The following is a 71,874-nucleotide window of genomic DNA, read 5'->3' on the forward strand; positions in this document are numbered from 1 at the left end:
TTAGCATTATCTTCAGATGTGCACTTTTGATGTAAATGAATCAAAGCAAACAAAATTGTTGCAGATACTGTAATTTTTATTGTCAAACATCTTTTTGATAAAGGTTTGATAACAATAACAAGATGATTTTTGGTGACTGCTACACTGTACACATCAAGTGTATGTCCATACCCCTGTTTCCCTATTCAGATGGAACATGACAATCTCAAGGTACATGTTTAGTTTATGCAATAATAGAGTTTAATGTTTTATTTGTAGTTTTCAACATGTCAAGTCATAAAAAAAATGCATTTTGAATTAAAAAAAAGTGAATGAGTGAAAATATACTGATAGTGATACTGAATATACTGAATAAAATGCTGATTGTAATGGCTGTAGAATAGTTTGGTTCCCTTTAAGTCTCTTTTTACTTTGCTACTTTGGACTTTTAGAAAAATGAACAGATGGGCATTTGCACCATTGGAGAGCTCCTGTGTTGTGAAAAAGTCTGTGTCCCTGCTGATACCGCCGGGTCTTGCTAATGCTGTTCTTTTGACAGTGGCGAAAACAGTAATACCACAGAGAAACTCTGTGAGGAAAGATGACAGGGAAAGATCAAAAGTCATCTATTTCTGCTTTAATTTAACTGGATTCCATTTTGTTAATAAAATTTTATATCTGCTTCTATGAAAATATTCTGCTCCCGCTGTTCTGTGTTCACACCACTTTCCACTACTGGCACTGCTAAAGCTTCACTTCTCATAGAGCCTTCCAGAACTTTTCCACCATCCCGATGAAGTGCATCAGATCACCCCTTGCCTGGCACTTTTTGAGGTCACCTAAAAGACGCTTTTTCAAAGCGTGAGCAGTCTCACTATAGTCAACACTGAAAGGAGCCATCGGTGGAGTCCCGTGCCAAACCGAAGAAAAGTGCCAGCTGCAACTGTCTCGATCAAACTCCACCACATCTGAGATCCTGTAGATTTTTGCCTTCTTCATCCTAATGTCCTTCCGGATGATCACATTGAGCCTTTCCCACCAATCTTTACTATTGTTCCTCTTTGCAGCAGGCTTCTCATACATGTCAGTATGAACAAAATGGCAGAGTGGCTTCGATCTCACATCCTTTAACCTTGTGAAAGCATAAAGCACCATCTTCAAGATGTCTTCCTCACTTGAGTCGTCCCTGGAAACGTTGACGATTGTGGCATCACTTAGTGCCACAGCAAGGCTTGCTACTTCCTTATCACGTTCGTGACTGTGATCATCTTGAACCATCTGATGTGGTTTCAGTCCCTCAGTGTCAATGATCATGATGCAGTCGCACCCCAGCTCTTCTCTGATGTCTTTGTTGACATTGATCAGTTGGATGGACGCCCCTCTGGTGCATGTTCCTTTGCTGACGGCAAACCTGACGCCAAACATGGTGTTTAGCAGAGTTGATTTTCCTGAGTTTTCAGCTCCGATGATAGTAATGACTTTGAGCTTACTGTTGGACTGCATTATGTAGTGTAGCTCAGTAAGCACCTCAGTGATCCATTTAATCGGGATGTTTGCTGCATCTCCATCAACGAGCTCAAGAGGGAAACCATCCAGTAGCATCTGAGCGCACAGTGCAGGGAGTTGTTCCATGGTTTTTTTCTGGGAGCTGTAGTCTGGCAGGTGACTCGCACATTCATACAGCTGCCCACACTCTCGAAAAAAGTGCTCCAGGCGTAAAGAGCAAGCAGATATTTGCTTGTCAATCTCCGCAATTTTTTCGGTATCTTGTGGAAATTTCTGGCTAAGCTCTTTGTATCGATCCTGCAGAGCTGACAGCTGGTTCCAGGACAGGCTGTCCAGATCCATTTCCAGCCATTTGAGGAAAAAGTAACGTTGCACTTCTGAGATGACCACACCACGAAGGAAGCTTGACATAACAGGTGTCATCTCAAATCTCAGCTGTTTCTTTCTAAGCACCTTTTCTTTTGTTTTCAAAGACTTGCGGTATTCTTCAGTGTCCCGGTTGCCAGCTTTACGCAGTCTCCAGCACTCAGTTTCCAGCCATGAAAGCGCTTTCCAGATGTGCCCCTGGGAAGCCAGATGTTTGTCTTTGAACTCAGAGGTATTAGCGATGTGTTCAGTGATTTTACCCACATTCTTCCTTGCATCCTGGCATTCATCAGTATCCTCATCAACCAGGATTTCACAGTGTTGAGCACTGTCAGCCAGATTTGCTACCGACACTTTGTTTGGACAGTTTTCTAGCAACTTAGAGACTGATTCCTGGAGGGCTTTGATCAGCTCAGTTTCAGTCTTTTTCTTTTGGCTCACATTAGTTTTCTTTAAACTTGGTTTCAACGTCAACATCTGGAGTGTAAAGGTCTTCCCCTGTCCACTGCTTATCAAAATGACATTTGCTTTCACATCCTTTCCTTTCAGATTCTTGAAGAAATCAGCTTCTGATTCATCACAGAAGATGTAAACAGCTGCAGATGTCCGGCAGAGGAATGAGAATTGCTTGTCAAAGGCCCTAATGTCTCCTCTGAGGTTGGCGACAGCCAGTGGCTCAGTGAATCTGTCTACTTTCCTGTCCCCACACGGGAGGTACCAGCTGATTTCAACGAGCCCTTCTGAAATTCTCCTGGGAACATCACCACACACCATCTTACGATGATAGAACGGGTCGTGGCACTGCTGAGAGTTACTGAGCAGTTTGTTCAGCATCTGAGACTTGGACAAGATCGTCCTGCCCAGCCTGACAAATGACACCAGAGGAATATCACAGAGCACAATTCTTTCTACACAGCTTAACTTTCCGAATGCCAGGTTTGAGGGACTGAAGGTTCTGACAATTTCACGCATGGACCACAGCATCAATGTGATTTGTCTTGTTTCATAGTTAGGCAGCAAGAGCGGGACAGCAAACTGGCAGAGTGCCATTTTCAGAACTATGTACTGCTGAAGGAAATTGTCTGAACAGAGAAGCAGCGCAACAATCATGTCAAGGGGATTAATGGCATTGCTTTTGTCTGTGATCACTTCATGGGAACCACATGTGAAACTTCTAGCATTTGCATTCAACATTGTAAGTTTCTTCAAAAAAGCCTCAGGAAGTGACTCGGCAGTGTCAAGGTTGTTATCTGACATTTCATTTTGATTGATCTCCAGAACGGTGCTCAGTGTTAGCTTGTCCTCATACTTGTCTTCATGTCCCATCTTTGACAGCACCTCCCTGAGACATGGCTCTGTAAATCAACACGAAGAAATAAATCAATGTACAGGATGTAACACTTTGCTTTCGGTCTATTAGTTACATAAAAATACTCAAGATGAAGAACTGAAGATCAGTACACTCATCACAGAGAGTGCTTCTCAGCGTGTCTCCTTTTTTTTTTTACATGGCTCTGAGGAGCTATGTCAAATCTAACTCCTGATGAAGTCATCAAATTGGGCTTGCAGACGTCAAATTTTGAATTTGACGTCTGCAAGAGGTCTGGAGTAAAAGAATCCATCTGTGTCAAACTGGAACGACTGTCTTTGAACAGAGGAGGAGGCCTAGGACACTACCTTTCATCAACATACAATGCTGTACTGAGTTCCCTCCGCAGACAGCTTAACAACCATTCACACCTGGGCTCACTTAGCCCTAACAACCCACATAGAGGCCGGTTGGGTCAATGACCTACAAGTGGCCCTAACGACTCTGTAAGGACACTCCCACACGAGTTTAGAAGCCTGCGACTCCCCTCCAGTTAGTTAGAACTGAAGAAGCCTCTTGAATGAGAGGTGAAACGTCTTCAAGAAACTAAAACAGGTCCAGTTGTCTACGATACAGCACTTAGGAATGTTACACTCAGGTCAGTATGCCCATCTGTTGATTGTTTGGCTTGGGTTTGCCCTGTTCATTTTTGAGCATGAAGTACCTTTGAGATTATTCTGGACAGTATTTGTCATTGTTTTGGATTGTTGTCAGCATACATACATTTGCATAAAGAAAGCATGATTAAAGTATAAAAAACTTGACAAATATCCATTTAAGGTACATTTAGAACAGATAAAAATTGTGTGATTAATTAGCGATTGATCGCGAGTTAACTATGGACAAGCATGCGATTAATCAAATATTTCAGTCGATTGACAGCCCTATTATAAACCTTTTCAATTGCTTAGTAAATTGTTTACAAATAATTTCATTGTTTGTTTATTAATTAACAACTATGATTTTTTTGTTATTGTTATTCAGCATTTTTCTGATTATTTGAATAATTTATATATAGTAGTAAAACGTACACTATTTTCCTTCTAGTGGAAATATTTAGCAGTAGTAAATGGAAACACTCAAGTACATTGAAACTGTACAGTACTCGATTAAATGTACTCAGTAACATTCCATCACTGCTGGGTTCATTTATCATACTCAATAAAACCTACCCTTTCTTAAAAATATAGTAGTTATAGTATGATTAAAGTTAAAATATATATAATCAGGTATATTTATAATACTATATGTAAATATATTACTGTAAGAAAAGTTACTGGTTGTGTTTCTGCCATTATTTCAGTTTCTGAATTATTATTCAAATGACATGAATGTACAGTATTGCACACACAGTATGGACAGGGTTATGAATTTTTAAAAAATCACGCAATATAACTCTCACCTGTGTGTATAGTTGTAGAGACTGGCTCACTGCATGCATCACCCAGCACTGTAGAAACAGAGATGATGTACTCTGTGTCTGGCTCTAAATCAGAAAACGTCTTGTAGCAGTCTTCTGTGTGTGCTGCCAACAAATCTTTCCCTGGACTTGTGAGGGTTATGAGGAACTGATGTGGAATTCCCTCCATGTTTTCTCCTTTTGTCCATTTTAAAGACAGAGCTGTGGCCTCTGAATGTCCTTTTTTCAAGTGTCGAGGGGCTGGCATTGCTGCAAGAGAGCAGGTATTTGAAATAAATGTGTGTGAATGAAATATGAACACAATGCAGTAAAAGAAACAAGAAGTGTGTTAGCATCTCTTTTATTACCTGTCATAACAGATGCCTTGACACATTCACTTAAATTGCCATCCTTGTCTTGTGTGGCCACTCTGAAGAAATACTTTTGTCCAAGTTGGAGGTTGTTTATTTCAGTTTTATTAAAACCTCTGATGATGAAGCAACCTTCCACTTTCACAGAGGAGCCCCACATAACTCTGAAGCTTGCGGGCCCCTCCAGTCCCTTCGGGCATTCCCAGCTTAGGGTTACAGAGTTTGGTTTCACTGACAGGAACTTGATCTCACCAGGAGGGGGCACCACTGTCAAACATAAGACAGCACAAGAAATCTTTTGTGTCATTCTTACAGTCATTTTAAACCCAATGACCAAACATGATCATGTGTAAAACACTTTCTAATGCTGCACACTGAGCTCTCCCTCTAGTGCATGTTCTGTCTATGAAGTAGGACATTTCAGGTATAATGGTTGTGGCAAATCTAAACTTTTGAAAATAATTCAGTTGAAGGTGCACTATGCAGTTTGGGGGAGGACATTTTAATCAGAAGAGAAAGATCTTCATTGACTGATGTTTTATGTCCAAACAAACTAAATAAAGAAACTCTCTTCGCTTTCGTGACTGAATAAACTTTATAAACAAACTGACCTTAGAGGGCAACACAATTTCATACTGTTTTACTTTGTTTATGTTTGGCGGACCCTGCCACCTTTCTGGCTTCAAATAGTGTTCTGGGGACCTTATGGTCCTCTAAGAGGAGCTTGTTTTTTCAGTTATTGAAAAGAAAAATACAATTATTTTAAAGTCTATCTCTCTACAGCCTGTCATAAAATCATTGGAGACAGCACTCTTTTTACTGTTGTATACAAAGACTTTTAATATTTACAATATTAATGGGGTAATAATAAAAACTCAGTTTTTATTATTACCCCATTAATATTGTAAATATTAAAATTCTGAGTTTTATCGCAGAGCATAATATATTTGCTTGTGTGTCTGCTTCAGCCTCATTACAAATGGTTCACTCAGTAAATTATGATTTTAGCATCCATTTTAATAAAGTACTACAGTATCACACATTTATGTATCAGTCTGTGTTCTTAGTGACTGGCTCTGAAGATGTAGAAATCTATTGTGAATATTATCAAGATAGATAAATAGACAGATATATACAAAGGTACTTTGAACCGCCACTGCACTGTACAATACCACATTAAAAAAATTATGGTTTTTACCTTTGCCCAGCTATGTGACGTGATATGCTTTTTAAACTTTGGAACAAAGTCTATCTCTCTACAGCCTGTCATAAAATCATTGGAGACAGCACTCTTTTTACTGTTGACTAGATTTTACTTAAGTAAGTTGGGAGGAAACTTCAACAACACTTAATATGAAACTCTATTTGGTTTTTCGGATACAGCTTATGCTTTGTCTAGTGGAGAATTCCTGTATTACATTTACTACCAGCCAATCAGAGTGCTCATTTGTACCCCCAGATAATTGTAATTAAAGTGCTATATGAGTCAATTCTAAATGTATGTGTGACTGTGCCTTTACCTCTGAAGTGTTCACTCACCTGCCTCAGTTAGTCCAGAGCTCTATTATCCATCACCACCACACACATGCAACAGAATAGAAGTAATTAGTAAAATGCAGCGTGTCACTATTAAGATATTTTTCACATTATTTACACCTTTCAAGATTTTCACCTGACTTGCATGGTTACGCTTCCAGACGATGTTGTGACCTCTGTGATTTTTCCGTGCACATTTGCTGCAGATCGGAGTCTGATCGGTCCTGCAGAACAAGTCTAGAGGCTTTTTGTGTTGCAGACAGCGCTTCCTCTCAACTTCGTGACACACATCGATGAGTTTGTGTCCCCACAGAGCTTCCTTTGTGTAGTGGTCCCGCGCATCATTCCCACAGAAGGAGCTGTTACAGGTCAGGCAGGTCTTCATAGCTGGAGCATTACAGCAGATGTCACATATCACCTCCTCATCTTCTCTGTTTTTAAACAGATAAATAAAGTGCAGTTATTATTTACTGCATAAAGCAGTGCAAGAAATGTTTGCTATGTGTGAGCCTGGCTCTTAAACATTAAAGATGGGGGACTAGTTAAGTTTCTATTACAGGGGCACTATGTCATTTCGAAGAAATTCAAACTCAGAATTTTAATATTTACAATATTAATGACAAAAAAAAGGTCCCCAGAACACTGTTTGAAGGTAGAAAGGTGGCAGGATCCACCAAATATAAACAAAGTAAAACAGTATGAAACTGTGTTGTCCTTTAAGGTCAGTTTGTTAACTCAGTGTATTCAGTCATGAAAACGAAGAGAGTTTCTTTATTTAGTTTGTTTGGACATAAGAAATCAGTCAATGAAGGTCTTTCTCTTCTGATTAAAATTGCCTTCCCAAAACTACATAGTGCACCTTTAATTAAAGAAGGACTTATACTGAAACATGTTTTATGTTGTGAGAAAACTGGCTGAATCAATTACATTCAAACTAAGACTGAACTTTGTGCTATGACATATCAAACTTGTAAGCGTTCGGGATGAGTCATTAAGATTGTGATTATCATCTTTTTGATAATGTCTCAGAAAATAACCCTGGTGACATCTCAGTTTAAGTTTTAAGACGACAACAAAAACGTGTTGCAAACTTCGAACATGCCGTTTAAAGTTGAGGATGTTTAGACCTAGTAACTCCAGGTCTTAAAGAAAGAAGCAAAGTTGTATTGTGGGAAGACACAGGAGGAGCACGTTTTTCAGTCGTGCTCTCACATAAGTCTGACGTAATAGATACACTTCAATATAAATCAATAAAACTGTATACACCATGCTTCCAATTTTGCCCAGTGGCCACTTATGGTAAGCAGCTGCAAATTTGTAAAACTTTCCTTAAGCTGAGGAAAGTGATTTAAAAATATGTGACGAGCAGGAACTTGCGGGCCGAGCAGCGTGAGGAACACTACTGTACATGTTCAGTGGGCCGCATAAGCACGACGTAAACCCGGATGTCTACATAGGTCGCATTTGCCTGCTATGTGCATGAGTAAAACACAAGCTTTTATTCGCTGCTGTCAAGTGAACCATCATTTGCAAAAACCCAGTCAAATCAGCTGCCACTTGGATTTTCGCAAACGACGGCTCAATTGACCGCAGCTATGAGTCAGATGACTCATTCCTGGCTGCACTGATTCTGATCAGTCTTTATGAAAGTGCACTACTAAGGTATTGAATTTAAAAAGTGTCTCACGAATCATCCTCATCAAATAGAGAATCCGTCGATCCAGTCGTGGTCGATAAACTATCAGATGCGGTGGATGTGAATGATGTCTGTGCATCGAACTGAACATCACTGAAAGACAAAAAAAGGAAAAAAGACTTAACATACTTTTCATCCATCTCAAGAATCTGTAATTAAAAGCTACAAGACTCAGCCTTCTTTTTTTACATCCTTCATATTCAGAATGTGACAGTTAAGAATTACAAGGTGAAGATTACAATGACTGTTGCAACATCCAGGTGGAATCAAGAAGTGAGGATGAATCAGCCTTCATCTGAGTCATTAATCATTTCTGATGCATTGATTAAATATTGTTCCCGTATAGAACAAGCGATTATTCAACTGTTTATAACAATATCACATATAGCCTTGTTTCTTACGTTTCGTTTTGGACGAAGTTGACTATGGTATCCTCTGAATCATCAGACACGACTATCTCACATGCAGGAAATGGAGAGGGTTTGACCTTAATCCTGAAATTTATACAGAAAACTATTATATAAATGTACAAATTACAAATATTGAACTCAACTAATGCAGCTCTTGATCTTTCAGGTCAATCAACAAATTCTTCCAAAGCTAATGAATGTGTGTCTCTCATTATAAAACGAATTGTGCAATTAAAGCTGCGGTTGGTAAGATTATAGAAACCAGCAAACAAACCAAAGACATACACATGAACTGACTTCACAGACACTGACTGCCCCATAGTTCTCGCTGGCGAACAAGGAGATGTGTTAGCAGCTACTTCGCTACATTCCACAAGCTTTCTTAGCTATTTTAGTTTAATTAACACATAAATACTTTTTATTAAAAAGCTGCTGTAGCGCAGGCTGTGTACCGTGTGTGCAACGTTGTCATCGCTAACCATAACCAAGTACCTCAAGTCTCACGTTATCATAATGACTGTAAATAATGAGCATGACTATAGGGTGTTGTAGGTATGATGTATTTCTGTGGGCCAAACCGGAATCCCTCAACAAAATGTTTGAATTGGATTTTGGATTATCGCCAAAAATAAACTCTGTGGCAAATTCATGATATTTACACATTTTGTTCAGCAAGATAATCTTCACAGATGAGCACCACTTTGTGACTTTCAAAGCGTAAATTAAATCGCTATAAGTAAAAAGCTTATGTTTAGGCTATGAAGAGATTACATTGCAGTTGCATGAATTCAACGTCACCGCCGCTAAGCGTCTTACTACACGATTATTATGCATGTTTTCTGTAAAGTGATCAACCTACAAGTTGTAAAGTAAGAGTTAAAATAGATAGTAACTAAAGTGAGTACATGGGTCTCCATGTTTGGCATGATGACATTTAATGTCCCTGACAAATTCTGTGATCTCATTTAGCTGCTAAGACACATATGCACATTGACTCAATTGTGGGACATTTAATGATGTATTTTATGTCGTAGAACAAAATGTGTAAATATCTTAAAAATTATCTTTATAACTGATTTCCAGGTTTTAGGACTCATTTCTACACCACTCTATTGTTAGTACTCATTGCTGTCAAGCTGGAATGTTAGTACTGGAAAATTTTGGCAGCACTTTCTCTGTCATTCTTGTGTGACTAGCTCACTAATAGTTTCAGCAATACATACGCATAGCCTGTTATTTTTTAGAGCATTTGATTTACTGATTCTTGTCGGGCTGTTCAGAGATTTTCTACAAATATTAAACAAATGAGAATGACATACCAACCCTAACTTCATTAGTATCATTTTGTTTTTGTTGACAGAAAATATATATTAATGAAGCTTTTTATATAACTCTCTCTTTTTTTCAATTGAACTTGCTGCTGTTTACTGTACACCAGACAGTGTGTGACAGTTTTTGTCAAAGTGTGAGAACAAATTGTTTACATGAAAACGCCACTGATACTGACTTGCGTCTGATCATCTCTCAGCACTTGCAAATGTCATCGACTTTAATTGAATGCATCAAAGAAAAAAAGGTGTTGGATTTTTTTACCCATCAACCTTCTGCTCTTTCGATAACAGCACATGAATTAGACAGTAATGTTAACAGTGATTTTTACCAGCTTTGGTCATCATGGGCTCTGTGATCAGTTGTTAGTACTGGATACACAACTGGCGGAGGACCCTGCGGCTTACACCTGAAAGTCATTACACACATCACACAGTATTCATGTCTGTCAGTTTTCAGATGGTCTAGTTAATCAGACAGAAATTCAGCATGGTATCAGACAAATGTACATGCAGGAAAAATACCATTGTGGAATCACAGAATGAGACACATGTCCACCCCAGGCTTGAGGCACCCCATATGCTTTTACTCTGAAAGGAGGGGATGCGAAAAAAAAATCAGTAATGTTAAAACCAAAAATGCAGGAATTATAAAATATTCCATCAACAAGTTTCCAAGAATCAAATATGTTGACAAGAGACCAAAATGTACTTGAGGTTACTGTATTCCTTCAACCACTTGTCTGTCTCTCAACCAGACACTGACACTGATGTCCACTGCTTAATATGTATTACAAGATTCAATCATCCTCACAAAAAAGTGCAGAAAGTGCAGTATGTACATTTTTTATGCAAAACTTGGTAGGAAACACTTTGCAACTGAGCATGGTGTCAGCTAGTATAAATACAACTGCTGGAATAAAAACAATGTATTAAAGTCCCCATGAAACGGTTAACCAAGTGCTATTTGCTTTGGCATAGTTACGTGTTTCTTGTTCCACACCACCCCACCCACTTACCACCGAATTGCTGACACTACCTCTCCATAAAACATGGAGGCAGGTTTTTGTACAACTTATAAAGTTATGCTTTTGTACAGTAGTGTGAGGTCCGGTCTCAAGCAACACACTCCTCTGACGACATTCTTTTTTTTAATGCATCCATGGCAGCATCATATAATAAAGGAAGCATTAATTGGAAAAACAATATCTGCCCTTGAGTGCAAGATGAGTCATCATCATCACTTTTAATGTGTTTCCAGGGAGTTACTAACTCTAAGATACCACTAAAAATACCTACAAAACGTCTTTTTGTCTTGAGCTGAGATATGGAGCAAGACATTAAACAGTGATTTTTGACATCATAGGGACTTTAAAGTCACAAGTCTTACATTTTGTCGTCAGGGATGTCCTTTGAAGACAAGTTTGGTCTCTCCAATCTGAAAGAATGACAACATCAATTGACTGTCCGCTAAAACCCCTGAGCAAGAACAGCAATTGTCTGATCATAACTTGGCAACCATATGTAGGCAGGGCAGGCCTGTCATGCTTTGGCTTAGAGACCTTGAAGGGGTTTGGAAGGGGTTAAAGAAAGAGTCCTACCCAACATTATAAGAATTTTGATGGTGTCTTTTGGCAGGACCACAGCAAAACTGGCCTGCCATTGAGCGTAAGCTGTGTTCGTAAGCATCAACAGCAAACAAGCTAATGACCTACAAGCTAGGCTTACTGGTTGTTGGTGCTAGCTTCATATCTAACACACAGACATGAGAGTGGTATCAATCTTGTTATCTACCTCTCTACAAGAAAGTGAATCAGAGTATTTCCCAAAATGTGAAACTATTCCTTTAAACAATGAGCAAGGAAACGTCTTGCATCAAAGACTTTACCTGCACAAAAGCAGCCTACATGAATACATGAAATTAGTCATGTATAGGTGAAACTGTGAATTTATGGTTTCTTACCGTTGGTTTTTGAAGTCTATGCCGGGTTCAAAGGACTGTGCAGACTTCACACTCAAACATCCACCGGGCATTGGGCTTGGTGACCTAACTCCAAAATTCATTATGCAATTTTAGGAGATGTTTAGTAGCCTATCTTTATTTCCTTACATCAGAGCTTTTAATTGCACAAATATACACTGGTGTCTTCACAGTGAAAAAATAAAATGCTTTCTTTAAACAGATGTGAAAGCACAACATGTTCTTTCACCCAACTCATCAAATACAGCAGCTTTGTCAGTGGCCTTCAGCTTCAAACTATGACTCTCTACTTACTCCTCTAGCGTTATTTTTACAAATGAAGGGCTCCACGGTCAAGTTAGCAATAATATGTCCAGTTTGACTTTCAAAATAAAGCTTGCTGACAGACAATTCACATTATATGACATTATGACTCTTGGATTGTTATTTACACTGTCAAATGTTTAGGGTTTACTCACAAAAACAACTAGGCTAGGTTCAGGATAAGATTGTACGTTAGGTTAAAATAACTGTTTCAGTCTTGTAACGTAAGACTGAAACAGTAAGTTAAGTAAGTGAGGTAAGTCACATCACGTAAGATGAGTGACGTACTTCATTAATGTACGTCAACTGACTTATGTAATATAACTTACTTTTACTTTTACTTGCACAAAAGCAGCCTACATGAATACATGAAATTAGTCATGTATAAGTGAAACTGTGAATTTATGTTTTTTTACCGTTGGTTTTTGAAGTCTATGCCGGGTTCAAAGGACTGTGTAGACTTCACACTCAAACATCCACCGGGCATTGGGCTTGGTGACCTCACTCTGAAATTCATTATGCAATTTTAGGAAATGTTTAGTAGCCTATCTTTATTTCCTTACATCAGAGCTTTTATTTGCACAAATATACACTGGTGTCTTCACAGTGAAAAAATAAAATGCTTTCTTTAAACAGATGTGAAAGCACAACATGTTCTTTCACCCAACTCATCAAATACAGCAGCTTTGTCAGTGGCCTTCAAGTTAGCAATAATATGTTCACTTTGACTTTCAAACTAAAGCTTGCTGACAAACAATTCACATTATATGACATTATGACTCTTGGATTGTTATTTACACTGTCAAATGTTTAGGGTTTACTCACAAAAACAACTAGGCTAGGTTCAGGATAAGATTGTACGTTAGGTTAAAATAACTGTTTCAGTCTTGTAACGTAAGACTGAAACAGTAAGTTAAGTAAGTGAGGTAAGTCACATCACGTAAGATGAGTGACGTACTTCATTAATGTACGTCAACTGACTTATGTAATATAACTTACTTTTACTTTTACTTGCACAAAAGCAGCCTACATGAATACATGAAATTAGTCATGTATAAGTGAAACTGTGAATTTATGTTTTTTTACCGTTGGTTTTTGAAGTCTATGCCGGGTTCAAAGGACTGTGTAGACTTCACACTCAAACATCCACCGGGCATTGGGCTTGGTGACCTCACTCTGAAATTCATTATGCAATTTTAGGAAATGTTTAGTAGCCTATCTTTATTTCCTTACATCAGAGCTTTTAATTGCACAAATATACACTGGTGTCTTCACAGTGAAAAAATAAAATGCTTTCTTTAAACAGATGTGAAAGCACAACATGTTCTTTCACCCAACTCATCAAATACAGCAGCTTTGTCAGTGGCCTTCAAGTTAGCAATAATATGTTCACTTTGACTTTCAAACTAAAGCTTGCTGACAAACAATTCACATTATATGACGTTATTTACACTGTCAAATGTTTAGGGTTTACTCACAAAAACAACCTGGTTAGGTTTAGAATAAGATCATATGTTAGGTTAAAATAACTATTAAAGTCTTGTAACGTCAGTCACGTAAGTGACGTAACTCACATCATGAAAAATGAGTGACTTACATTGTTAATATACATTAACTGACTTACGTAACATTACTTAAAACCAAATCGCTCTGGACTCTTTGTCACAAATGGGACATGAGCTCCAACCTCTGGAAGGAAAGTCCAGTGTATGACCCATCCCACCACCTCAACAACCCCCTAATTCAGACATTTTCTCCGTCTTTTACTGACTTTATACCACCAGGCTGCTGTACTTGATGCTCTGGGAGTAAGAGTGGACTGGAAAGTACAATAAAGTCACTTTCAAAAAAAGAAAAATTAAAAGCAGCTTATTAAACTTTAGTGCCATGTAATGACAAAGAAGTTTTACCTCTTGAGAATATGCTTCCTTTCTTGCTGAGAGGTAGATGAGACAGTTGACACAACACTCATGTCAGTATGCCCATACAGCCAAGACGGGGATAGATTAACATAAAACAACTAGCCTGGTGGTGTCGTCTTTACACTTTGATCTTTAATGAATTAAACAATCGAGATACAACCTGTTGATGCATGAGCAGTAGAGGTGCTGGCAGGACTTTTTTTTTCCTTCAGACAGAGCCAGGCTAGCTTTTTCCACCTGTTTACAGTCATTGTGTTAAGCTGACTGGTTGTTGGTGTTAGCTTCATATCTAACACACAGACATGAGAGTGGTATCAATCTTGTTATCTAACTTTCTACAAGAAAGTGAATCAGAGTATTTCCCAAAATGTGAAACTATTCCTTTAAACCACGAGCAAGGAAACATCTTGCATCACAGATTTTACTTGCACAAAAGCAGCCTACATGAATACATGAAATGAGTCATGTATAGGTGAAACTGTGAATTTATGGTTTCTTACCGTTGGTTTTTGAAGTCTATGCCGGGTTCAAAGGACTGTGCAGACTTCACACTCAAACATCCACCGGGCATTGGGCTTGGTGACCTCACTCTGAAATTCATTATGCAATTTTAGGAAATGTTTAGTAGCCTATCTTTATTTCCTTACATCAGAGCTTTTAATTGCACAAATATACACTGGTGTCTTCACAGTGAAAAAATAAAATGCTTTCTTTAAACAGATGTGAAAGCACAACATGTTCTTTCACCCAACTCATCAAATACAGCAGCTTTGTCAGTGGCCTTCAGCTTCAAACTTTGACTCTACTTACTCCTCTAGCGTTATTTTTACAAATGAAGGGCTCCACGGTCAAGTTAGCAATAATATGTCCACTTTGACTTTCAAACTAAAGCTTGCTGACAAACAATTCACGTAATATGACGTTATGACTCTTGGATTTTTATTTACATTGTCAAATGTTTAGGGTTTACTCACAAAAACAACCTTGTTAGGTTTAGAAAAAAGATCATATGTTAGGTTAAAATAAGTATTAAAGTCTTGTAACGTCAGTTACGTAAGTGACGTAACTCACATCATGAAAAATAAGTGACGTACATTGTTAATATACATTAACTGACTTACGTAACATAACTTAAAACCAAATCACTCTGGACTCTTTGTCACAAATGGGACATGAGCTCCAACCTCTGGAAGGAAAGTCCAGTGTATGACCCATCCCACCACCTCAACAATCCCCTAATTCAGACCTTTTCTCCCTCTTTTACTGACTTTATACAAACCAGGCTGCTGTACTTGATGCTTTAAGAGCGGACTGAAAAGTACAATAAAGTCACTTTCAAAAAAAAGAAAAATTAAAAGCAGCTTATTAAACTTTAGTGCCATGTAACAACAAAGAAGTTTTACCTCTTGAGAATATGCTTCCTTTCTTGCTGAGAGGTAGATGAGACAGTTGACACAACACTCATGTCGGTATGCCCATACAGCCAAGACGGGGATAGATTAACATAAAACAACTAGCCTGGTGGTGTCGTCTTTACACTTTGATCTTTAATGAATTAAACAATCGAGATACAACCTGTTGATGCATGAGCAGTAGAGGTGCTGGCAGGACTTTTTTTTTCCTTCAGACAGAGCCAGGCCAGCTTTTTCCACCTGTTTACAGTCATTGTGTAAAGCTGACTGGTTGTTGGTGTTAGCTTCATATCTAACACACAGACATGAGAGTTGTATCAATCTTGTTATCTAACTTTCTACAAGAAAGTGAATCAGAGTATTTCCCAAAATGTGAAACTATTCCTTTAAACCACGAGCAAGGAAACGTCTTGCATCAAAGATTTTACCTGCACAAAAGCAGCCTACATGAATACATGAAATTAGTCATGTATAGGTGAAACTGTGAATTTATGGTTTCTTACCGTTGGTTTTTGAAGTCTATGCCGGGTTCAAAGGACTGTGCAGACTTCACACTCAAACATCCACCGGGCATTGGGCTTGGTGACCTCACTCTGAAATTCATTATGCAATTTTAGGAAATGTTTAGTAGCCTATCTTTATTTCCTTACATCAGAGCTTTTAATTGCACAAATATACACTGGTGTCTTCACAGTGAAAAAATAAAATGCTTTCTTTAAACAGATGTGAAAGCACAACATGTTCTTTCACCCAACTCATCAAATACAGCAGCTTTGTCAGTGGCCTTCAGCTTCAAACTATGACTCTCTACTTACTCCTCTAGCGTTATTTTTACAAATGAAGGGCTCCACGGTCAAGTTAGCAATAATATGTCCAGTTTGACTTTCAAAATAAATCTTGCTGACAGACAATTCACATTATATGACATTATGACTCTTGGATTGTTATTTACACTGTCAAATGTTTAGGGTTTACTCACAAAAACAACTAGGCTAGGTTCAGGATAAGATTGTACGTTAGGTTAAAATAACTGTTTCAGTCTTGTAACGTAAGACTGAAACAGTAAGTTAAGTAAGTGAGGTAAGTCACATCACGTAAGATGAGTGACGTACTTCATTAACGTACGTCAACTGACTTGTGTAATATAACTTAAAACCAAATCACTCTGGACTCTTTGTCACAAACGGGACACGAGCTCCAATCTCTGGAAGGAAAGTCCAGTGTATGACCCATCCCACCACCTCAACAACCCCCTAATTCAGACTTTTTCTCCCTCTTTTACTGACTTTATACCACCAGGCTGCTGTACTTGATGCTTTGGGAGTAAGAGTGGACTGGAAAGTACAATAAAGTCACTTTCAAAAAAAGAAAAATCAAAAGCAGTTTATTAAACTTTAGTGCCATGTAATGACAAAGAAGTTTTACCTCTTGAGAATATGCTTCCTTTCTTGCTGAGAGGTAGATGAGACAGTTGACACAACACTCATGTCAGTATGCCCATACAGCCAAGACGGGGATAGATTAACATAAAACAACTAGCCTGGTGGTGTCGTCTTTACACTTTGATCTTTAATGAATTAAACAAGCGAGATACAACCTGTTGATGCATGAGCAGTAGAGGTGCTGGCAGGACTTTTTGTTTCCTTCAGACAGAGCCAGGCTAGCTTTTTCCACCTGTTTACAGTCATTGTGTTAAGCTGACTGGTTGTTGGTGTTAGCTTCATATCTAACACACAGACATGAGAGTGGTATCACTCTTGTTATCTAACTTTCTACAAGAAAGTGAATCAGAGTATTTCCCAAAATGTGAAACTATTCCTTTAAACCACGAGCAAGGAAACATCTTGCATCAAAGATGTTACCTGCACAAAAGCAGCCTACATGAATACATGAAATTAGTCATGTATAGGTGAAACTGTGAATTTATGGTTTCTTACCGTTGGTTTTTGAAGTCTATGCCGGGTTCAAAGGACTGTGCAGACTTCACACTCAAACATCCACCGGGCATTGGGCTTGGTGACCTCACTCTGAAATTCATTATGCAATTTTAGGAAATGTTTAGTAGCCTATCTTTATTTCCTTACATCAGAGCTTTTAATTGCACAAATATACACTGGTGTCTTCACAGTGAAAAAATAAAATGCTTTCTTTAAACAGAAACCCCCCATTTTGCGTAACAACTGATCAAACACAACCTTTATTCATCCGTAACATTTTTTTTCAAACACTGTTTTATTTGAAAGAACTACCACAATTTATGTCTTTATATGTTTTTCATTTATTATGAACTTTATTATTTCTTAATAAAGACTGAACATATGTATGACTGCTATCAATTATTATTAAAAGAAGTTAACTATTCTTACCTTGCATTGTTTTTAAAGGAATCCATCACTTTTTTTGGCTGAGAGGTCAGTTACAGCTCAAACCTCAATCCACCTTTGAACCACACTGCCACTGGACCATCAAACATTCGTGACAACCTGCAGATGTGTTCACAAGCCAGTTATCTAGTATCAAAACTGTATCAGCAGCTTAGTATCAGTCAACACTGAACATCAAACATTTATAACCAGATGACCTTGCAATTTAAGTGTGATATCAGGTCAATAATTAGTTATTGCATTTTTTATGAGTGAGTGGTTTCCTTGTCTGTGTTTGGGTGAGCTTGCCAAGATAAATTCTATTCAGTTATGTTGATAGGGCAATAAAGTATTGAATCTTGTTCTTGAATCATGACTTTGCTCTGATAAGGGACACCACCTCAGGTTTATTACAACAAATGTGTTTACTGAAAAACAGCTTGCACATAAAACTTCCCAGAATGGTTCATGACAGTTATAGTATTAGCTCACCTGACACAAAACTGATGTGTCACATGACGCTCGTCTGACCACTGATTTCTCTCACTTTAACACAATTTTCAACCCAATGATAACATAGTTTAGATAGCATTCAATCTAGTGTTTCCCACACATACACTTTACTTGGGCGCTGCCCATGTATAGTAACGGCAGCCCAAGTTCATTTGGCAACCCGCTTTCATTTTTTACATTCTTTTTAACGTTCATTGCCAACATTTATTCTGGCATTATGGCGATAGGTTTGCAACAAGATTATAATTATTATTATTATTATTTTTAGACTAGGAACTAAAATATGTCTCTGTTACTGGCCAATTAGTTATCTATAAAGCCACGATAAAATACTTTAATAAATGTTTTGAAGACATTAGTGTTATCAGTCTGTTAGTGGAAATATGTCATTTTTACAGTTTGAAGGTGCACCTATTTATGGACTTAGTTAGTTAATTAATAATATAAAGAAGTATCATATTGTTGGAGAAGATTATATGTTGTATGTTTAAAATCCAAATCTTCAAAACACCCAAAACTGTACTGCAGCGGTCAAATAAATGCGATGGAGGACAATATTACATTATTAAATGTGTGGAGTAGCATATGATGGAAATTCCATGTACAGTTACATTAGATCCGGACTTAGGGACAATACTTGAGGATTTAATACCAAAATTCTGCGGTTATGTCAGCAGTGATATTTTCAGCTTAGCCTTGCATTTCAACGGTCATGTTTGTATGTGGGAAGGCAGTGAGAGAGTACACCCTTGCTGCTGCCCTAATGATTCCTACTGTTTGGTCAAGGCGCTTGAAAAAGAAAAGGATGTGAGGGGAAACATCAGAAACCTGTGTGCACATTTGGTACAACACATGGCCTCCATAAGTCAATAATGGAGCTAGCAGAGACAAATACTGCAATGCATAGGAAATAACAAAACTACTTGGCAGGGAGACTTATAGTAATAAGGAAATGGTTTTAATGAAATATAAGGAAACGCAAAACCTTTACTTACAATGTAATCCAATATAAGCTATGAAAGCTCTGGGCAGACACACTGACTGCATTAGAGGACACAAAAATTTGTCCACCTGAGGACCCACAAAAATTTGTATTTGATTACTGGGGTGAGAATTCATAGCTATGCCCCTGGTGCGAACATGTGTGCCAATGCTGAAGCTGAGATAAAACACTGCTAAAACACTGCAGACAATGTCAGAGGAAACTATTAAAAAATGTTGTCAACGAAAGACAAGAAAGAAATGATCAGTATGAAGCCAAAAGACACTTTCTCCTGCATTGTTGATCTGACCTAACATAATTATTCAAAATATGGCTAGGAGAGACTCAAATAATAAATAATATCAAATATATATACTGTATATTGAATCAAAAATACAAAAAATAGCCTACCTGATAGAGTCTCATGGTGAATCGTTGCTCAGAGAACTCAAATAGAGTTTAACGTGTTGAGTCAGTGGGTGAAGTGTCGGATGGAAGGCAGAAGAAAAGGAAGATTTTGCGTTGCACAATATCACGTGTAATCTCACCGGCAAAGTTACTGACCGCTCCCACATTTCTTTAATACATAACTACTGTAGACTTGCTAGCAGAGGGCTGCACACTTCAATTAAGGTCTCTGTTATTAACGTGTTTCAATTATATGTTTTACACAATTTATTCATGTGGTTATTTTTATGATAATGATTTATCAACACATAACACAACACACATAAGTCTCACAATGTAGTCCAGGACCAGGGCCTTATCTCATCATCATCTGTGTGTGTGTGTGTGTGTGTGTGTGTGTGTGTGTGTGTGTGTGTGTGTGTGTGTGTGTGTGTGTGTGTGTGTGTGTGTGTGTGTGTGTGTGTTCAAGTTCAAGTTCCAAAGAGGATAGAATTGCATACAGATATGGGAACTGATTCATGAGTTGTTTCATGAGTTGTTTATCAATCGTTGCATCATTTTGAATAATATCCAATGACCGTCTTCTGCAGGAAGAAATATGAGTGTTTGGGTTCGGTCTCACAAATATAATATAACTCAAACTAAATTAATAATTGAACTGTGTAAAAACATAGCTCCAATAACGTATTGGACTCTTACTCTAATTGAATTATGTATATATCACTAATATAATATCACTTTGCAAGATGCACCACACTGATTTAGACAAACTGAAGAATGAGCCTGTAGAGCAGATAAAGCTGATTAAGTTGTAAATATTGTGTTCTCACAACCGGTTAAATTTTAACTTACTTGTCAATGACAGTACTGTGTGTCAGACTGCCTGCCTGCCAATAGGTGTGCCGATGTGAAATATATACTGTACGTGAATATTACGATTTTTACCCATTAATATTTACTGATTAGAATACATTCACTGTTGCTTTTATATTACTACATTCAGTGATGGACTGTAAGTACATGTATTCAAGTACTGTACTTAAGTACAGTTTTTAGATATTTGTACTTCACTTGATTATTTCCACTTTATACTTTCACTTCACTACATTTTGAAGGCATGTATTGGAAAAATGCACAGAAAAATGCTGATTATTGAATCCAATAATAGCCCAGGACGATAATCAACTGACTGTAATCAATGGTATACAGTATTATACGTTAATACATGTATAATTATTTTTACTTGTACTTTTGATATTTAAATACATTTAATATTATATACTTTAAGACTGTTACTCAAGTACTTTTAGTATTGTTGATTTACCAATTTAAATAAAAAATAATTGATAATTACCAAAGTCATTTTTTAACAAGATATCTTTCCTTTCCCTCAAGTAAAACTTTTGGGTAGAGATGTCTCTCGCAACTCCACTTAAAAATTAAGGTGTAATACAGAAGAATTGGATGAAGGAGATCTAACACTTAGATCAAAAGTAGGATGACATGCTTTTAATTTTGGCAGGTTACAAAATTATATTCCTTAAAAGGGCCCTTTGGATTACACAGGCATGTTACCTGAACATATAATAGGGAACATCCCAACGTAGAGCTTTACACAGGTCAAACACAGTCTGAACACAGATGAAACTAAGTGAATGATTCATGCTTCTTAGATGAAGTCAGAGGAAGGGGTCATATGGAATCTCAGTTATCCACTGACTAAATGAGACAGAGAATGACCGACCACAGGTTGTGTGTACAATATCAGACATATGTGAGGCAGAGAGCTTTTATTTTACCTCTCTGAGGTGTGGATGCATGGTTCTGCTCCCACACAGCAATATGGCCAAATTGAGATCTCACCACCTACCTGTGTGAGTGGGTGGGGTACAGATCCAGATAGACAGACACATGAATATATAAAGAGATAGAGTTTAGAGACACCCAGCTGTGGTCGACCGTCAGTGCCTGTTTGAGTTCCAAATACAGGACCAAATCTGGAAAAAGTGAACTCATTTTTAAAGAAAAGTTTTTGTTTAGTTTTTGGTTCGGTCAGCCCTTTGGGTTTGGGTTTTGTTATTGTTCAGTTTGTTTTAATGATGAGTGGGTTACCTCACTGGACAGCATGGTCAATTGTAAATTGATTGTATACTGATCCAGGCTACTGCATCTTTCAAAAGCACTTGTAGACAAATATTCTGTATTGTCACATACAATCATGCTTGGGTTGGGATATATAGCCTTAATATTATGTATTTTCTATCTATGTTTTTTAGGCTTTATCACGATACACAATATATAACTCAGTATTTTGATATCTCCTCAAAAGTACTTCATTAATGTTATAACTGGGCGACAAAATCAAATACTGCAATATTTTTGACCAAATACCTTATTGTAGGAATGACTATTGGTCCTTTGACAAAAAATACCATAATATAAATATAAAACCATGCACCATAATATTTCTGATAAATAATCAGTAATGTGGATATAATGACTAAGTGGGTAAAGGCAGGTATTAGAACAAGTAGAACAGTCACTCAGTTTAGAAAATTATATCACTTTACTGTAATGCAGCCTTTAAAACCAGGAAAAGACACTTGTGTCATGCCATCACATATCATATCTAGGTTAGTGTTAGTGCCAAGGGTTGGCTGGACAAATGAATCAAAGCCAGGAATCAAACCCAGGTCCCAGGAGGCGACAGTGTTAAACACTGAGTCACTGTGCTTTACTTTGCCTCTCATTCATCTGTTAACACACACACACTCACACACAGATGCCAGTGAGTTACCATGCATACCATTCTGGCTTTTAGTCTCTAGTATTGGTTTGAATACAAAGGTCCACCCTCTGGACTTGCAGGCTGAGCCCTCTTGGACTATGGTGGTATGTACTGTGACATGTTCACTGTCATCACGTCAAGTCAGCGTGGGCGTGAGACTGCAAGGCAATATGAGTCACTGTTTTACACATTAGTAGTATGTTTTTCTTTTTGTTTGTTTGTTTTTCAGTTGGTGTTGGAAGAACTATAACATCACGTCTGTAGCAGTGAATTGTGGGTGATTAAATCAGTGACCTCCGGTGCAGTCTGGTACCTGAGCAGACTCTCTGGAAGTATGCCAAAAGTCCGCTTGAAGGCCGTTGTTGACTAGATGAGTAGTGGATTTGGAAAGCAAACATCAAAACATGTCTAGAATTTATGGATATGACATGTTTTTCCTTCTTTTTTTTTTTTTTTGGTCTTCTTAACATTCAACAGCAGGGGGTGCCTCTTGCAGAAATCTTCAGACTTGTGAATCCTTGATGAATGGCAGTCTTCTCAGTTTGATAAACTATGTGTTATTTTAAAAGGCGTGGTGCCATGGTTGTGCATAAAATTTAAATGAGCTGCAATATATTGGCAAACATCATATTGAGTGTGCGTTCTTTTCACGTTAGTTTAGAAATTCAATAGATACAAACAGCTTCACTCTTTTAGGAATACGTCTTTTTGAGACAGCACAGTGGGAACATTAGTGGTATAACTCTGTCACAAGTTTGCCTGCTTAACATCTTCCATTGAATGTGCTGATAATCTCTTGCAGTTAATAATGATCATCTGAAATATGTAAGAAACACATTTGGTTTGTGTGGGTGAATGTTCAGAAAGTGTTTTCTTTAATATATACAGTGCTCATTAAGTGAAACATTTGATTAAGTCTTTCTAAAAGGACCTAGGATCTAGGATAATGGAAGGAACACCTACAGCACTGAGAGAGAAATGTGAACACACTCTTCTGCAAAATGCAAAGGCGTTGTTTAGAGGAATGAGTAGGATTTCTGGCAATGGGACTGTCAGGCCAAATGGTGGATAAGACAACATTATACTGCTTTTAAAGGCTGTAGATGGGTCCTCATGGGTTATGTTGATGTGATGCGTTGTGATCACATTTGACTGCAACATGAGCAGCAACTCATCAGTTGTCATCAGAAATTGAATACATTTTGGCTTGATCCTGGTGGTTGCAATGAAGTATGTTGTATTTCTTCCAACGTAGCCTCATCTACTTAAATCCAATGCAATACCAGAGCACAGAGAAAAAAAGACATGCAGATATCTCTTTGGCTTTGGCACAAAAATCTGTATTCATGTTGGGCCCCATTGCGCAAAGTTAGAGGCAGAGTAAGAAATTATGTTTCAAGGCCCTCAGTGAAAATGATTATTGATTTTTAAGTGCAGCACAGTGAGACGTTAAACCACTTGAGGTAAGAAAAAATACGATATTTCCTCTGATGTACTTCAAGCAGCAAATACAGGCAATGATAAGGGGTCAGGTCATCATCAAAAACAGCAAAACAGACACAGCACATTTGCCAGACAAAGGTTAAGTGCACTGAAAAAAAGTAAAAACATCCCATAAGATGGATCATCTTAGCAGTCTCAGCAAGCTCAGATGCCTTTTTATACTTTTTAGTGATAATATTAGACTGTGTTTGTGCTTTGGACTTGTCTACAATGGTATTCTCTGTGTTTATTCTTATAAGTCATGATCAATTAATGTCCACTGATTGAAGGGGCTCTGTGTAATTCTTTTTTTTAGCCATTTACATGTATTTATCTCTTTTTTTGCCATCTGTGAGCGGATTTCAGGGATGTGACTTTATGTACATTCTCAAATTCATCTCAGTGCCCCTCTACACTTTGCTAACAGAGAGCTAGAGTAGCTAACGTTAATTTAGTCAGCCTTCCACCACAACATAGAAGTTCCACAGAGCCCTTTTAATGTAGTAAAATGTTTCCACAGCATCATACATAAACAGTGTTTGACAGGCGTCCCTAACTAGCCAACACAGGTGTCCATCAGCTGCTTCTCGACACATATCCAAGCCAGCACTGCATTTTGGCTCGCAGATAGTATAATTTGAATCCATCAAACTCACCCAATTATTAGGATGCTTCGTACTCCTTCAGATGCAACTTCAAATAAATGAAAACCACCAGTTCAGAAATAGGCCAACAATTATCCTGGTACTTTTAAATGTAGTGTCCAAATTATTTGAGCACATTGATGAACTTGATGTAGTACAATGTGAATTACTTTATTTGAAATCACTCATTTTATGTGTTTACATGAATCAATATATAAAATGTGTTTATATTAAAAAAAAAGTGCAAAGAAATTGTTTAATTGCAAGGCAATGTACATAATGTATGTTTTTCCCACACGTCAATTTAAATAGTTAAAGCACAGATTGAATGGTTGTTAACACATATTGAATTATGCATAATACAGAACCGTCCATTTCCATTTATCTCATCATGAACCTTCGTACTAGCTGGACTTTGAGGTCATACAAGAAGCCATAACTAAACAAAATGTTTATGTTTATGTTTTTGCTGTTGATTTTCAGGGCCTGGCACCAGAGGACACAATGGAAAGCAAGCTCAAACTCCACCCAACTGCTCCGTCACAAGCCTCAAAGCAACTCATTAGTAGGTACAACTTCTGGGAAAATTGATTAATTAGTTTGACATAATCTAGAAGTGTCTATTTCACATATGTGTACACTGAAAATCATTCTTTTCAAGATTAGTTACAAGGTTAACATGATTGTTTGTTACAGTATGTACAGATATCATTGTACAGTTAACTGGTGCAACATTACAAAAACAGTTTTATCCAAACAACCTATCTTAATGTATCTGCTTCAGCACAAGATCAGCCATCTGCTAAATTTGACTTACATCACTTATCACAACAATACATTCAGGCTTTAGCTGTTAGCAATGCTCTTTGTCATTGTGTGTAAATTTGATATTACATGATAATCATCTGTACCAGACAGTGGCCAGCAAGGCTAGTCAAAGCTCTAGTCCACTTTGCAAACAGGAAAACTACATCTCACAGATCCAGTTTTGTTCTCCGGTACAGCTCTCATCATTCCATTCTCCATTCCCTGTCGCCTGGTGCAGGAACTCCCCACAGTCCTGGTTCCTCCCGTCAAAGCTGTTGGGCTGGTTTTTACCCCAGAACCTGCAGGACAATGAGAGACATCCAAAATGAGAAAAAATGCTGCTCTATCCTTTGATGAACGAGGTCTACATAGTTTTTAGTTTCTTACGTTGTGGTCAGTGGCGACCCATCTACCCATTTCCAATTCCCTTCCACTCCTTCATCCGTCAATCCAATCCAGACTTCTTTGCCACTTGAATACAAGCCATTGATGAAGATCTACGGCGGATAAGACATAAAATCAAAACTTACTAAACACAAAGCTACCTTAAGTCGCGTTTTACTTCATGAGAATGTAATACAGACAGTTATCGTTGTGATGAAGCAGAATAACTTAAAGCTGCACTAATGAATATTTTTATACTAACAATTGATGATATTATGTTATTAATTAAGCTAGCATAAGTAAGAAGTAACAATAGTTTCACTTCCTTTGTCTCTTATTCTCCTATATTTTCACTATTTCCAGTGGAGCGCTTAGCCGCTATGCTGATGGCATTGTCAACATGGCTTCACAAACAATTTGTCCTGCCAAAATGTGCTTTTGTTTAAGGATAACTGAACCAAAACATTAGTTGCAGGTTGTACAATCCAAACTATGAGCAGGCAGTGGCTGGTGGGGTTCCTAATATAGGAAACTTCTTCGTCGGCCGAGAAGAAAGTCCCCAGACTAGGTTGTTATGTGAGAGTCTTCATAGACATTGTGAAATTCTTTCTATGACTGGTTCTTCATTATTTGCACCTACTTGTTAAATCGGCATATGTTATACATTAAGTTCTTTGTGGACACCAGCAGAGCAAAGTGATAATTCCTTGAGGCTTCATCACTAGGAGCATCCTCTTTCACGTCACACATCCATTGTTAGTGTGATACTGATTAGTGCAGCTTTCATGAACTTAAATGCCATGAAGAAGCTGGTTTATTGTGCTTTCATGGTGACACCTGCATGAACAGTCATGCCGATATACTGTAGATAAATGCAAAGAGATAAACAAACCATTTCCTCTTGGGTTTTTATGATTGCCAGGTCTGCTCCTTTGCTTTGACAGTATTCTCTACCCTTCCTCCAGGTTGACTTGCCATTGGAAGTGTAGTAGCAGCTGCCCTCATATTTTCTCCAGCCACTGGGGCATTTTACATCTGAAAATGCAGTCATTGAAAGCTATTTGAAAGCATGGATTTGTTTTTCATCAGAAGGTATGGCAGACCTTAAAGTTCTGTCTAGAATCATTTTGGCAAGAGGGCCACATACATATTGTCAATATGAAAACATCCTTAACATGTTACCTCGAATCTTTGCCTTCAGTTTTTCAATTTCTATTTGCAGCTCGTCTCTCTCAGCAGTCAGGTTGTCGTTGTTCTTCATCAGCAGGTCTCTCTCCACTGTTACATTTTGGCAACTGTTTTCCATCTCCTTTTTTTCTTGAGTCATGGACGTGTAAGAAGCCTGCAGCTCATCCAAGGATTTTACAAGTACATCATACCTGGCCTGCAGATTTTCCTTTTCTACTGTCAGGTTTTGATGGCTGCTTGCTATCTTGTCTTTCTCAATGGTAGAGTGGTTGTATCTGTCGTGCAAGTGCTCTACAGCCTTAGTCATGGCGTTGTAATTAATTTGCAGCTGATCTCTTTGTCTGGTTGCGTTATTGTATTTGTTCTGTAAATTGTCCCTTTCTTTGGTCACTGAGACATAATGGGCCTGTAACTCATTTTTGCGGTTGACCGCTATATCGTATTGTTTTTGTATCAGGTCTTTGGTTGAAGTTAAGGCTCTGTTATCAGTCTGGAGCTGGTCGTTACTGGCTTTTAGTGTTTCGATCTCCTTGGTTGAAGCAGTGTTACTGGCCTGTAACTGGCTTTGGCTACTTTTAAGTTCAGTTACTTCCCTACTCAGTACATTGTTGTTGGTGTCTATGCGGTTATATCTGGTAGATAAGTAATCGTAATTTTGCTGTAAGTTTGTATTTGTGACCTGGAGATCCCTTTTCTGTTTTTGCGCTGTCCTCAGATCCTCCTGCAGATTGTCTTTCTCTTTACGCATGGCTTTTAGGTTGTTCTGATGCTCTTGCTCTGTGTTTTGATCTGCCAAAAATAAGATATAAATCAGTAATTTTATCATGACATGAGGCAACTTTTTAAAACGTGAAAATTTGACAAAGGAAACAAAGAGGTGGACTCACAGTGGACACTCTGACCTATGACCCCAAACAACAGGATTAGACACAGCAGACCGAGGCAAACTGTAGCGATCCGGAAAGGGCTGTTTCTCAATGCATAAACTGGATGACAGCAGGAGTAGAGACAGAAACTTAAAACCAAAGAAGTGTTTTAAGGAACTTGTGGTTTTGTGCTTCATCTGTACTATGAGTGGTGAGGCATGGTGTTGCAAAATACTATTCAAAACATTTATTTCAAGCAAAAGTGCTGACGAATTAATAGTTTCAAAACATATTACATATACGAACATATTTATGTTGGAACTTGTAATTATATATATACTGTGTATATATATGTATATATATATATATATATATATATATATATATATACACTACTAAAGAGTGAGTAAGGAATGAATCAGGAACGACTTGATAATTACATAAGAGTAGAATCTTTAACGAGAAATTGAGGACTATACAGTAGATAGTGAAGACAACAGACTGGGAGAAAATATATTAATAACTCATTAGGTAATGAGTGCTTCATGAAAATCTGTCAATCAACAACTAATTAATAAGTAATTATTTAATCATAAGTTATACTTTTTGTGCCTCCTCAAGTAGTGATACAAAATACTGAGTAGTTTCCAAGTAGTCCCTCAGTACTTCATGATAATAACAATTAGTTACTAAGACCCTGTCCATGCGTACACACATCTCTTAAAACAAAGCTTTTCTCATGCATTCTGACCTTTTGTACAAACATCAACAGCAGTTTAGGTCACTGAAAACGGAGCTTTTGGAAAACTCCTGTCAGAGTGAAGTTATTAAGAAACCATGTTTTCAGTGTTTACGTCTGAGTGGGCAGAAACAGAGATTTTTGGAAAGAATGGCGCAGACACACACATTTATCAGTGTTTGTAGCATCATTTGCAAATGTGAACAGCCCACTAATACAACCAAAAGTAAAATGACCTTGGCCAGGTAGCATGTTATAGCCTGATATTAGCAGCATATTTTCATTGGTTTAGATTACGTTAGCTTGGCATGCTACATAACTGAGTTGTGTGCAAATTACCTGTGCAAACGTTGACACCCATATGGCACATCCCACTTCAAGACATACATTTTCAAGACATAACATTGACATGATGCTGCAGAGATTTGGTTGTAGTTAGCACCTAGTACATTCAGATACATCTGACATTATTTTTTATAGTATTTAGGCCTATGATAGTAGTGTTGCAATAAGTCACCATATCATACAAAAAACAATTCTTGCATTTTGTGTCCACAGCGTATTCTGCTGCACCCCAGCAGCCAAAAAACAACAAGTTATAGAAATAAACATTTTTGTTAAGTAAGTTCATTTCTATCAAATATACAAGTGTGATTATTGTATGGCATTGCCCGTGGTAATGCTAGGTATTTCTGTTTTTTTTTTTTTTAATAAGATAGAATTAAAACAGTACATTGTGGGCTGTGAAACCAAATCAGTGAGCTAAAAAACATTAAAAAGCAGTTGACAAATTTGTATAGTCTCATTTTATAAATTGTTAAATCACCCAATTGTATTTGAAAGGAAGTTAAGATGTTTTACCTGAATACTGGAGCTTGCTGCCATCCGTGAAGAATTGCTTATAGCCAATTTTACTGTTCTCCATGTCCATGTTTGTCACTGTGGAGGCACGGTACTCAACGGCCATATTTGCATCTGCTTCATGAGCTGCAGTCTTACCAGCAAAACACTGCGGCATTAGCTTATGAAAAAACTCTTTCAGTAATAATACAAAAAATCTATCCACTTTCACCAATTTCACGTTGATTTATGTTCTTCTTCAAAGTTCCCTATCTTGACATAAAGAATAATACTGTAGAACTTATATTACCTTTTAGCAGGATTCAAACGTCTACATAGAATTCTAGGTTTAGCTGTTTTGTTTTTTTGGAATCTACACCTGGATCATAATGCCACACATGAATGTAAGATAGCAACAAAGTAAACCTTACCTCTCCTTGTAGAGATGATCAAAGATTTGGAATAATGAAGGAATTATGTTTTGTGTTCCTGTAACTTCAGATCACAAAGGCAGTGCACCTGTGTGTCAATATATGCCACACTCACTTTAAAGTATGGTGTTCTTTTCACTTGTGACCAGTGGGGCAGAAATTGAGGGCTGGCCAGGAGGCGGAGTGAGAAACTCCCTTCTTCCTAACCGCAAGTGAGTTAGACAGAGAAATCAAATTAAAGGATTAGTTCACCCAAAAATGAAAATTTGGTCATTACAAAACCACTCTTGTAAATACAAATCCCAGGTCTGAAACAATTTGTCATTTGTCAACATAATGTAGGTGCTAACTGCAAACAAAACTCATTACGTCATAACAATGTTATGTCTTGGAAACTTGTATGTTGAAGTAAACATGTATGTAAAGCTGTGATCCTACCCTCTCACTGAAGTTACATAGTGCAGAAACAAAGGGCAGAATGGCTGAGACAGAGACACCATTCACCCTATTACAAGACACTGTACCATCAAAATGATTTTGAAGATGTTGTTTTAAGGAAAAAAGTTACATCAATTTCCCCCCGGGGATTAATAAAGTATTCTGATTCTGATTCTGATTTAAAGTGAAATATCTGATAATCAGGCAGGGTGTGCGGTAATGCCTAGATTTCTGCTTTAAACAGGTGTTAATACCAATCTTTTTAAATCAAATTGTTATGTCAAGGCCTCTTGAGACTGAATTACACTGGACAAGCTGTATGGAGCCATTTTCTATGGTTTATTTTGTTGTTTATCAATGTTTTAAAACTAGGGCTTACAATATAACGCGTCGAGCGCCTGCAATGCGTCAAGTTGAACTGAGTTGAGCCAAGCGGCGCTGGCAATGGACCTGCTCCAGAGAAGGTCCAAGCCGCCCCGCCTTCAAGCGTGCCACAGTGATGTTCGCGACTGCAGCCAACCCGAAACAAGCACCTGTCCCCCCTCAAATCAATACTCAACTCATGTCTGTGCAGGAAACCTGAGAGAAAGACATTTTTAAAAGTCAGTGTGTCCAGCTCTCAGTACTTTTGTAGCTTCTAATTGAATCTTTTTAGTTTCTCTCATCCTGTTTGCAACTTTCAAACCTCTGCTGTGTTTTACGGTTTCATTGTGTTCACTTTTAGCTGTTTCAGGAGTCATGTTTAGTGACTGCTGGTGAAAACACAATGTTTCCTGTAATGCAGCTTCATAACAAAAGCTTTTAAATTACTAAATTACAGGGGGCTTTTATTGTGAAGAAGTTACAGCAAATGAAATGTGTTTGTAACTGAATTAGCAGAGCCACTTTGTTAGCAGTGATTCTTTGATATTACTGCGGGGATTGAGACAAGAGCGTCATTGGTTTAGGACGCACCATCAAGCAGGTAGCCCAGCTGAGATGGAAATGCAAAATCCCGGCCTCCAGTGATTAGCAGTGATGCTAATAATGGGAATTGTGACCTGCAGTTTAATCACAAAGCTTGTAATTAATTAGATTACTTTTTTAATAGTTTGACAGCCCTATTTAAAACAAGTCTCCATCTACTTCAGTTGTTCTTATTGACTGAAGTTGAATTTTTGGGTGAACTTTTTCTTTAGGGAGCGGTTGAAATTAAACTGAGGATACTCTTGGCCATCCAAGATTGATCTTTACACTGATGATGCATTATTTGAGGCATCATTATAACCATGAGTGACATCAGTTTGCGTCCCTGGTTGGAATAAACACACAATAAACACACTAAAGCCCTGACAGCACTGAGACCACTGTTTAAGGTCATGGGATATAAAGCTGTTTGATTTGGTGTAATCAAAGCGCTGCATAGCGCAGCAGCACAAACTTTTTGTCAGTTTCACAACATGAACCACAAGATCAGATATGAGGAAGGACAGATTTCACAAAACAAAAATGCTGAGCATGGAGTTTTAATAGCATAGCTTACTTGGAAAAGGTCTGAGTCAGGTCGATTACTCAAGTCTCGTTCCAACGTATTTCTGATTGAGAAAGAATTGTGCACTGGGTGAGTAAATCACTTTGTGTAGACTTTATTTAACAACTTGTGTACAAGAGTGGACATTTGGTATGGAAATGTGTTTGGTTCTTTTTTTTTTAAAGAATGCAGTAAATCCATTCATAAAACTCACACAGCATATGACGCTGTATATGTAAAGCATCTCTACGAAGCTCACTTTCTGGATCGCAGCGACAGTAACAGGTCCCGTTGGACAATGCAAGCTGGAGCTAACATTTCAGAAGCTCGTCAACAATTTAACAACTTATGCTTACTCAGGTTCCTGTGAGAACGTTAGAACAGCAAATCAGCATTTTATGACACAATCCATTCTAAATATACAGAGGGACAGTGGCAGGAAATACACAGCTTCCCTCAGTACTGCCTTGGCCTCCCCATCTGTCATGACTTCAACCCCACAGGACCACTGAGGAGACTTGTATTCAGTCAACTGAAAACAAACTATGAAGAAGTGAGTCCTGACAGAGCTGGGACCAATGCTACACCCTCCATATCTCACCCAAGCAGTTGTGTTTTCAAGATCAGTTGATAGCTGAATAAGAACAAGTGCAAAAGCCACTTAATGGAGTATACAGAAAGCATTGTTGTTCACCCAGAGATGAAAACTGTTTGGTTCATTTACATGTTACAATGATCGATAACAGAGCCTGCACGGCTTTATGAGCAAGGCCATGCAAAGTGAAGAAAGAGAGGTTCATTTTCAAATTATTCAGTTGTTGAAGGGGCACTTGACCAATTTTAAGCATGAAGATCAGTTCACTCATCACAAGGAGTACAGTACTACTCACCCTGTTGAACAGTTGTATAATGCCCTCTATTGCTCTGCAGGGAGCTTTTCACAGCATGAAAAAAACATCAGTGTTACCTGTGCTCGGGCTTATGCTGCATTCACATTCTCCTTGGATGGGCCCACTTCCCAAGTCAGCTCAGAGCATTTAGACAAAACAGCTGTTTCCAGTATTTAAGTGACTATACAATACTTGCAAAAGTTTCTTACCATATACCCAATGATTACTTTAATCCGCCATGTTTCAGCATCATGTGACTTCAACTCGTCTACTCATATACCAAACTTTTCTCTGACTCTCCGAGTTGTTGTTCTGACTTCAGAGAACATTCATATGAATTTTCTGGAAAAACATCTTTCCGAATTTTCCGACAGCACGTGAATGAACAGTTACGACTTAAAGTTTAACATAAAGCCTGTGTTACTGTACAGTTATGACCTATAAGGTTTGAAGGAAGTGGTTATTTAAGAGGCAGAGGAGGCATATGAAAGATGACATTGAGTTGTATCATGGGAAATGTAGCATTTTTTGTAGCTAGGTGTCACTACTGCTTTAATGTTGCCCCCTATGAGTCCCCCAACTTCATAGAAGTGTAATGTATAACCTCTAATCAGGTAATCTCATTGAGATCAAGTTTTCTTTTGCAAGACAGACCTGAGTACAGCACAGCAACAGTACCAGACAAACACCAGCATATAGAGCATCAGAGGAAAGAGCCATCATTAAAGTCATTGCTGAGTAATACCTACCTGTTCAGCCATAGAAATACGCTATATATTTATAAAGTGTTTTTATTGTGTCATATAGGCATATTGGGTTATAAAAGGCATTTCAAATAGGATAGTTAATACTGAGTTTACATAATAATCATAATATCTTTAGAAGTTAAGAAGTACTGAAGATAAATATATTGCTTCTTACACACACACACACACACACATACACACACATGTATCCTCTACTTAGTCCTTACATAACAAAATATGTGATTAGGTAGCACTGTGGACAAGGTGATTTGTCAGAGCTGTGGGTACCACCACTCACAACAACACATTAAAGTTAACAGTCTGCATAATCAGATTAAAAATCATACAATCATATACATTTTAAGTACTTGAAGATACACTCACTGCGTAGTAACATACGTAACATGCAAGAAAATGTTGTCTTTGTGAATTACATTTTTGTTTTCTCCCAGTTTATAGCTGGCTAACATTAACTTGTAACGGGGGGGAAAAAAGGCAGCAGAACATCCTTTCATTTTTAAAAAGGTAAAAGTTCATGATGTTGTCGTTAGAAATAACGACAAAAAACTTACTTGGCACCAGATCCACACCCAACAACAGTAACAGTGTTTACTTGACCTTCTAAAGAAGCTGTAACATAACTCTGTGTGTGCACGCTAGCACAAAATTACTATAAGGGTTAGAAAGACTGGGGGCACCCATTAGCTCAGTTGGTAGAGCGGGCGTCCCATGTCCTCACTGAAGCCTGGGGCCCTTTGCTGCCTGTTACCCCCCTCTCTCTCCTCCTGTTTCCTGTCATCTCTGAAGCTGTCCTATCAATAAAGCCATACAAAGGCCAAAAAAACAACAACAATGCGTTTAGTCTCAAAACCTGAACCACTATCTGCAGGTGGAGAAGCCTCCTTGCAAGGGAGCATTTCTGCTTCCTAGACATGCACATTTGCTCAACACTCTCCTTTGATTGGTCTCCTAAAGTCGGAAACGTTATAAAAATTATAGTGCATGCAGTAAACAAAATCAATTCCCTTCAAAAAATGGGATCTCTGAAAGAGAGGAGTTGCTCCAACATGATGACACAATGAAAATGGTTGTTCTTTCACACAACTGCCTGTCTTTAACTGTGTCAACAATCAAATCAAACAGCCAATCAAAGGCCATGGTCAGTATTCAAAGTGACAGATGAATGTAGCGCAGAAATCAACTGTCTTTTTCATCCCTGCCTACAAAGTCTCAAAAGTGCTTTGTAGGACTTCCCATGCAGAGAGCAAAATTCTCCCTGCTGGTGCTTTTACACTAGTACATACTGTACTGTGCAGGCACTTATCTGTTTTCCCCTACAGTCAGTGTTGTCCGTTTGAAGTGATCTTACTATTTCCTACATCAAGGCTGTAGTGATGATGGCGGACCCTGTAGAAAATCTTTCCCAGTAAGGACAGTCTTGCACCAGGTGTGATGTACCCATTGGTGACCCCAACACAGCAGAAGCCCAGACGCTGGTAGAGCTGGTGGGCAGCACTTGTGTACGCTGTGGTTCCCAGGACAACAGAGGAGTATCTGTGAGCGGCAGCATACTCCAGAACCTTCCGTCCCAGTGCAACACCGACTCCCCGCCGCCGACAGCTCCGGTCAACACACATCCGCTGCAACTCAACAGCACCTCCTGACTTCTGCTGTCCGACTGCTGCTACGACACCCACCACTTTGCCCTCCAGCACTGCTACCCACAGACAGGAGTCTGAGTTGGAGGGCAAGGACACAACATGAGCATGATGAATAAAGGATTTGAAAATGCTGTGAAAAATAGAATCATTCAGTTTCACACATAATTCATTCAAGTCTCTTTTTTTTCCCAGCCACAATATCCTTTTCTGTCCTGATTTTATTACACGTCTTTCAGTGGCAAGGAAAGCCTGAACTGTGCGGCAATGTGGTGTGAAAACTGTCATTCACAGGCACAGGAAGCTTAGAGAAAATCACTGACGATCCTCAAAACTAGTTTATATTGCAATGATCTGCACAAATTGTGCGTCCATTATCACACCTGACATAAACGTCTTCCCAGTAGGCTTGTTAATCTTATCAGCAATATGACTGCTAAGTCTCTGTGATGTTTTGATGTCTTTACTCATGTTATTAATACGGTCCATTATTGAGTTTCTTAGTTACTATTTTCAAATGTTCATAATACTTCATCCGACTGTGAAACACAATGATGGAGGTAAGGGCAGGACTTTATTGTTCCATCCCTGACAAAGTCTTGTATTCCGTAGATATATTAACCTTGTGCAAGCTTGCAGCCAGTGTGGACAAAATAAAACTACACTATGTCTTAGTTTTGAATTGAAATGGCCTTGTTGTCTTGTGGCCTCTTCCAGAACTTTTGGCTTACAATGCACCTAACTTTCTGGGTAATAATCAATAAAAGAGACAGTTGGGTAAGTTTCTGCTGCAGAAATTGAATTAAGTTCCCTCTTGAACATATTTCAAGACCTGAAAATGATGATATAGCATTACTAAGGAAGAGAATATGAAACATAAGTCTGTAGGTGTCCCTGGATGCATGCTCTGCACAAACTGTAATTAGTGTACATTGCTCTTTCAAACTTGCTGTCATTTATAAGAAATTCAGTCTATGTGTTGACCCACCATGACGTCACCCACTGGTTTGTGAACTACCGTTTTGAAGCCTCGAGTTTGTCATTACTGTGTCATGTTGTTGGAGTGTGTTGGAGCCAGAAAGGGCCATATTTGGATGAGAATGTGGAGCTGGGGAGGCTATTCTGATTGGATTAACCCTAGCGCTAGCCACACCCTAAGAATACCCTTGTTTATCTAGGGTATCTAGGGTAGGGTTCTATCTTACTCCAAATGGGACTGTAATTTACATAATGAACATCATGCTGTATTGAAGAAGACTTGAAACTAGTGATTGAGACCATAAACTCATTAGTAAACTGTTCACTGAGGTAATAAATCAAGTGAGGAGTCAAGTCATTTTCTCATAAGCTTACATACAATTTTACTTATTTTTTAAACTAGGGGAGTCTCCCTCTGCTGGCCATTAGAAATAATGCAGGTTTAAGGCATTTCAATGTTGACTTCACTTTTCAGACACAGAAGCTTCAAGCTGTCCTGGAGGTACAGCTGTGCAAAAAACACTTATGTTAAATTCAAAGGGTTGTTCTTATGTATTGCTTAATCAGGGGATAAAAGATGAATCAAGGTTCAGTAACATTTAACTTGGCTGCCTCCATTCCACCATGTGCACCATCACTGTAAGTCAGAAATAGTAGATACATTTTCAGTACATACTGTACTTGAAATGTAGATTCTACGATATTTACCTGATGATTTCATGTAAAAGCCTTCCATGTCTTCCATGTCTCTGCTCATGGCGTTCTCCAGGTAACCATGGATAACACGTCTGCTGTAGAAGTAGCGCCCACACAGCACAGTAGCAGGGAGGAGTCCTATCACCCACCAGCACATGGTGATGATGAAACAGATAACTGCCGGAGGAGAGATATGAGCAGATGTGTGAATATAATCACAATCTAAAGTTGTTGTACTTATAACTTTCTCCATGGGCACAGAATGAAGGTGAGGCCTAAAGAGTGGCAGAACAAGAGAACAATACAGAAAATTCATGTCACATTCATTTGAACAATACATTAGAAACATAATCAATAACTAGAAAAGAAAAAAAAGTGCCTGTTTTCTTCACATTCAAGAAATTTTAACAGAAAATGGGTTTATAGACATTTTTTTAAGATGTCTCTCTGAAAGAAAATGTAGTCTCCTGATCCCTGGTTAGTCTCAATGCTCCTAATCAACAAGCTTGAGATTACTACCTTACATATTTTTCCAAGCTGCAGAAATATAGCATTTATCTTGTAATCGTACCTGTCATCGCAGTATAGAGCAGGAGACTCTCAGGGTGATGTCTCAGGCCTCTAAAGGCGGTGTCTGGTACCATCTCCATCAGTCCTTCATAAAAGATCTGCTGGACTTCTGGTTTGTCCGCCGGCTCAAACTCACGCACAACAACAGTTTGAAGTCCATTTGGAGCTTTTAGTCCTTTGTCATGTTTTTGGACGTCCTTTTTCTGTATTTTTTCCTCCATATCAAATGTTTAAAAATACTTGATTCAGATGAAGAGGATCAAGTATAGAACTAGCTAAGGTCCAACCACTGACAACTTCTTCCAGCAACAATACTGTTGTGTGCAAGTTTCTCTGTGCGGTCTCTGCTTTGAGATAGCATGCTGCTCCAAGGGCTTTGCAGTTGTTCTGAGAGCAGTTGTCTTCGGGGATCGTTACAGATAAGACCCCAACACATGTATGGAGGCCTCTTAAACACTCTTATCAGCTAACATATGTGAAAAGCTGTCAATGAAAGGGAAACAAAGCTGGTGTCAGCCAATTTGGCAGGCAGGTTTGAGTTTTTAATAACGTAATAACAAGGAGACGAAGCACAGCGAAGCCAAGTAGCAGCAATGCGGAGCAACAGTCAAGCCACAGCAAAGCAAAGCAGCAGTGATTTCCTGCAGATGGGTTAGCGGTTGCTGCTACACAGGTATCTTTTACCCTACAATAAAATAACAAATATTAGCAACTTACTAATGGCTGGAGGAGGAAGCTAAAGTCACTGCTACATACCGGTCAGGCAATCCCGATCGGCACGGCGCGGAGCGGAAGCTCGGCTACCTGAGGGCGACCAACAGTGGACAGCGAGCGGTGCGCAGCAAACAGCGAGCAGCCTGCAGCTAGCGGTTAGCAGCGTGCAGCCAGCAGCAACCCCCAAGCGAGCCTCTGAATAAAATAACCAGAATGAGCAACTGGATGGACAGCATGATAAAAGACTGCAGTCGCCGCCGCCAGCCTACCTGCCACCAAATGAATGCGGAAGTGGAGGGCGTCAGGAAGTGACGTGACCCAGGATCCGTCAGGCAAGAGGACAACCAGGTGCCTTCTGCCTGCCTTTTATAAGGTGCTCTCTCACAGCCATTGGCTGGGAAGAGCCACCGAGCTGAAATCCACCACACAACTTCATACTGCTACAATCTCCCCCCACCAATTGAGTCGTCGTCCCGACGATAAACTAACCAGCAACAAACCAAGAAACAATTAACTCCAAGGCCTAAATAAAGCGGCAACCGCGTTAGACACTGGGCCAGGAAGATTTACAACTCTGTGTGCCATCCCGCCTGCGGACCGTGGGAGACGATGGGCGTTGGAATGTTGACCTGCAGTAGACCTAGTTGTCCGTCGTGCAGCCACTTCCTCAACAACGGGGAGAGATGGCCCAATCTCCACGGGAGCAGGATCCACTGATAAAGGTGGCACAGAGGGAGCTGGGTCGGACTGTGGAAGCAGCAACCGGGGTGTGGTTTGAGCCACAGCCACGGCTTGGTGGGGAGTAGCCAGAGGCTGCTCTGGCCTCAGGAACAAATCACCATCCCATGACAGCTCATCCTCCGACTGAGGCTGCTCAGCAGGAGGAGAAGAGACAGCGTTACTACCTGGAGGGTCGACCCCCACCACAGCCTTCAGCAGAGTACGATGGACTTGCCTGGCTCTGGTTGGATCATCCCTAGGGGCAATGGTGTAGACTGGCCAATCCGTGTATCATTCGTTCATTCGTTTTTCAAAATAAAACCAAAAATAAGAAAACGAAAAAACAATTCCTTTTCTCAGTATTCGTTTCCTAAACTAAAATGAAAAAACAGATAACGACTCGTTTTTTTCAGTTTTCGATTTTATGCTCAAATGAATAATGGAAAAAACGGATAACGAGCGTTTCCCGTTTCATGTTGCAAGCATTTGGTACCTACACCGGAAATTACCGTCACCCGGAAGTGGCCTGGAGCAAAGCTAACGTTAGGAGAGCCAGTCAATTCTCTGACGTTACCAGAGCACAGAATCTTCTCACCGACATTTCCGAGCACCTCTGAACACCGAACTGCTGCAGCGTGGTAGAAATCTCGGCATGCGTTTTACCATCCTCAAAAAGCTGTCCAATTATATCTGCATGATCCTCAAGTCCTGCCATTATTTTTGTTTTGCGCGCCCTCGCAGTACAGAGACAGAGACGGTCACTTCCGCTTCCGGCTCATTGAACTTTTTTCAGATCAAAATGGGATAAAACATGAAACGGGAAACGCTCGTTATCCGTTTTTTCCATTATTCATTTGAGCATAAAATCGAAAACTGAAAAAAACGAGTCGTTATCCGTTTTTTCATTTTAGTTTAGGAAACGAATACTGAGAAAAGGAATTGTTGTTTCGTTTTCTTATTTTTGGTTTTATTTTGAAAAACGAATGAACGAATGATACACGGATTCTGGCCCCCCTTCCTTTGGTGCCCTCAAGACACGATACACAACCGAGGCCCACTGGTCCTGGATCTTATGACGCCCCCGTACACTAAGATCTCGCAACCACACCAACTGGCCCTCCTTTAAGGGAACATCACGGACATATTGGTCATTGTTCTGCTTACAGCGTTCTGCAGCAGCCTTCAACCTGTCCCGAGCTCCCTCGAAAGCCATCTGCAGGCAAGTTTGATGCTCCTGGAGCCACTCGTGGACGCTGCCACCAACAGGATCTTGGACGCGGCCTAACAGAAAATCGACTGGGAGTCTAGGCTCTTGGCCAAACATCAACAAAAAGGGAGACTCGCCGGTGGCTTGATGCGGGGTGGTGTTATAGGCATACAAGACTTGAGGCAGACAGGAACTCCAGTCGTGCTTTCGTGACACCGGCAATGTACGCAACAGGTTGTGAAGCGTTCTGTTGAACCGCTCACATTGCCCATTCCCTGACGGATGGTATGGAGTGGTACGAGACTTCTCTATGCCATACAAAACACAAAGCTTCTCTGTGTTTATTCTTATAAGTCATCAATTAATGTCCACTGATTAAAGGGGCTCTGTGTAATTCTTTTTTTTAGCCATTTACATGTATTTATCTCTTTTTTTGCCATCTGTGAGTAGATTTCAGGGATGTGACTTTATGTACATTCTCAAATTCATCTCAGTGCCCCTCTACACTTTGCTAACAGAGAGCTAGAGTAGCTAACGTTAATTTAGTCAGCCTTCCACCACAACATAGAAGTTCCACAGAGCCCTTTTAATGTAGTAAAATGTTTCCACAGTATCATACATAAACAGTGTTTGACAGGCGTCCCTAACTAGCCAACACAGGTGTCCATCAGCTGCTTCTCGACACATATCCAAGCCAGCACTGCATTTTGGCTCGCAGATAGTATAATTTGAATCCTTCAAACTCACCCAATTATTAGGATGCTTCGTACTCCTTCAGATGCAACTTCAAATAAATGAAAACCACCAGTTCAGAAATAGGCCAACAATTATCCTGGTACTTTTAAATGTAGTGTCCAAATTATTTGAGCACATTGATGAACTTGATGTAGTACAATGTGAATTACTTTATTTGAAATCACTCATTTTATGTGTTTACATGAATCAATATATAAAATGTGTTTATATAAAAAAAGTGCAAAGAAATTGTTTAATTGCAATGCAATGTACATAATGTATGTTTTTCCCACACGTCAATTTAAATAGTTAAAGCACAGATTGAATGGTTGTTAACACATATTGAATTATGCATAATACAGAACCGTCCATTTCCATTTATCTCATCATGAACCTTCGTACTAGCTGGACTTTGAGGTCATACAAGAAGCCATAACTAAACACAAAATAGCCAGCATAAGCTTGCTAGCTCAAACTGAGAGCAATCTCACTGTCATAATGTTTGTTTATGTTTTTGCTGTTGATTTTCAGGGCCTGGCACCAGAGGACACAATGGAAAGCAAGCTCAAACTCCACCCAACTGCTCCGTCACAAGCCTCAAAGCAACTCATTAGTAGGTACAACTTCTGGGAAAATTGATTAATTAGTTTGACATAATCTGGAAGTGTCTATTTCACATATGTGTACACTGAAAATCATTCTTTTCGAAATTAGTTACAAGGTTAACATGATTGTTTGTTACAGTATGTACAGATATCATTGTACAGTTAACTGGTGCAACATTACAAAAACAGTTTTATCCAAACAACCTATCTTAATGTATCTGCTTCAGCACAAGATCAGCCATCTGCTAAATTTGACTTACATCACTTATCACAACAATACATTCAGGCTTTAGCTGTTAGCAATGCTCTTTGTCATTGTGTGTAAATTTGATATTACATGATAATCATCTGTACCAGACAGTGGCCAGCAAGGCTAGTCAAAGCTCTAGTCCACTTTGCAAACAGGAAAACTACATCTCACAGATCCAGGTTTGTTCTCTGTTACAGCTTTCATCATTCCAGTCTCCATTCCCTGTCGCCTGGTGCCGGAACTCCACACAGTCCTGGTTCCTCCCGTCAAAGCTGTTGGGCTGGTTTTTACCCCAGAACCTGCAGGACAATGAGAGACATCCAAAATGAGAAAAAATGCTGCTCTATCCTTTGGTGAACGAGGTCTACATAGTTTTTAGTTTCTTACGTTGTGGTCAGTGGCGACCCATCTACCCATTTCCAATTCCCTTCCACTCCTTCATCCGTCAATCCAATCCAGACTTCTTTGTCACTTGAATACAAGCCATTGATGAAGATCTACGGGGGATAAGACATAAAATCAAAACTTACTAAACAGAAAAGCTACCATAAGTCGCGTTTTACTTCATGAGAATGTAATACAGACAGTTATCGTTGTGATGTAGCAGAATAACTTAAAGCTGCACTAATGAATATTTTTATACTAACAATTGATGATATTATGTTATTAATTAAGCTAGCATAAGTAAGAAGTAACAATAGTTTCACTTCCTTTGTCTCTTATTCTCCTATATTTTCACTATTTCCAGTGGAGCGCTTAGCCGCTATGCTGATGGCATTGTCAACATGGCTTCACAAACAAGTCCCCAGACTAGGTTGTTATGTGAGAGTCTTCATAGACATTGTGAAATTCTTTCTATGACTGGTTCTTCATTATTTGCACCTACTTGTTAAATCGGCATATGTTATACATTAAGTTCTTTGTGGACACCAGCAGAGCAAAGTGATAATTCCTTGAGGCTTCATCACTAGGAGCATCCTCTTTCACGTCACACATCCATTGTTAGTGTGATACTGATTAGTGCAGCTTTCATGAACTTAAATGCCATGAAGAAGCTGGTTTATTGTGCTTTCATGGTGACACCTGCATGAACAGTCATGCCGATATACTGTAGATAAATGCAAAGAGATAAACAAACCATTTCCTCTTGGGTTTTTATGATTGCCAGGTCTGCTCCTTTGCTTTGACAGTATTCTCTACCCTTCCTCCAGTTTTTCTTGCCAGTGGAAGTGTAGTAGCAGCTGCCCTCATATTTTCTCCAGCCAGTGGGGCATTTTACATCTGAAAATGCAGTCATTGAAAGCTATTTGAAAGCATGGATTTGTTTTTCATCAGAAGGCATGGCAGACCTTAAAGTTCTGTCTAGAATCATTTTGGCAAGAGGGCCACATACATATTGTCAATATGAAACATCCTTAACATGTTACCTCGAATCTTTGCCTTCAGTTTCTCAATTTCTATTTGCAGCTCGTCTCTCTCAGCAGTCAGGTTGTCGTTGTTCTTCATCAGCAGGTCTCTCTCCACTGTTACATTTTGGCAACTGTTTTCCACCTCCTGTTTTTCTTGAGTCATGGACGTGTAAGAAGCCTGCAGCTCATCCAAGGATTTTACAAGTACATCATACCTGGCCTGCAGATTTTCCTTTTCTACTGTCAGGTTTTGATGGCTGCTTGCTATCTTGTCTTTCTCAATGGTAGAGTGGTTGTATCTGTCGTGCAAGTGCTCTACAGCCTTAGTCATGGCGTTGTAATTAATTTGCAGCTGATCTCTTTGTCTGGTTGCGTTATTGTATTTGTTCTGTAAATTGTCCCTTTCTTTGATCACTGAGACATAATGGGCCTGTAACTCATTTTTGCGGTTGACCGCTATATCGTATTGTTTTTGTATCAGGTCTTTGGTTGAAGTTAAGGCTCTGTTATCAGTCTGGAGCTGGTCGTTACTGGCTTTTAGTGTTTCGATCTCCTTGGTTGAAGCAGTGTTACTGGCCTGTAACTGGCTTTGGCTACTTTTAAGTTCAGTTACTTCCCTACTCAGTACATTGTTGTTGGTGTCTATGCGGTTATATCTGGTAGACAAGTAATCGTAATTTTGCTGTAAGTTTGTATTTGTGACCTGGAGATCCCTTTTCAGTTTTTGCGCTGTCCTCAGATCCTCCTGCAGATTGTCTTTCTCTTTATGCATGGCTTTTAGGTTGTTCTGATGCTCTTGCTCTGTGTTTTGATCTGCCAAAAATAAGATATATCAGTAAATCAGTGATTTTATCATGACATGAGGCAACTTTTTAAAACGTGAAAATTTGACAAAGGAAACAAAGAGGTGGACTCACAGTGGACACTCTGACCTATGACCCCAAACAACAGGATTAGACACAGCAGACCGAGGCAAACTGTAGCGATCCGGAAAGGGCTGTTTCTCAATGCATAAACTGGATGACAGCAGGAGTAGAGACAGAAACTTAAAACCAAAGAAGTGTTTTAAGGAACTTGTGGTTTTGTGCTTCATCTGTACTATGAGTGGTGAGGCATGGTGTTGCAAAATACTATTCAAAACATTTATTTCAAGCAAAACTGCTGACGAATTAATAGTTTCAAAACATATTACATATACGAACATATTTATGTTGGAACTTGTAATTATATATATACTGTGTATATATATGTATATATATATATATATATATATATATATATATACACTACTAAAGAGTGAGTAAGGAATGAATCAGGAACGACTTGATAATTACATAAGAGTAGAATCTTTAACGAGAAATTGAGGACTATACAGTAGATAGTGAAGACAACAGACTGGGAGAAAATATATTAATAAATCATTAGGTAATGAGTGCTTCATGAAAATCTGTCAATCAACAACTAATTAATAAGTAATTATTTAATCATAAGTTATACTTTTTGTGCCTCCTCAAGTAGTGATACAAAATACTGAGTAGTTACCAAGTAGTCCCTCAGTACTTCATGATAATAACAATTAGTTACTAAGACCCTGTCCATGCGTACACACATCTCTTAAAACAAAGCTTTTCTCATGCATTCTGACCTTTTGTACAAACATCAACAGCAGTTTAGGTCACTGAAAACGGAGCTTTTGGAAAACTCCTGTCAGAGTGAAGTTATTAAGAAACCATGTTTTCAGTGTTTACGTCTGAGTGGGCAGAAACAGAGATTTTTGGAAAGAATGGCGCAGACACACACATTTATCAGTGTTTGTAGCATCATTTGCAAATGTGAACAGCCCACTAATACAACCAAAAGTAAAATGACCTTGGCCAGGTAGCATGTTATAGCCTGATATTAGCAGCATATTTTCATTGGTTTAGATTACGTTAGCTTGGCATGCTACATAACTGAGTTGTGTGCAAATTACCTGTGCAAACGTTGACACCCATATGGCACATCCCACTTCAAGACATACATTTTCAAGACATAACATTGACATGATGCTGCAGAGATTTGGTTGTAGTTAGCACCTAGTACATTCGGATACATCTGACATTATTTTTTATAGTATTTAGGCCTATGATAGTAGTGTTGCAATAAGTCACCATATCATACAAAAAACAATTCTTGCATTTTGTGTCCACAGCGTATTCTGCTGCACCCCAGCAGCCAAAAAACAACAAGTTATAGAAATAAACATTTTTGTTAAGTAAGTTCATTTCTATCAAATATACAAGTGTGATTATTGTATGGCATTGCCCGTGGTAATGCTAGGTATTTCTGTTTTTGTTTTTTTTTAATAAGATAGAATTAAAACAGTACATTGTGGGCTGTGAAACCAAATCAGTGAGCTAAAAAACATTAAAAAGCAGTTGACAAATTTTTATAGTCTCATTTTATAAATTGTTAAATCACCCAATTGTATTTGAAAGGAAGTTAAGATGTTTTACCTGAATACTGGAGCTTGCTGCCATCCGTGAAGAATTGCTTATAGCCAATTTTACTGTTCTCCATGTCCATGTTTGTCACTGTGGAGGCACGGTACTCAACGGCCATATTTGCATCTGCTTCATGAGCTGCAGTCTTACCAGCAAAACACTGCGGCATTAGCTTATGAAAAACTCTTTCAGTAATAATACAAAAAATCTATCCACTTTCACCAATTTCACTTTGATTTATGTTCTTCTTCAAAGTTCCCTATCTTGACATAAAGAATAATACTGTAGAACTTATATTACCTTTTAGCAGGATTCAAACGTCTACATAGAATTCTAGGTTTAGCTGTTTTGTTTTTTTGGAATCTACACCTGGATCATAATGCCACACATGAATGTAAGATAGCAACAAAGTAAACCTTACCTCTCCTTGTAGAGATGATCAAAGATTTGGAATAATGAAGGAATTATGTTTTGTGTTCCTGTAACTTCAGATCACAAAGGCAGTGCACCTGTGTGTCAATATATGCCACACTCACTTTAAAGTATGGTGTTCTTTTCACTTGTGACCAGTGGGGCAGAAATTGAGGGCTGGCCAGGAGGCGGAGTGAGAAACTCCCTTCTTCCTAACCGCAAGTGAGTTAGACAGAGAAATCAAATTAAAGGATTAGTTCACCCAAAAATGAAAATTTGGTCATTACAAAACCACTCTTGTAAATACAAATCCCAGGTCTGAAACAATTTGTCATTTGTCAACATAATGTAGGTGCTAACTGCAAACAAAACTCATTATGTCATAACAATGTTATGTCTTGGAAACTTGTATGTTGAAGTAAACATGTATGTAAAGCTGTGATCCTACCCTCTCACTGAAGTTACATAGTGCAGAAACAAAGGGCAGAATGGCTGAGACAGAGACACCATTCACCCTATTACAAGACACTGTACCATCAAAATGATTTTGAATATGTTGTTTTAAGGAAAAAAGTTACATCAATTTCCCCCCGGGGATTAATAAAGTATTCTGATTCTGATTCTGATTTAAAGTGAAATATCTGATAATCAGGCAGGGTGTGCGGTAATGCCTAGATTTCTGCTTTAAACAGGTGTTAATACCAATCTTTTTAAATCAAATTGTTATGTCAAGGCCTCTTGAGACTGAATTACACTGGACAAGCTGTATGGAGCCATTTTCTATGGTTTATTTTGTTGTTTATCAATGTTTTAAAACTAGGGCTTACAATATAACGCGTCGAGCGCCTGCAATGCGTCAAGTTGAACTGAGTTTAGCCAAGCGGCGCTGGCAAATGACCTGCTCCAGAGAAGGGCCAAGCCGCCCCGCCTTCAAGCGTGCCACAGTGATGTTCGCGACTGCAGCCAACCCGAAACAAGCACCTGTCCCCCTTCAAATCAATACTCAACTCATGTCTGTGCAGGAAACCTGAGAGAAAGACATTTTTAAAAGTCAGTGTGTCCAGCTCTCAGTACTTTTGTAGCTTCTAATTGAATCTTTTTAGTTTCTCTCATCCTGTTTGCAACTTTCAAACCTCTGCTGTGTTTTACGGTTTCATTGTGTTCACTTTCAGCTGTTTCAGGAGTCATGTTTAGTGACTGCTGGTGAAAACACAATGTTTCCTGTAATGCAGCTTCATAACAAAAGCTTTTAAATTACTAAATTACAGGGGGCTTTTATTGTGAAGAAGTTACAGCAAATGAAATGTGTTTGTAACTGAATTAGCAGAGCCACTTTGTTAGCAGTGATTCTTTGATATTACTGCGGGGATTGAGACAAGAGCGTCATTGGTTTAGGACGCACCATCAAGCAGGTAGCCCAGCTGAGATGGAAATGCAAAATCCCGGCCTCCAGTGATTAGCAGTGATGCTAATAATGGGAATTGTGACCTGCAGTTTAATCACAAAGCTTGTAATTAATTAGATTACTTTTTTAATAGTTTGACAGTCCTATTTAAAACAAGTCTCCATCTACTTCAGTTGTTCTTATTGACTGAAGTTGAATTTTTGGGTGAACTTTTTCTTTAGGGAGCGGTTGAAATTAAACTGAGGATACTCTTGGCCATCCAAGATTGATCTTAACACTGATGATGCATTATTTGAGGCATCATTATAACCATGAGTGACATCAGTTTGCGTCCCTGGTTGGAATAAACACACAATAAACACACTAAAGCCCTGACAGCACTGAGACCACTGTTTAAGGTCATGGGATATAAAGCTGTTTGATTTGGTGTAATCAAAGCGCTGCATAGCGCAGCAGCACAAACTTTTTGTCAGTTTCACAACATGAACCACAAGATCAGATATGAGGAAGGACAGATTTCACAAAACAAAAATGCTGAGCATGGAGTTTTAATAGCATAGCTTACTTGGAAAAGGTCTGAGTCAGGTCGATTACTCAAGTCTTGTTCCAACGTATTACTGACTGAGAAAAAATTCTGCACTGGGTGAGTAAATCATTTTGTGTAGACTTTATTTAACAACTTGTGTACAAGAGTATGGAAATGTGTTTGTTTTTTGTTTTTTTAAAAGAATGCAGTAAATCCATTCATAAAACTCACACAGCATATGACGCTGTATATGTAAAGCATCTCTACGAAGCTCACTTTCTGGATCGCAGCGACAGTAACAGGTCCCGTTGGACAATGCAAGCTGGAGCTAACATTTCAGAAGCTCGTCAACAATTTAACAACTTATGCTTACTCAGGTTCCTGTGAGAACGTTAGAACAGCAAATCAGCATTTTATGACACAATCCATTCTAAATATACAGAGGGACAGTGGCAGGAAATACACAGCTTCCCTCAGTACTGCCTTGGCCTCCCCATCTGTCATGACTTCAACCCCACAGGACCACTGAGGAGACTTGTATTCAGTCAACTGAAAACAAACTATGAAGAAGTGAGTCCTGACAGAGCTGGGACCAATTCATTTTCAAATTATTCAGTTGTTGAAGGGGCACTTGACCAATTTTAAGCATGAAGATCAGTTCACTCATCACAAGGAGTACAGTACTACTCACCCCGTTGAACAGTTGTATAATGCCCTCTATGGCTCTGCAGGGAGCTTTTCAAAGCATGAAAAAAAACATCAGTGTTACCTGTGCTCGGGCTTATGCTGCATTCACATTCTCCTTGGATGGGCCCACTTCCCAAGTCAGCTCAGAGCATTTAGACAAAACAGCCGTTTCCAGTATTTAAGTGACTATACAATACTTGCAAAAGTTTCTTACCATATACCCACTTTAATCCGCCATGTTTCAGCATCATGTGACTTCAACTCGTCTACTCATATACCAAACTTTTCTCTGACTCTCCGAGTTGTTGTTCCGAATTTTCCGACAGCACGTGAATGAACAGTTACGACTTAAAGTTTAACATAAAGCCTGTGTTACTGTACAGTTATGACCTATAAGGTTTGAAGGAAGTGGTTATTTAAGAGGCAGAGGAGGCATATGAAAGATGACATTGAGTTGTATCATGGGAAATGTAGCATTTTTTGTAGCTAGGTGTCACTACTGCTTTAATGTTGCCCCCTATGAGTCCCCCAACTTCATAGAAGTGCAATGTATAACCTCTATTTAATCAGGTAATCAGGACAGACCGGAGTACAGCACAGCAACAGTACTAGACAAACACCAGCATATAGAGCATCAGAGGAAAGAGCCATCATTAAAGTCATTGCTAAGTAATACCTACCTGTTCAGCCATAGAAATACGCTATATATTTATAAAGTGTTTTTATTGTGTCATATAGGGTTATAAAAGGCATTTCAAATAGGATAGTTAATACGGAGTTTACATAATAATCAAAATATCTTTAGAAGTTTAGAAGTACTGAAGATAAATATGTTGCTTCTTACCCACCCACCCACACCCACACCCACACCCACACACACACCCACACCCTCTACTTAGTCCTTACATAACAAAATATGTGATTAGGTAGCACTGTGGACAAGGTGATTTGTCAGAGCTGTGGGTACCACCACTCACAACAACACATTAAAGTTAACAGTCTGCATAATCATATTAAAAATCATACAATCATATACATTTTAAGTACTTGAAGATACACTCACTGCGTAGTAACATACGTAACATGCAAGAAAATGTTGTCTTTGTGAATTACATTTTTGTTTTCTCCCAGTTTATAGGTGGCTAACAATAACTTGTAACGGGGGGGAAAAAAGGCAGCAGAACATCCTTTCATTTTTAAAAAGGTAAAAGTTCATGATGTTGTCGTTAGAAATAACGACAAAAAACTTACTTGGCACCAGATCCACACCCAACAACAGTAACAGTGTTTACTTGACCTTCTAAAGAAGCTGTAACATAACTGTGTGTGCACGCTAGCACAAAATTACTATAAGGGTTAGAAAGACTGGGGGCACCCATTAGCTCAGTTGGTAGAGCGGGCGTCCCATGTCCTCACTGAAGCCTGGGGCCCTTTGCTGCCTGTTACCCCCCTCTCTCTCCTCCTGTTTCCTGTCATCTCTGAAGCTGTCCTATCAATAAAGCCATACAAAGGCCAAAAAAACAACAATGCGTTTGGTCTCAAAACCTGAACCACAATCTGCAGGTGGAGAAGCCTCCCTGCAAGGGAGCATTTCTGCTTCCTAGACATGCACATTTGCTCAACACTCTCCTTTGATTGGTCTCCTAAAGTCGGAAACGTTATAAAAATTATAGTGCATGCAGTAAACAAAATCAATTCCCTTCAAAAAATGGGATCTCTGAAAGAGAGGAGTTGCTCCAACATGATGACACAATGAAAATGGTTGTTCTTTCACACAACTGCCTGTCTTTAACTGTGTCAACAATCAAATCAAACAGCCAATCAAAGGCCATGGTCAGTATTCAAAGTGACAGATGAATGTAGCGCAGAAATCAACTGTCTTTTTCATCCCTGCCTACAAAGTCTCAAAAGTGCTTTGTAGGACTTCCCATGCAGAGAGCAAAATTCTCCCTGCTGGTGCTTTTACACTAGTTCATACTGTTCTGTGTAGGCACTTATCTGTTTTCCCCTACAGTCAGTGTTGTCCGTTTGAAGTGATCTTACTATTTCCTACATCAAGGCTGTAGTGATGATGGCGGACCCTGTAGAAAATCTTTCCCAGTAAGGACAGTCTTGCACCAGGTGTGATGTACCCATTGGTGACCCCAACACAGCAGAAGCCCAGACGCTGGTAGAGCTGGTGGGCAGCACTTGTGTACGCTGTGGTTCCCAGGACAACAGAGGAGTATCTGTGAGCGGCAGCATACTCCAGAACCTTCCGTCCCAGTGCAACACCGACTCCCCGCCGCCGACAGCTCCGGTCAACACACATCCGCTGCAACTCAACAGCACCTCCTGACTTCTGCTGTCCGACTGCTGCTACGACACCCACCACTTTGCCCTCCAGCACTGCTACCCACAGACAGGAGTCTGAGTTGGAGGGCAAGGACACAACATGAGCATGATGAATAAAGGATTTGAAAATGCTGTGAAAAATAGAATCATTCAGTTTCACACATAATTCATTCAAGTCTCTGAACTGTGCGGCAATGCTTCCTGTGCCTGTCATTCACAGGCACAGGAAGCTTAGAGATGATCACTGACGATCCTCAAAACTAGTTTATATTGCAATGATCTGCACAAATTGTGCATCCATTATCACACCTGACATAAACGTCTTCCCAGTAGGCTTGTTAATCTTATCAGCAATATGACTGCTAAGTCTGTGATGTTTTGATGTCTTTACTCATCTTATTAATACGGTCCATTATTGAGTTTCTTAGTTACTATTTTCTAATGTTCATAATACTTCATCCGACTGTGAAACACAATGATGGAGGTAAGGGCAGGACTTTATTGTTCCATCCCTGACAAAGTCTTGTATTCCGTAGATATATTAACCTTGTGCAAGCTTGCAGCCAGTGTGGACAAAATAAAACTACACTATGTCTTAGTTTTGAATTGAAATGGCCTTGTTGTCTTGTGGCCTCTTCCAGAACTTTTGGCTTACAAGGCACCTAACTTTCTGGGTAATAATCAATAATAGAGACCGTTGGGTAAGTTTCTGCTGCAGAAATTGAATTAAGTTCCCTCTTGAACATATTTCAAGACCTGAAAATGATGATATAGCATTACTAAGGAAGAGAATATGAAACATAAGTCTGTAGGTGTCCCTGGATGCATGCTCTGCACAAACTGTAATTAGTGTACATTGCTCTTTCAAACTTGCTGTCATTTATAAGAAATTCAGTCTATGTGTTGACCCACCATGACGTCACCCACTGGTTTGTGAACTACCGTTTTGAAGCCTCGAGTTTGTCATTACTGTGTCATGTTGTTGGAGTGTGTTGGAGCCAGAAAGGGCCATATTTGGATGAGAATGTGGAGCTGGGGAGGCTATTCTGATTGGATTAACCCTAGCGCTAGCCACACCCTAAGAATACCCTTGTTTATCTAGGGTATCTAGGGTAGGGTTCTATCTTACTCCAAATGGGACTGTAATTTACATAATGAACATCATGCTGTATTGAAGAAGACTTGAAACTAGTGATTGAGACCATAAACTCATTAGTAAACTGTTCACTGAGGTAATAAATCAAGTGAGGAGTCGAGTCATTTTCTCATAAGCTTACATACAATTTTACTTATTTTTTAAACTAGGGGAGTCTCCCTCTGCTGGCCATTAGAAATAATGCAGGTTTAAGGCATTTCAATGTTGACTTCACTTTTCAGACACAGAAGCTTCAAGCTGTCCTGGAGGTACAGCTGTGCAAAAAACACTTATGTTAAATTCAAAGGGTTGTTCTTATGTATTGCTTAATCAGGGGATAAAAGATGAATCAAGGTTCAGTAACATTTAACTTGGCTGCCTCCATTCCACCATGTGCACCATCACTGTAAGTCAGAAATAGTAGATACATTTTCAGTACATACTGTACTTGAAATGTAGATTCTACGATATTTACCTGATGATTTCATGTAAAAGCCTTCCATGTCTTCCATGTCTCTGCTCATGGCGTGCTCCAGGTAACCATGGATAACACGTCTGCTGTAGAAGTAGCGCCCACACAGCACAGTAGCAGGGAGGAGTCCTATCACCCACCAGCACATGGTGATGACGAAACAGATAACTGCCGGAGGAGAGATATGAGCAGATGTGTGAATATAATCACAATCTAAAGTTGTTGTACTTATAACTTTCTCCATGGGCACAGAATGAAGGTGAGGCCTAAAGAGTGGCAGAACAAGAGAACAATACAGAAAATTCATGTCACATTCATTTGAACAATACATTAGAAACATAATCAATAACTAGAAAAGAAAAAAAAGTGCCCGTTTTCTTCACATTCAAGAAATTTTAACAGAAAATGGGTTTATAGACATTTTTTTAAGATGTCTCTCTGAAAGAAAATGTAGTCTCCTGATCCCTGGTTAGTCTCAATGCTCCTAATCAACAAGCTTGAGATTACTACCTTACATATTTTTCCAAGCTGCAGAAATATAGCATTTATCTTGTAATCGTACCTGTCATCGCAGTATAGAGCAGGAGACTCTCAGGGTGATGTCTCAGGCCTCTAAAGGCGGTGTCTGGTACCATCTCCATCAGTCCTTCATAAAAGATCTGCTGGACTTCTGGTTTGTCCGCCGGCTCAAACTCACGCACAACAACAGTTTGAAGTCCATTTGGAGCTTTTAGTCCTTTGTCATGTTTTTGGACGTCCTTTTTCTGTATTTTTTCCTCCATATCAAATGTTTAAAAATACTTGATTCAGATGAAGAGGATCAAGTATAGAACTAGCTAAGGTCCAACCACTGACAACTTCTTCCAGCAACAATACTGTTGTGTAAGACCCCAACACATGTATGGAGGCCTCTTAAACACTCTTATCAGCTAACATATGTGAAAAGCTGTCAATGAAAGGGAAACAGGAGCTGGGGAGGCTATTCTGATTGGATTAACCCTAGCGCTAGCCACACCCTAAGAATACCCTTGTTTATCTAGGGTATCTAGGGTAGGGTTCTATCTTACTCCAAATGGGACTGTAATTTACATAATGAACATCATGCTGTATTGAAGAAGACTTGAAACTAGTGATTGAGACCATAAACTCATTAGTAAACTGTTCACTGAGGTAATAAATCAAGTGAGGAGTCGAGTCATTTTCTCATAAGCTTACATACAATTTTACTTATTTTTTAAACTAGGGGAGTCTCCCTCTGCTGGCCATTAGAAATAATGCAGGTTTAAGGCATTTCAATGTTGACTTCACTTTTCAGACACAGAAGCTTCAAGCTGTCCTGGAGGTACAGCTGTGCAAAAAACACTTATGTTAAATTCAAAGGGTTGTTCTTATGTATTGCTTAATCAGGGGATAAAAGATGAATCAAGGTTCAGTAACATTTAACTTGGCTGCCTCCATTCCACCATGTGCACCATCACTGTAAGTCAGAAATAGTAGATACATTTTCAGTACATACTGTACTTGAAATGTAGATTCTACGATATTTACCTGATGATTTCATGTAAAAGCCTTCCATGTCTTCCATGTCTCTGCTCATGGCGTGCTCCAGGTAACCATGGATAACACGTCTGCTGTAGAAGTAGCGCCCACACAGCACAGTAGCAGGGAGGAGTCCTATCACCCACCAGCACATGGTGATGACGAAACAGATAACTGCCGGAGGAGAGATATGAGCAGATGTGTGAATATAATCACAATCTAAAGTTGTTGTACTTATAACTTTCTCCATGGGCACAGAATGAAGGTGAGGCCTAAAGAGTGGCAGAACAAGAGAACAATACAGAAAATTCATGTCACATTCATTTGAACAATACATTAGAAACATAATCAATAACTAGAAAAGAAAAAAAAGTGCCCGTTTTCTTCACATTCAAGAAATTTTAACAGAAAATGGGTTTATAGACATTTTTTTAAGATGTCTCTCTGAAAGAAAATGTAGTCTCCTGATCCCTGGTTAGTCTCAATGCTCCTAATCAACAAGCTTGAGATTACTACCTTACATATTTTTCCAAGCTGCAGAAATATAGCATTTATCTTGTAATCGTACCTGTCATCGCAGTATAGAGCAGGAGACTCTCAGGGTGATGTCTCAGGCCTCTAAAGGCGGTGTCTGGTACCATCTCCATCAGTCCTTCATAAAAGATCTGCTGGACTTCTGGTTTGTCCGCCGGCTCAAACTCACGCACAACAACAGTTTGAAGTCCATTTGGAGCTTTTAGTCCTTTGTCATGTTTTTGGACGTCCTTTTTCTGTATTTTTTCCTCCATATCAAATGTTTAAAAATACTTGATTCAGATGAAGAGGATCAAGTATAGAACTAGCTAAGGTCCAACCACTGACAACTTCTTCCAGCAACAATACTGTTGTGTAAGACCCCAACACATGTATGGAGGCCTCTTAAACACTCTTATCAGCTAACATATGTGAAAAGCTGTCAATGAAAGGGAAACAAAGCTGGTGTCAGCCAATTTGGCAGGCAGGTTTGAGTTTTTAATAACGTAATAACAAGGAGACGAAGCACAGCGAAGCCAAGTAGCAGCAATGCGGAGCAACAGTCAAGCCACAGCAAAGCAAAGCAGCAGTGATTTCCTGCAGACGGGTTAGCGGTTGCTGCTACACAGGTATCTTTTATCCTACAATAAAATAACAAATATTAGCAACTTACTAATGGCTGGAGGAGGAAGCTAAAGTCACTGCTACATACCGGTCAGGCAATCCCGATCGGCACGGCGCGGAGCGGAAGCTCGGCTACCTGAGGGCGACCAACAGTGGACAGCGAGCGGTGCGCAGCAAACAGCGTAGCGAGCCTCTGAATAAAATAACCAGAATGAGCAACTGGATGGACAGCATGATAAAAGACTGGAGTCGCCGCCGCCAGCCTACCTGCCACCAAATGAATGCGGAAGTGGAGGGCGTCAGGAAGTGACGTGACCCAGGATCCGTCAGGCAAGAGGACAACCAGGTGCCTTCTGCCTGCCTTTTATAAGGTGCTCTCTCACAGCCATTAGCTGGGAAGAGCCACCGAGCTGAAATCCACCACACAACTTCATACTGCTACAATCTCCCCCCACCAATTGAGTTGTTGTCCCGACGATGAACTAACCAGCAACAAACCAAGAAACAATTAACTCCAAGGCCTAAATAAAGCGGCAACCGCGTTAGACACTGGGCCAGGAAGATTGACAACTCTGTGTTCCATCCCTCCTGCGGACCGTGGGAAACGATGGGCATTGGAATGTTGACCTGCAGTAGACATAGTTGTCCGTCGTGCAGCCACTTCCTCAACAACGGGGAGAGATGGCCCAATCTCCACGGGAGCAGGATCCACTGATAAAGGTGGCACAGAGGGAGCTGGGTCGGACTGTGGAAGCAGCAACCGGGGTGTGGTTTGAGCCACAGCCACGGCTTGGTGGGGAGTAGCCAGAGGCTGCTCTGGCCTCAGGAACAAATCGCCATCCCATGACAGCTCATCCTCCGACTGAGGCTGCTCAGCAGGAGGAGAAGAGACAGCGTTACTACCTGGAGGGTCGACCCCCACCACAGCCTTCAGCAGAGTACGATGGACTTGCCTGGCTCTGGTTGGATCATCCCTAGGGGCAATGGTGTAGACTGGCCCCCCTTCCTTTGGTGCCCTCAAGACACGATACACAACCGAGGCCCACTGGTCCTGGATCTTATGACGCCCCCGTACACCAAGATCTCGCAACCACACCGACTGGCCCTCCTTTAAGGGAACATCACGGACATATTGGTCATTGTTCTGCTTACGGCGTTCTGCAGCAGCCTTCAACCTGTCCCGAGCTCCCTCGAAAGCCATCTGCAGGCAAGTTTGATGCTCCTGGAGCCACTCGTGGACGCTGCCACCAACAGGATCTTGGACGCGGCCTAACAGAAAATCGACTGGGAGTCTAGGCTCTTGGCCAAACATCAACAAAAAGGGAGACTCGCCGGTGGCTTGATGCGGGGTGGTGTTATAGGCATACAAGACTTGAGGCAGACAGGAACTCCAGTCGTGCTTTTGTGACACCGGCAATGTACGCAACAGGTTGTGAAGCGTTCTGTTGAACCGCTCACATTGCCCATTCCCTGACGGATGGTATGGAGTGGTACGAGACTTCTCTATGCCATACAAAACACAAAGCTGCTGAATGAGGGAGCTCTCAAAGCTCCGTCCCTGGTCTGAATGTATCCGGGCTGGGACACCGAATTTTGAGAACCACTCAACAACCAAGGCTCGAGCTACAGTGGTGGCACGTTGATCCCGGGTAGGAACAGCCAACGTGTACTTACTAAAGACGTTAGTCATGACAAGGACGTCTTCCATGCCATTACGGCTGGGCTCCAAAAGGGTGAAATCAATGGCAAGGATCTCTTTAGGCCGAGAAGCCAACAAATGCCCCATGAAGGTCCGAGCAGTCGGTTGACTCTCCTTGGCAACCTGGCACCTCTCACATGCCTGGCACCACTGTGCCACCTCAGCCGACATACCTGGCCAGTTACACCGCTGCTGTAGGAGCTCTAAGGTCCTCTCGACCCCCTGATGGCCATGCCCCTGGTGAACTTCAGTCAGCACATCTGCTTTTAACGCAGCAGGTAACAACAACAACTGCAACACAACCTCCGCCCCATCTGGCCGGAAAACCTGGCGATACAAAACACTATTTTGCTCCACCAACCGATCCCACTGCCGAAGCAACACCAAGGCTGAGTGAGACATGTTCTTACGCTCCTCTTTATTGGGAGGGTGTTTACGCCTCCAGAAAACCAGGACTTCCTGGATCACTGGGTCGGTGTGCTGGAGCGTGACAATGTCAGATGGAGGATGATGGGGCAAGGCTGCAACCACTGCTTGTGTTGCACCCACCTTTCCCACCTGCAGGGCCTGCTGCAAAGGCTTAGGGAGCAGTGTGCCACGGTTGAGTTCGAAATCAAAGGACGCTAGTTGGGCTGCCCAACGTTGCTCGGTGGCCCCAAGCCTAGCGGACGACAGGTGACTCAAGGGGTTGTTGTCGGTGTAGACGACACATTTGTGGCCCAGCAGATACTCCCGAAACTTTTCGGTCATTGCCCACTTGAGCGCTAAAAACTCCAACTTCATGGAGCTATAGTTTTGCATGTTGCGCTCAGTGGGCCTCAAACCACAGCTCGCATAGGCTATGGGCCTCACCTTACCGCCCTGCTCCTGTGATAACACAGCCCCAAGACCTCCATAGCTGGCATCCACTTCCAAAATGAATGGGAGCGTGAAGTCAGCATAAGCCAGCACAGGTGCCGAGGTCAGCCTAGCTTTCAATGCCTCAAAGCTACTATGACACTCCTCCGTCCAGCGACCAGAGACTATCTGAGCGGCCCGCTTGGATTTGGGACCTGTCAGTTCTGCCACCAGCTTATGCAGGGGTGCAGCCAGCTTTGCAAAACCCTCTACAAAGCGGCGGTAGTAGCTGGCAAAGCCAAGGAAAGAGCGCAGCTCAGATAGAGTGGCAGGGGGTGGCCAGCTGGAGACAGCCTCGATCTTACTGGGGTCAGTGGAAACACCTTTGTCAGAAATGACATGGCCCAAATAACGGACTTCATGCTGGAAGAAGGCACACTTACTGAGTTTCACCTTTAGCCCTTCACACTGCAAACGCCCCAGCACCACACCCAACCTCTCCAGATGTTGCTAAATGGTAGAGGAGAAAACCACGATGTCATCAAGATAGAGCAGCAGGGATTGGCACTGCTGGTCACCAAAAATCCGCTGCATCAACCTCTGGAAGGTGCTGGGAGCGTTGCAAAGCCCAAAGGGCATGCGGTTCCACTCAAAAAGACCAAAAGGGGTATACAGAAGGCGGTCTTGGGACGATCACACTCTGCCACAGGGACCTGATTATATCCACTGGCCAGGTCCATGGTGGAAAACCAACGAGCCCCGGTCAAGGCATCCAAAGACTCATCTATACGGGGTAACGGAAAAGCATCCTTCCTGGTCTTCCTATTAAGGAGCCTGTAGTCAACACACATACGAAGAGTGCCATCCTTCTTTTTAACCAAAACAATTGGAGAGGCATAGGGACTGCTGCTCTCTCTAATGACCTGAGCACTGAGCAGTTGGTTGATATGGTCTTTAACGACCTCATATTCCGATGGAGAAATGCGCCGATAGCGTTGCTTCACTGGGACGTCATCTAAGAGAGGGATCTCATGGGAAATCAGGTCAGTACAACCGAGGTCCCCGTCATGGGCTGAAAAGATGGAACTGTACTGACCAAGAAGAGCCCTCACTTTATCCTGTGCTTCCACAGGCAAATGACCCAACTCCATGGCAGCTATCGGATCCTGCTCTGGAGGGGAAACAGACTGAGAAGCCACTGTAGCCACCATGGGTGGCACCTCAGTAACACCAGCAGGTAAGTTTATGACCCGTACCTCGTCTAAGGTCGCGACAACAGCATGGGGATAAAGCAACACATCTGAAGAGCCTACATTCACAATGGGAATGTAGGCTGTGCCCCGTACCACCAGCACCAGGGCAGAAGCAAGCAAGCAGTCCAGCTGGCAGGCCAGAGTCTAATGGCTCAAACAATACAGTGCTGCCGGAGTACTGCTCCGAGCATGTGGTCACAACGATTTTCATCACGCCACCTGGGATACGACAAGCCTTTTTGCCACGAACCTTGACCTTCCCTGCACTCTGATCAGGCTTAACACTGACTTGATGGCACTTTTGCAGGGCCTGCATGACAGGCTTGGGGGCCTCAGACACCACCGGCAGGTCGAACAAAGCCAGGCCATGATGCCCAAACAACTCCCTGTAGCACTTGCGAATAACATTCATCCCTAGAACGCCAGGAACCTGCGAAGACAGACAACCAGGAGGGTCCTTGACCACCAAAATCCCACAGCCCGGCAACCTCTTACCACAAAGCTCCACGTCTAGCTCTAGGTAGCCAATGTAGGGGATAGCCAATCCATTGGCTGCTCTGAGCTGCAGCCAGTGACAAGATTTGAGCCGTTCTTGGCCCTATGGCTCAAAGTGCTGGCGAAAAAGAGACTCCGTGATGGTTGACACCATAGACCCTGTATCTACCAGGCAAGAAACAGCATTCCCCCCCATGCTCACACCTAAATGGGGACAAGATGACATGAGCTTGGACACTTCCACGTCACCTACACACCCTGAGCCTGTAACTGCCCCGCCCGAACTGTGACTCTGCAGCTCGGCGGGCGCTAGTTTTCCGGGACCTGGGCAGGGCGGAACGGCCTGCTTGGCCGAGAGACCGGCAAAGGAGGCTGAGGACGGAAAGGGACACGGGCCCCATCACACTCCCTAGCGATATGACCTGGTTGCTGGCATCGCCTACAAATTATGGGACCACGAGAAGCTACTCGGCTATGCTGCTGAGGGCCCTGCAGACGGGAAATGCTCTGAGTCAGTTGATTCAACTGCTCTTGCTGTAACTTTAGCATTTCCCTCAACTCACGCAGCTCGGAGACCGGTGGAGAACCCACACCTCCCTGACTACTACCCTGAACCACACACTGAGCACCGAAGATAGAAGGGACAGAATGACTACGACCCCTAACACCCCCGGGTAAGCCCTCTCGTTCCCACCTGATCGCCTCACTCCTAACCTCCAGTAATGTAGCTGTAGGCTGCCGGCACACGAACTGCTTCAGCTCACAACGAAGGGCCCCATCCAGCACATGCTCCACAAACTGGTCACGCAACAGAACCTCTGCGTTGGGTATGCCACTGGGTGCACGCTGCTTCACAGCCACCCATCAACACAAGTGAAAACTCTAACAGAGTCTCTCCCTCCTGCTGCCGTTGAGAGAAAAAGGCCTCTTGTAAAGCTACATAGGACTCTGCACAGCCATATAGCTCCTGTAGCACCTCTATGATTTTAGCTGGATCTGCACGCTCTCCACTGGGGCGATACTTAATCTCCTCACGTGCCTCCCCCTCTAGGTGGTCAAATAAGAAGAAAGCTTGATCGGATGCAGACAGGTGGCGTGCTCTCATACAGGCTTGCACCTCCTCCAGCCACTCAGTTAACCCTATCCCTGACTTTCCCCTAAATGTGGGACATTTTCTGTCTCGAGGCACAAAAATCAGTCGCCCCGTTAAAGGAGCACTGGCGGTAGAAGAAGCAGTGGGTGTAAGAGAAATTGAGGGCGCTGTACTAGGGCCAGGCACGGCCGCAACCTGTTCCTGTCTCAGCCTCTCATTATCCACCCTTAGCTGAGCGACTACGTCCCTCAGCTCCTGCAATTCTGCCTCCATTACTAAAACTGTACCAGCTAAGGCTTTCCTACCGTAAAGATGAGACCAGGAGAAAGGGGAGGCGGGTAGGCTCCTCACAGGACCAGGATCAGATACGAGAAACCAAATGCTGCTTTGCTTCGGAAAGAAAAAAAAACACAGGTCAGACACTGACACGTAATAGTAACACTGCCACAGGTTTTCCCATTCAAAGGAGGGAAAAGAGAAAAGAAAAATGAACAAAAGAAAACCAGAACATGCATCTCTGCTCTCAAATTGCAAATCCTGCCAACAACGCCAGATTGTGGCAAGTGAGAGGGTTGTGCTTTGGGCAGCACTTTGACTAAGAATGAATTTTCACGCCAAACAACGCCACCCTGGGGGTTTCACCCAGGGACCCCTTTTTTTTAAAGGACTATTTTTAAACCACAGAAGGCACTCAGGTCCGTTTTACAATTGAGACAGACAGCATTTCTGATTACAAAACAAATATTTATTAATTGTTATTCAACATTTTTAAAACTCAAATGTTAAAAAGTCACTCACTGGGGCAAAAAGGGGAGCCCATCAGGACTGAGACTTACTGGGCAGATGGGTCCAAAACAAAGGAACACCACATGTGAAGTAAATGAAAGTGAAACAAAATCAACCCAAACAAAAGTGCTAACACAAGGAGGGACACCGCCACCAGGACACCAATCCGCCACCCTAGACTCAGCACCTGAAGGGGGGGGGGGGGGAATTAGATACAACTCATCACCAAACGCACATAAGAAATCAAGAAATTAACTATACAAGATCTCTAATAACACAATAACAAATCAAGTAGAATTAACATAATCTATATTAGCACAAATGAAATTTACCTGCAACCAAAATAACCGTAAAGCCAACATAAGAGTCACAATTACAGGTTGCAGTGAAAACAATGATTACAAAAGAAACAGAAATGCCATAAAGAGCAACTAATCATACAGAAAATAAAATAACACACACACAGACACTAAGATGCGGCAGGTCCGAAAATGAACCGCAACACGACCTGGACAAAGGAGCCGGGCTAGCGCTTAGCCAGCTGTAGCGAGCAGCCGGGAGCCAGGCAGACAGCGCTAGAATAGCCTACAAATAATAGTCTGTAGGCGAGCAGTGGGCAGCGCCGGAATAACAAGGAGACGAAGCACAGCGAAGCCAAGTAGCAGCAATGCGGAACAACAGTCAAGCCACAGCAAAGCAAAGCAGCAGCAATGCGGAACAACAGTCAAGCCACAGCAAAGCAAAGCAGCAGTGATTTCCTGCAGACGGGTTAGCGGTTGCTGCTACACAGGTATCTTTTACCCTACAATAAAATAACAAATATTAGCAACTTACTAATGGCTGGAGGAGGAAGCTAAAGTCACTGCTACATACCGGTCAGGCAATCCCGATCGGCACGGCGCGGAGCGGAGCGGAAGCTCGGCTACCTGAGGGCGACCAACAGTGGACAGCGAGCGGTGCGCAGCAAACAGCGAGCAGCCTGCAGCTAGCGGTTAGCAGCGAGCAGCCAGCAGCAACCCCCAAGCGAGCCTCTGAATAAAATAACCAGAATGAGCAACTGGATGGACAGCATGATAAAAGACTGCAGTCGCCGCCGCCAGCCTACCTGCCACCAAATGAATGCGGAAGTGGAGGGCGTCAGGAAGTGACGTGACCCAGGATCCGTCAGGTAAGAGGACAACCAGGTGCCTTCTGCCTGCCTTTTATAAGGTGCTCTCTCACAGCCATTGGCTGGGAAGAGCCACCGAGCTGAAATCCACCACACAACTTCATACTGCTACAATAACACACCCCAATCTATGACCAAACCTTGGCACCAGGTTTTAGCGAGGAGGAAGAATGGAATAAAAATGATGATATCTCTGGTACGGTTGTATCGATTTTGTTTTTGTCTTTTTCTTTCTAAAAGAAGTACTCTTCTAAGTTATAGGCCTACTTAAAAGTATAATATGTATTTATTCTGCATTAAAATGTCTGAAAAAGAATAGACCTTTTTATATCATTTATTGAGTTGTGTACTTCCATTTTCCCAAATGTTTCCAACAATGTTCAAACTCAGAGAAATCCACGTTTACTGAAGTTAATGGTGTGTTTCCTTAGGTTGCCTGTCGCTATAGCTGGAATAGGGAAGTCAGCGATTCTTGCCCCCGCTCCATCTGGCCCTCCAATACTCCATAAACATATTTTGTTGTAATAGAGAGCCACATAGCAGCAGATGTTACATATTGTAAATTTAACGTAGCTATCCTTGTAAGGAAATATCATCCATCCTATATATTTAGGAGGAGTGTGAAGTTGAGCCTGCACATGGCAGGGTTTGAATGTTCAACTCAGGCCCTTGCTATTTGGCAAACAGTACTAAACTTGAGTGTTGGGCTGTAATGTAGCAGCCTACTTAATGTGATTACCTTTTTAACAAGTAGCATGAGGGATTATAATTTGAAATTCAGTAACTAAATTACAGTTATTAATCCCAGTAATGCTCAGTTACTTCAACACTTTTTGGGTTGGCTTGTTTGCTTGGACTCTGGAGCTTGAGGTGTGGGGAAAGCGGTTAGTCTGTAGTAAAAATGTGTCTTCCTTAGCTACATGTTGTGTGTCCAGTTGGCTGGCTTGCTAATGTTAGCCACTGGACATCATACATTGTGGAATCAACTGGGTTTGCTCAGAGTTGGAGGATGTATGAAGCCTGCAGCTTCTGGAGAGCTGTGTTGGCTAAGCTAGCTGTGGATGGGGGACGGCCTTCCATTCCGAAACACCTCCATTGCGAAACACAGCTGTTCCGAATCCGACTTTCAAGTTCCAATTACTTCCCAATAGGGTTAGGGTTAGGGTCAGGGGTTCCCCAATAGCCTTTTCGGAATAGCGGCGTCTTTAGAAAAAATGGGAAACCACGCCATTACGAAGAATGGAAGCCTATTTTCGGAACAGCGGGGTTTCGGAAAGGCGGGGTGTAACCCTGTGGATGGTCACTTAATACCTCCAAACTTAGCACTGGCTGTTTGGTGTCTCATTTTCTTGCTTTCTGTTCCTACACAAGTTAGCCTACAGAAGATGTAGAATGGCTCTGGAGATGGTTTAATATACCAAGTATTATGTTTTCAAGATGCTTTTTTCAAGTTAAAAGTGGTATCCCACACAGCTCTCTGCTAAGCCCCTGCTTTTTTTAGCACTTCATACTTAGATACTAATCATGAGCTTCCTTTAAATACAGGCTGAAACAGGTGGCACAGCATATATGGTAATAATGTCTTCATTAACTCACCTGACACTGGACATATGGTTCAGGGACACTATTAATCCGCCACCAAACTGCAAATTACTGAAGAATTACACATGCTAATGATAGAAGGCTTTGAATGAGTCAGGAACATACACAAACACCAACTGTTGCTCTGTTTGCTCAAGGCTTAAGACTGCATGACAAAAGATACAGTGTATCAATGAGCACTACAAAAGGAAGCAGCTAATCTAATGAAGTCATTTTCTTTTAATTTCTGCAGAATGAAAATAGACCGTGGCATTGACGGCAGAAGGCGAGGCGGGGGGCTGCGGCTGGGAGGAGGCAGGGAAGCTGGTGGGGAATGACTCACCTCTAGTCCAAGAACTCTGGAAAAGAGCTGTTCAGATCATAAATAATGTGTGTACATCAGACAAGATCAAGCATGCCAAATGTGACATGAGGGTGGGATCAGATGGATTCTATATTTAGCCGCGCTGACGCCTTTTGGTTGTGATGCATGTGAACTGATACTGATACAAATGTTTGAATGGAGGAAGGCAAGAATGAAACGAGAGCAGGAGACAAAAAACTGCCAGGACTGTGACACCTTTGATAACAAGGAGAACTTTTCAAGGATCATCGTCTGTAACTATCAGAGTGTGATCCGAATCATGGAGCTCATTCATGTCTGACATTAACTTCACAAAAACGTTACCACTGCATCGCAACAAACCCTTTTCTCCCACAGGTGGAGAAATATGATTTTATAATAATACAAGCAAAATAAGTCAACTTAAAGCCACATCAGTAATGTAGAACTCACTAATGAGGCAAACCCAAAATAGTTTTTACAGCTCAATACTACAGGACAACAAAAACAAATACACCCACACACACTGTTATTTCATTTTCATCTCTCATTCCCTTCTGCAATATACATACTATGAGCACATGCTGCCTCCCACTCACTAACACTCACTTCTCCTCTGATATGATCATCTCCATCACAGTCATTATAATTTATTTAAGCCTCTGGTTCTTTACTGCACTGATTAGTATTTCTGAAAATAAAAATGCAATCAAGAACACATTTTAAATCTATGGTCCTGACAGAGAATTTATCAGCTATGAATGAATTAAAATGACAAAAGGAAATGTTAATTATTTTAAACCAGGAAGGATTGTGGAAAGACAAACCAAGACTGTTTCGGGGAATTTTATTTCATTCGTGTCAAGTTTGGATGAAGTGGTGTTTATTAATTAAGTTCGTCTTAGTTTATTTAAAGAGAGAAACTTGAATCCAGAAGGTGTATTGTTGTATTTTTCTGTTGAGTAAGGGAAAAAAAATCTAAGAATATTTAGTTTCTTGACATTTTGAGCATTTATTCTGTTTATTTATTACGCTAAAAGTTAAGAGAGCTCACTACTCCCATACATCTCCCATCTGAAACTACAGGGGCTATCAGACGATCCTCTCTTGCAGTGCAGAGTGGAATTATGAGACAGAACAGGCTGGGGCTAGCTGATTAGCATGCTAACCTCTGTAGACAATGTTAAACACTGCTGTTTCTTCACAACCTGATAATAATGTTTTTAAACTAAAATTCTGGTCACGTCTTAACCCTTTATAGAGCTGGAGCCAGAACACAATTAGCTTAATTTAATTTAGTGTGAATGCAAATGTCCGGATCAGATGACCCAGACATCAAACAGACAGTCCAGGGACCATATATGAGACTTGATCAACAGTCTACTCTTTCCCATATCAATCCCAGGACTGATATGGGATTAAACAAATTGGTCAAAATCTTTCCATGTCAAAGATTCTTTTCATCAGCTGTTGAAAGACACAGCTATGCGTAGCACCATGACATCAAACTATGTTCCCTGATAAGTTAGACACTGTGAACAAGAATTTGTGTTGAATTCTTCTCCTAGGTATTTGGTCCAGGTATATTGACGATATATTCCTCCTTTGGTCAGGTACTATAGAAGAATAATTGGATTTCACACTGTTTCTAAATGCAAGCAGTCGTCCTCTTAAATTTCTGAGTAATTACAATTACTCTCAAATCAATTCTCAGGACATTTGAACCATTTCTACAGTGAGGGGCACTTGAGACAAAGTGGCAGCAGATCTCTAGGGCTAACCGACAGACAAGAATATTACATTGTAAGAGTTTCCATCCCACCTCTCACAAAAAGTCTTCCCAAATAGTCAATTTAATAGCTACATTTGAAGCTCAGATGAGTCTTAGAATGAACAAAGTGGTAACATGATGGAAAGATGTAGGGATAGGCAGTATGAGAAAGGCTGGATACAAAATGCTGGAAAAGGATAGAATGTCAGCCAAAGTGAATGTCTCAACGAGAGAAATATTGACTCAGATAATGGAAGCATAATATAATAATCTGCTTTGGGGAAAGAATTAAGGGATTCTTCTGTAATATTGTCATAGTTTGAAATATGATTCTAATCATAAATCAGTTTTTAAGGATTCCCATGCATTGTTGTCTAATGTGCTCCTGTCACAGTTCAAAATAGACCCAAATGCAGACACACAGAGGCAACAGAGGCTTTAATAATAAATATGATTGTCTTTCCCAAAAATGTATATCTGTTGATACAGACTATGTATAAGTAATACATAAATGTCTATTTTCCTACTTTTTTCTATGTACATTTCGACATAATAATTTTATTGTGATGATTGCTTTTCTTGATGATTGATGCAATTTATGATTTGACTCACAGACTTAGACGCTGTGAGGGCTTAGGACTGACCCACTTTCACAGAATATACAGGTGGAAGGTACTTACTCTGGCTCCGATGGAGGGTGAGAGGCTGTTACCAAATAGTATCCTGGACAAAGGGAAACAGAGACCTGTGTGGATAAATGAAAACCTCAGACAGATCCAGTCCTGGAGTACAACCAGTTGGTCCAGGAGCTTCGCCTTCATGACAGTCAGATCAAGGCTTATCAGTATACTTATTTCAGGATGAGTCAGGGACCGTTTGACAATGACATCAGGTGCTTTTCTGCTCTGAGATCTTGAGGCGTCCTGAGTGGTTACTGCCTATAGAAAACAACTGGCCTGAGATGCCTCTCACTGCAAAAACTGATTTCTGTCTGACCGGGCCCAAAGGCAAGAGCCTGGAAGACATTCAAACCAGGCAGTTAGTCCCTTCATTGACTTGGCTGTGAAGAAAGTAACAACAAGGAAAAACTACCAAACCCACAAGGTAAAGTAATGGGTTGCAAACAGCTTTCCTGTCCCTGTTTATACAATTTTTGGCTCTGGCAGCCACTTACTAGGTGATGTCTACTAAGTCTGTGAGGGTTCAAACCTGAGGGCAGCCACCGGCTAATGTTGGGCCGTCTGTGAGCCTCTGAGCCTCTTTTCTGGTAAAGCTGACCCAAATACACCTGATCCAAAGGTGCGTTTCAAGGTCCTGCGGGTAACTAGACCCGCGCATCACCACCAGCTCTTCAGTTTGAGAGCAGACTGACTCAATATACAAGCCTGCGGATGATTTGTATAAGTTGTTTAATGCGACTGGACTGTTGATATCTTTGTGAAGGACTCGGGTCGGATTTTCCACGACAGTCCAATGAATGTGTCTTTATGCACTTTCTGAAGAGCCTCATCTCAGTGTCTCTGCGCACAGAAGTTCCTCAGAGCCTCTTTAACTTGACATCCCTGGTGGATTCAGACAGTTTCCTGTCAGTTAGTCATTGCATCATCTTGTCAGGCAAAATATTTTCAGCTTTTCATCGTCTGTGGCATTGATTTCAATGTCAGACTGACCAAAACGTCGTCGTCGTCCAGGAGAGTTTCCCATCTGTGACGTCATATAAGCCTCCAACGGATTTGCCACGCTTTGATCATCCGTATGTGGTGATCCCCCGTACACATTCAGATCTTTTCTCTTATTTGTTTAGTGTTGCAGTGGCATGAGTGATAGCTTGTTTTTAACCTAATTTAGCCGGTGACTCAGTAAACTCAACAGGCACCCACAGCTACAGCCATTATCCCAGGGACATTTTCTTCATGCATTAAATTGAATTTGAACCATGCAAACTGTGCACTGCCATCCCTAAAACCTTCCCACAGAGGATGTAAATAAACTGTAATTTATATGGACAAAATCTGACTAAGCAGCCCACACCTTTGAAAGAGAACAGTTTCAGAATAGTTTGTCAAAACTCAAAAAAAGACTATCCAGACTATTAACAGGGCCTGACGTGTTTGGCCAGTAATTGGCGCAGGGTATTTTCAGCAGGCACTAAACTGCTGAAGCAAATGGCATTTTTGTTCAAGTGTCTGTCTGATCAAACTCCAAAAACAAGATTCTAAACAGAGCTGTATTCCCAAACGACTCAGGAGGGACGTGAACCCTGCAATCGTTTAAGATTTCAGCCATTTATGCTAATTTCTCCACACTGACTGGAAAGGAGAAGAGAGAACTGGATGAGAGCCAGGAACACAGCTTCTTCAGAGTAGCAGCAGTTCTCTCACCTAGTCTGCAGGGAAACAACTGTCCTTGTGATGTTTGTTAGCGAGTGCTGTACTGAGTCAAATGCCCGGGTGGCCCACGTTGTTCAGTTTGGTCTGAGTGGGCTACAATGTGGAGGCCTCTGTCCAGGTCCGTCATTTCCCTGTTCCTCCGCCATGCCTCTGGTCAAGTTCTTCTTGCTGCTGCTTTTCTTCTGCTTCTTGGTGAGCGTTAGTCACCCTCAGATTACAGTGCAAATTAATACATTGGTATTTTTTTAACTCCAGCAGTCAATGAGGTCACCCCAAAAATATATATATTATTTTTCATTTCCTTTTTCGTGTCAAGCTATTTATCCATTTAGACTGTTTTGGAGACATCGGTCATAGAGGTGTCTGCCTTCTCTCAAATACAATGGAACTCAATAGTTCTTGGATTGTGGTGCTCCAAGTACCAAAAGATTCATTTGAAGAATAAAAAAAGTAATCACTTTCCTCAAGAGGCTTTAATGTTCTCCATGCCATTACATCATTCTAACTGTACATAATATTTACTTCCACATGGGAGCTAACATTTTCATGCCATGTACCATTGTCGCCATTACCTCCCTTCTCCCGTCAAACATCTGTATTCCAGTCATTTTCCAGCAAAGTCACCCTGACCTTAAACACACTTCTTTACACAGTTATTTCTTGCTGTCTAAGGGTAGTAATAAAAAGAAATGATTTAACCTCACATAAACTTTATTTATGTTACTTTTAGTCTCGTTCGCTGACTTCCCTCCTCACCCTCTCTCTCACCAAATGAAACACGGCGTTACCTTTAGTAAACTTGTGGATTTCACTGGGTTTGAATATTGTTGGAAATGTGGGATAACAAAATATATAACAGAGGTCTAGTAGTTTTGAGACACGTTGATGCAGAAATCTTACATATTGTATCTTTAAAATAATAATGTTTGGTGGGAAATTAAATGCAAACAATAAAAATTATGTTATTCCTGATACATTTTGACTGCACTGTACTGTGTGAGTGGATTAGCTCTGTAAGGTAAAAGAAGGACAAAAATGTTCATTGGAGAGAAACGTTTCAACTGCACCATTCAAAGTGCTTTACATAAGATATCAAAGGCATTAAAGAGTAGAGAATAAGAGTCTGATGCATCTCTAATCTGAGTCTGATGCATCTCTTATCTGAGTCACCCGTTGATGGTGGGGCTGGTTGGCTGTGGTCAAAAATGTACTCTGTTGCACCTGTAGCCACACCCAAACATGTCACAGGGTGCTAGACTGCCCTGTGACATCACTACAGCATGGTGATAAGTTGAACAAGATTTTCAGGGGGTGTTCAAGTTATTCTTTAAGACAAGAAATTAATAAAAAATGATTTTTTAAATGTAATAATTGAATATAACAGAAGATAAAAAATGAATAGTAATGACATAAAACTTTTATTTGGACATAAAAGACTTACAAATGACTGTATGAACAATTTGTTTCTGACATCAAATGGTTAAATCATTTGATGGACCTAAATAATTAACACCACCTGCAGCCATTTTGTAGTTTCCTATTCATAAATACAATCAGTGTTCGTTCAGTGGAATCACAAGAAAATGAAGTTTCAACAGTACAATTGAATGATGAGAATAGATGACTATCGACTGAGGTGACACCTCAGTGACAAGGGCCAGTCATCAGTCGGTAGAACAGAACGTACCCGAGGATGAGAGAGGAGGCGGAAGAAGGTGAGAGAGGAAGGAGCTGGAGACACAGAGAGATAAAGAGGTGGGAAGATGTTGGGAAGGACACAAAGTTTCATTCTGTGCTGTGGAGGAGAGATTAGAGACGAGGCGGAGAGGCTCCAACAGAGTCGGAAAAACGTGGAGTTGAAGACAGAAAGAAAGAAGGGGGCAGTAATCTGCAAAGGGCAGGCCCTTCATAGAGTCTTCTGGTAAAAGCTTGTGATGTAGTTGGGCTGTGACAGTTTGAATCAGTGAGGCAAAGAGGGAAATTAGGACACATAGGAGTAGGAACTGCAGGTAGGAGGACTAATTTATTGGTGCTGTATCATGATAATAGGAGATAGAGATATCAGACATGCCCACCCCCTTAATTCCCAGAAATATTTTCTCTGAGCCTTTCAGCCTCTGGCAGTTAGTAGCATTAGCCAAGAGAATTAACATCAGAAAATAGTCATATATTCAGAGTTTAATTCCAATTTGTTTATCCTTCAAAATTTTTTTAAGGGAAAATCCATCTATCCATGTCACAGGACAAGAAAGCTTCCGTTCTGCAACCTGCAGTTTGTCTTGGTCAGTCCTGAGGTGCGCCCAGGTCGGTTTCTCTGGTGTCACCATGTTGGAGTTATTCCCACAAGAACATCAGAGTTGCCAGATGTGAAGTGTCCGATCACACCAGAGGCTTAAAATTAGCATATCAGGGAAAAATATTGTACATGAGCCATAACCACAAGAACAAATGAGCATAAATGTGTTGTTTTACAGAATGCTTAATTAAACAAATATTTGACACACCTACAAATCTACTCACTTTTTTTAAAGTAAGATGATAAAGCTTGATGGATTGAACTAGGTGTCCGTAGTCCATCAGTCTGACAATTTTTGCAATATCTTACTCTTACAAAATTAAATTACAAGACAGCGCGACTGTAAGTATGTTCATATTCTGCATGAAAACAGTTAAGGCCATAAGCTAAGCTAATTCAATAAATAACTGGGCTTACTGGTGCAGTCTAAACAACTCGACTTGTGTCAGAAAGTTTAAACACCAGCAGTGGGAGAGAGAAGAACAGCTATGCTCACGAATCACGTCATAGAAGATCCATGTTTTTCTATCCTCATCATGCCAGGAAATGAAGTAAAACGGGACAGAGTAGACTAAAATTATTATTGACTAATAATTTCCTTTTTTTATTATTGTTTTAAGTAAGTTTAGGTTTAGTCATCAAAACTACTTTGTTATGTTCAGGAAACATGGTTTGGGTTAAAACAGTCTGTTTCATAATGTGAACCACATGTTAGAAAAGCTGAATTTTTCCATGTGTTATAGTTGGTGTATAAGGTGAGGACCCAGATGCAGACACAACAGCTGGCAGGTAAAGAAACAAAGGCTGATATCCAAAGTCAAAAATCCAAAATGCAAGAAACAAAAGGCAAGCAAACAAAAAAAGCTGGCAACAACAAGGCAACAAGGAAAATCC

At 40.5% G+C, this 71,874-nt stretch overlaps 4 protein-coding genes across 8 annotated transcripts; all 4 read right to left on the minus strand.

Annotated features, from left to right (window-relative positions):
* Positions 1 to 738: 738 nt before the first annotated feature.
* LOC141000994 (up-regulator of cell proliferation-like) lies at positions 739 to 6,911 on the minus strand. The gene is made up of 4 exons (XM_073471945.1): positions 6,668 to 6,911; positions 4,988 to 5,257; positions 4,623 to 4,889; positions 739 to 3,206 (listed from the first exon to the last, which is right to left on the minus strand). Exons 1-4 carry the CDS (start codon positions 6,909 to 6,911, stop codon positions 739 to 741), a joined length of 3,249 nt encoding a protein of 1,082 aa, XP_073328046.1.
* Positions 6,912 to 24,908: 17,997 nt separating this feature from the next.
* LOC140996169 (uncharacterized) lies at positions 24,909 to 30,136 on the minus strand. Of its 3 annotated transcripts, none has more exons than XM_073466855.1 (7): positions 30,014 to 30,136; positions 29,604 to 29,736; positions 28,025 to 28,123; positions 27,132 to 27,926; positions 26,842 to 26,984; positions 25,953 to 26,062; positions 24,909 to 25,864 (listed from the first exon to the last, which is right to left on the minus strand). In XM_073466855.1, exons 2-7 carry the CDS (start codon positions 29,707 to 29,709, stop codon positions 25,726 to 25,728), a joined length of 1,392 nt encoding a protein of 463 aa, XP_073322956.1. In that variant the 5' UTR covers positions 29,710 to 29,736; positions 30,014 to 30,136; the 3' UTR covers positions 24,909 to 25,725. The 3 variants fall into 3 exon arrangements, with proteins under 3 accessions (XP_073322956.1, XP_073324059.1, XP_073323451.1); XM_073467958.1 differs by having other exon boundaries at positions 29,604 to 29,681; positions 30,014 to 30,092; XM_073467350.1 differs by having other exon boundaries at positions 29,604 to 29,729; positions 30,014 to 30,092.
* Positions 30,137 to 41,025: 10,889 nt separating this feature from the next.
* On the minus strand, positions 41,026 to 46,168 carry LOC141006189 (uncharacterized). 3 transcript variants are annotated; one of them, XM_073478337.1, is made up of 7 exons: positions 46,044 to 46,168; positions 45,635 to 45,767; positions 44,057 to 44,155; positions 43,158 to 43,952; positions 42,869 to 43,011; positions 42,118 to 42,227; positions 41,026 to 42,029 (listed from the first exon to the last, which is right to left on the minus strand). In XM_073478337.1, the coding sequence occupies exons 2-7, from the start codon at positions 45,738 to 45,740 to the stop codon at positions 41,891 to 41,893; spliced, it is 1,392 nt and encodes a 463-aa protein (XP_073334438.1). In that variant the 5' UTR covers positions 45,741 to 45,767; positions 46,044 to 46,168; the 3' UTR covers positions 41,026 to 41,890. The 3 variants fall into 3 exon arrangements, with proteins under 3 accessions (XP_073334438.1, XP_073334446.1, XP_073334454.1); XM_073478345.1 differs by having other exon boundaries at positions 45,635 to 45,760; positions 46,044 to 46,101; XM_073478353.1 differs by having other exon boundaries at positions 45,635 to 45,712; positions 46,044 to 46,094.
* A 4,422-nt stretch (positions 46,169 to 50,590) lies between these two features.
* On the minus strand, positions 50,591 to 52,682 carry LOC141005537 (N-acetylaspartate synthetase-like). The gene is made up of 2 exons (XM_073477403.1): positions 52,596 to 52,682; positions 50,591 to 51,060 (listed from the first exon to the last, which is right to left on the minus strand). Exons 1-2 carry the CDS (start codon positions 52,642 to 52,644, stop codon positions 50,666 to 50,668), a joined length of 444 nt encoding a protein of 147 aa, XP_073333504.1. The 5' UTR covers positions 52,645 to 52,682; the 3' UTR covers positions 50,591 to 50,665.
* Positions 52,683 to 71,874: the final 19,192 nt, after the last annotated feature.

This window comes from Pagrus major, chromosome 1 (assembly GCF_040436345.1).
Source record: "Pagrus major chromosome 1, Pma_NU_1.0".
Taxonomy (NCBI): Eukaryota; Metazoa; Chordata; class Actinopteri; order Spariformes; family Sparidae; genus Pagrus; species Pagrus major.

What these genes read in the sequence shown, in the direction of transcription:
- LOC141006189 (XM_073478337.1), bottom strand. Translation starts at nt 45,740, where the DNA reads ATGGCCGTTGAGTACCGTGCCTCCACAGTGACAAACATGGACATGGAG. An exon ending in CAGCAAGCTCCAGTATTCAG is followed by an intron (nt 44,156 to 45,634) that starts GTAAAACATCTT and finishes GCTGTCATCCAG; the next exon opens with TTTATGCATTGAGAAACAGC. An exon ending in ACTGAAGGCAAAGATTCGAG is followed by an intron (nt 43,012 to 43,157) that starts GTAACATGTTAA and finishes CTGCATTTTCAG; the next exon opens with ATGTAAAATGCCCCACTGGC.
- LOC141005537 (XM_073477403.1), bottom strand. Translation starts at nt 52,644, where the DNA reads ATGAGCAGAGACATGGAAGACATGGAAGGCTTTTACATGAAATCATCA. An exon ending in CTTTTACATGAAATCATCAG is followed by an intron (nt 51,061 to 52,595) that starts GTAAATATCGTA and finishes CCTCCAACTCAG; the next exon opens with ACTCCTGTCTGTGGGTAGCA.
- LOC141000994 (XM_073471945.1), bottom strand. Translation starts at nt 6,911, where the DNA reads ATGAAGACCTGCCTGACCTGTAACAGCTCCTTCTGTGGGAATGATGCG. An exon ending in CTGGAAGCGTAACCATGCAA is followed by an intron (nt 5,258 to 6,667) that starts GTCAGGTGAAAA and finishes TATGTTTGACAG; the next exon opens with TGGTGCCCCCTCCTGGTGAG. An exon ending in CTCTACAACTATACACACAG is followed by an intron (nt 3,207 to 4,622) that starts GTGAGAGTTATA and finishes GTTGATTTACAG; the next exon opens with AGCCATGTCTCAGGGAGGTG.
- LOC140996169 (XM_073466855.1), bottom strand. Translation starts at nt 29,709, where the DNA reads ATGGCCGTTGAGTACCGTGCCTCCACAGTGACAAACATGGACATGGAG. An exon ending in TAAAAACCCAAGAGGAAATG is followed by an intron (nt 26,063 to 26,841) that starts GTTTGTTTATCT and finishes TATCCGCCGTAG; the next exon opens with ATCTTCATCAATGGCTTGTA. An exon ending in GGGTCGCCACTGACCACAAC is followed by an intron (nt 25,865 to 25,952) that starts GTAAGAAACTAA and finishes ATTGTCCTGCAG; the next exon opens with GTTCTGGGGTAAAAACCAGC.